Source organism: Eublepharis macularius, chromosome 7, assembly GCF_028583425.1.
Source record: "Eublepharis macularius isolate TG4126 chromosome 7, MPM_Emac_v1.0, whole genome shotgun sequence".
Lineage (NCBI taxonomy): Eukaryota > Metazoa > Chordata > Lepidosauria > Squamata > Eublepharidae > Eublepharis > Eublepharis macularius.
Window position 1 is genome coordinate 100,476,485 of NC_072796.1, and position 72,089 is coordinate 100,548,573.

At 41.2% G+C, this 72,089-nt stretch overlaps 1 long non-coding RNA gene across 1 annotated transcript; it reads left to right on the forward strand.

The window, feature by feature from the left end:
- Positions 1-13,215: 13,215 nt before the first annotated feature.
- On the forward strand, positions 13,216-46,697 carry LOC129333038 (uncharacterized). The gene is made up of 4 exons (XR_008597386.1): positions 13,216-13,314; positions 15,949-16,149; positions 19,489-19,671; positions 46,473-46,697. It is a non-coding gene; the product is annotated as an uncharacterized LOC129333038 (long non-coding RNA).
- Positions 46,698-72,089: the final 25,392 nt, after the last annotated feature.

Below are 72,089 nucleotides of genomic sequence, written 5' to 3' on the forward strand. Positions count from 1 at the left end.
TTCCACCTTGCCAAAATACAATGATGGGTGGGTTGGCAGCTCTGAATGGCAAGTACCATTACAGGGGAGGAGCAAGTTAATAAGATTTGTTTTCTTCCCTTTGATGCGTGGGAATCATGTTCAATCAAACATCGCTGATTCATATATCTTCTCATGAATAAGTAGATTTAGTATGCATTCTACATTTGTAATCATACTATTCATTTTGAGCATGGAGAGCACCGTTTCACATTACTACTAGAATCCTCGATGCTCCTGTATTTCCAGCAGAAGCTGATGCTTTCCCATAAGACATTAAACAATGATTACAGTCACCATAGCACTGGGTGGATCCAATCATCCTATAAATAGGCTTCCTCCAACTTTAGTAGCTCTTCAATGGAAGAGCCACTTAAGGGGAGGAAGATTCCTTAGGTTGGAGGAAGGTCTGCATATTGATTCAAGAGAAAAAGTGGGTATAAATATTTTATATCCACTTTTGGGAGGAGAAGGGCCCTCAAAGGCCAGGTGGGCTGCTGCCTGCCACTGCCTCATTATCCCTGCGCCTCACGCCTGCTTCGGAGCCCGCAAAGGCAGGGCAGGCAGAGTTGGGGTAGGCATGGGGCACGTGAGCCGCAGCGCGGATGAGGAAGCTTAGCTTCTGCTGCCAGCAGAGCGCTCCCTACAGTCCCGACTGCCAGTAGCTTTGCCAGCCGGTGGTGAAATGGCGTAAAGGGGCTTGGAGCAGTGGCAACTGCAAGGGGATCCCTTGAGCCAGCAGAAGGTGAGCTCCCTGTACCCCCTGCTGCCACCAGCTCATCTCTGGCAAAGATGCCCCCTGAAGACCCCCTCAATGAACTGGGAATTGATAGAGCAGTATAGGGCGCATGAATTGAGAGATTTGCTGATGGGGATGCCTACACTTCCCGTCAAACCTTTTGGGAAACTGTCATGTGTCCTCCTCATGTCAGGTTTCACTTCTAGCTTCGCTCTGTGGTTTGTAGGTATTCATAAGCACCATTACCTGCTTGTTGGGATTCCAGGGCCAGTTGGTTGGCCACAGTGTAGAATATGTTTACATGTAAGTGTAGAATATGTTTACATGTAAGTAAACTTACAATTGGTATCAGCCTTCCTCAAATAGTTTTTTCCCAACAGCTTTCCTCTGAAATCAGCCTAAAAATGGTTATGGTAGGATTAAGTATTCCCAGTTTGTGTGGTTATAGAACACTGTGATGCCCCATTGCTTTACAATAGCATCGGAAGTCTTCTTTGTATAATCTGCCTTAGCATATACTTGGAGATCCCCACCTCCCACCAGGTAATAAATTCTAAATGACTGTTGGGTGCATTTTGTATTTGATCCGTTGGAAGCAGTGGTTTCCAACTGCTTCAGAGACTGCACCTCCTCAGTAACCACAGTCAGAGCAATACATGTACAATTCAGTAACAGATGCCTCCCCTGTGCAGCTCTTGTCAGCCCCTAGATAACAATGCATATTGGATGGATTTACTGAGCTTAGCATCTCCTTGGAACATGCTCTCCCTATTGTGTTTGGCAACTTTCCATCCTCTTCACTACCATGTGTTTGGCTTCTTTGCAAAGCTTGTTATCACCTTGGAGTACTCTGCATGCAAGTAGCAACTTGTTTTCTCACACCTTGCCATTTTTTGGGGACTATAGCTTGGATATATATGTGTCAGGATATCTAATTGTTCATTTATCTTGAAAATACTGATTTCATTGTCACCTACAGATTTAGCATCCACACCGTGGATGGATTGCTCAGAGTTGTGTAGAGTACACAAAAATGATAGCTAGTCATCATGAACATGGGTTTGTGTCTGAATTTCTGTTGATGATGATCACAATTCAACATACTACTAAGCTTATGCAGCAGGGATTTCTCACTTTTTCTTTCTCCACTCCACAGTCTTAATTAGATGAAGATAATGTAGTTCTAAATTGAGATGGATCATTTGCTGGAATAGTAGTTTAAAGCCAGGATAACAATTCATAGGGCACACAGCACAAAAGATGCAAAACCAAGAGAACCACCAGCAGGGCAATAAGAATTGGTTAGGGTCGGAAAATCCTTACTGTACATTCTTGCAGGCTAGGCAAGAAATAACCTGGGAAGTACTTTCTCAAAGCTGATTTAAACATGGTGGGCTTTATGTGAGGGCTGTCCAAATATGCTTATGCACCCAACCTTATGAAATACTGAAAATGCAACCCAGGACAGCTGTTTCCTGAGCCATGCAAAGCTGCCACGCAGATGCATATGAAGCAGCACACAGTGTAAGTCCTAACCTCTCTGTGAAGCATCAAGTTGCTTTCCCATTCACAGGAGGTTGTTGTGTTTCAATCATCCCCCAAATAGGGAAGCATGGCAGGAATTGCAGCTCTATATGGACAGGAGTAATTGGGCATCACCTGCTCCATTCCTACACTCAGCTGAGCAGTACTGCCATAGCTTGGCAGAAGGGCAGCTGCATGAAAGGTGTGTTGTAATATCACCCCAGTTAATGCATGAACCGAAGGAATAACTTAGTTCCTTTTAGAGAGTCTGGATAAAGGATTGACAGAGGCAGTTTCAGTGTTTGTCCTGAGACTCTAATGATGCAGTTGGTAAGAACAACAGACAGCAGCCTCATAGTCAATGTTAGAATCCCGAAGTAGCATGCCCCTACTTTCTTCCACCACCACCATCTTATTCCCAGATCTTTGGAGATTGGTAGAAAAATTACTAATGTAGGAAGTGTTATGTACATAAATATACAAAACTGCCTTTTTCTGAGTCAAACTGTTGGCCCTTGGTCTATCAAAATCAAGATCAGTTGTGACTTCTCTGACTGGCTCACAAGTGTCTCAGGGAGAGCCAAGTCATTCACATGGCTTACTCTCTAATCCTTTCTTAAGTGGAGGGGTCAGAGACTGAACTGGGATGCTCTACATACAAAGGATATGCTATACCACTGAGCCACAGGGATCAATGTGGGCATGGAGCTAATTACCTAACCAGCATTCCAGTCCCTAAGCACCAGGAGAAATGCCCAGGTGATAGCTAGACCAAAGAAATTGTCCTCAATTTAGGATTGACCTGTTGAATACAAAATGGCAATCTCGACAAAATTATAATAGAAACAGTATAGTATAATAGACCTATAGTGTCTAGAACATTTCCATTCTAATAGGTTGAATGTCATATCTGTTTATGTGCCATCACTGTAAACTCCTTAAATATGGTTTAAAATTCCCATAGCCAATTATGTAGGTGTTTATATGATAGATTTCACCATTAGAACAGGCACCAAATGACCACTTTCCACTAAGACAATAGCAAAATTTACACAGTGGCAAATTGTTTAATTGGCATTCCCCCCCCCCCAAGCATGCTTATTATCTCCACAAGAGAGTCTCTGTGCTTAGTCTATTCTCCCTTAGTTTGCAGTTCTGCTAATTAAACTGTATTAATGTGGCTATTTTCCTGTAGATTGAACAATACAGTGAAACTGTCAGAAAGAAGAGCTAGGAAGTTGCAATTTCGAAGTATCTTTGAATCTTTGAAAAGAAGATGAAGGAAGAAGGTGGTTGAAAAATAGTTGCGGCTCCTGCGACCGGAATTTTAAAACAGAAATGTCAGGCCAGAGATTCTGTTCAGAAGACTGAGAAAAGGTGATGTATTGAAGCAGCAGCAATGCACTCTAGATTCAAGGCACAATTCTGTAAGAGTTAATTAGTTTTGAAACTACATGGATGATTCTGAACTACACAATAAAAACAGTCCTCCTTTAAAACAGGTTTATGGCTAGTAATGAGTTCTAACTACATATCCATATATTAGAAACTAAACAACTAAAAGGATGTACAACATAATCTCTCAACATTTTAGAACAGTGATATTTACGGTTAATATTTTAAAATGAATTGCTAAACGTCTTCAATAAAGTTGCATTCATGGGTGGGGTAGGGTGGAGAAAAGTATCTATTTGTGATTTGCAAACTCTCCATGGCTCAAATCATAGTTGGTTGTGAATTAAAAGTGTTCTGTAAATGCTTTAAAAAAGGAGATAGCTTTGCATTGTGAATTCTAAATTGGATTTTAAAAAATCAGCAAAACCTTGCACTGCAACATGTGAATTATAGTGCAGAGGTAGTGTGCACTATGTGCACTAAATGGTTGCTAGATAGGCTTGCCATTCTCCTTCCTGGGGCAGGGGATCCCCTGCTCCCATCTTCCCCACCCCCACTTATCAGGCCAGCAGGGGGTGCACCCCCAGGGCAGCACGGCACCCTCCCGTGCTGCACAGTGGCATGCTCCCACGCCCTGCAGCAGGCCTGTTTTGGGCTGAATCGGGCCCCGTGGGGGGCAATTCAATCCTTTGGCGGCACAGGAGCACTCCCGGGGCCACCCTTTTGACCCGTATGATGATGTCACTTCCCAGAAGTGATGTTATCACGCCAGCTAGGATTGCACACATATGAAGCAGATGAAGGGGAGGTAAAAGCCAGCATTCCAATCTCCCACTGAGGGAGTGAAGGGACCTGGCAACCATATTGCTAGAATAAAGGGCTTTTGTTTTCTGCCCCTCTTTATTTGCTTTTGCACATGACAATTTTATTTATTTATTTAAATTATATATTAGTCGCCTTTCCATTGTAGAGGAACTCAAGGCAGCTTCCAGTATAAAACAATAACGAAATCCAGGTTAAAAACTATCAATACTTTAAGAAGTGGATAAACAAAAGTCATCCTAAATAAAACAGTCTTAAGCTGCTTCATGAAGATCAAGAGTGAGGGGGCCAAGCTCATTTTCCTGGGGAGATTGTTCCATAATCATGTGGCTGCCATCAAAAGGCCCTCTCTTGTTTACCCACCAACTAAGCTTCTTTGGTTGACAGACTGACAGGAGGGCCCTTCCTGTGATCTTAACTCCCAGGCAGGAACGTATAGAAGAAGATGATCCTTCAGATACCCTGGTCCCAGCACCTTGAACTGGGCTTGGTAGCAGATCAATAGCCAGCGATATTGCTATTATATTGGGTGGGGAGATCTCATGTTCCCAGTAGCTGGCCCCAACAAGCAGTATAGTCACAGCATTCTGTACAATCTGCAACTTCCAAACACTCTTCAAGGGTATAGCACATTGAAATAGTCCAGTTGAGATGTAACTAAGGGATGGATCACAGTGGCTAAATCTAACTGACCCAGGAATGGGTGCAGAGGATGTACATCCAAAGCTGGGCAAATGCACTCCAAGCCAGCTCAGCCACCCAGCTTCCCAAGGTGACCACTGTATCAAGAAGTACTCTTCAGCTGTAAACTTTTAGGGGTAGTGTTAACCCCATCCAAGGCATGGAGATCCTACATTGCTGGCCAGTGTTTCTACTAACCTAGAGAATCTTTTTTCTCTGGTGATGATGATGATGATGATGATGATGATGACAATCCCCTGTCTCTTTCCTTGAAGCCCCACATCACTTTGTTCTGTATGATGCATTCCCTTTTTAAGAAAGCTCGTCAATTTCAGTTTTCAGAAAACTTTCATTCAGCTGCCTAGTCTGAGGAATGCCAACTGCAAAGTCACAAATATGCTTGAGAAATACATGTCTGTGTGTCAGAAACCAGCTATTCTTAAAGAGAGATTGAAAATAAGGAAGTCTGGAGAGATGGGAAACAAAGAGATAAATAGACCTGAGTTATAATATGAGTTTTTAGCAACTGAGGAGGGGGGGATTTAGGGGCATATTATTGAAAAAGATGCCACAGAGTGTGCAAGAAACTGAATATAAATGCAGAAAGAGAAGTTTAAAACATACCTCTTTTTGTATATGTTTCTGGAAAGGAAACATTTTGTCTATTATTTTTCTTGATGTCTTTATTATCTGATAAAATCTAGCCCTGTATACATGATGTACTCATCATGGACAGAGACAGCACACTGATAAGGAAGCAGAATAAGCACATTGGCCCTTTCTCTACCTACATGTATTTGCCTCATGTGGGCACTAAATGAATGTCCATGAATTCTTTCTCATTAGGAATGCTCAAAAAGCAGTTTTCTTGATCATGGGGACAGATCTGGAGAGTGTACAATTTGGGTCTTCTTTCAGGCCGATTTCCTCTTTCTGTTCAAGGCAATATGGGAAGACAGGCAAATATATAACTTGAGGAAAGATCTTCATATAACGCCAAATTCCATATGGATGGATTCTCTTATCGCTGTTCCTGGCCAGGACAATACACCAAAGCTTGACCTGGCTTGGTCAGACTAATGGTGGCTTCTTGTTGGTGCTAGAGGACAGTAAGTGGATGAGTTGCTATACATACCTATCAGCATTTGACATCTTAGTCTATGCTACAGCCTTACAAGATGTTGCTAAAAGCTGGCAGAACAAAAGGAGTAGTATTTTGGGGGACAACCTGCTAGCACTTGGAATAATTTCTGGACCTTAATCATAGCAAAAATAACACTGGAGAGCCTTGATCTTCCAAATCAGACCCAAACATTTATTTGGCTCACAAAAATTCATACACATGGCAATCACTTCCGAGATTGCATTGGATCCTGTTCTTTTAAATAAACAATGAGGATGATTTTATTTTATTGCATTTTTTTATTTTAAGTAGAATAAGTAGAAATAAGTATGAAAATGTCAGATAGCAGGTTTTATTCATTTTGTTCACTAATTTTATATATACAACTCAAGCTTCACCGGACTTTCATCTTAGTTAATTTGCATAGATTGAACCATGAAACAGAAAAGGAAATTATGTATTTTTTCCTCCCATGGTAGCTATGTACTAGCTTTATTGTTTTATTATTTTAAGGGAGATCTACATTAAATCTCAACAAACCCTTTCATATTTATATTAATTTTAATGTGAATGTCACTTAAATATGCTTTTTTGTGATTGGGAAAGCAATTTGTCTCTGTGTTGTGCACTGCGTGCATGAAAACACAGATAATGTAGGTGTTTAAGGCATTGCTCAACTGTTTATGGAACCACATGAGGTGCTATTTTTATTCCAGTTTCTTGAAATACAGCATTGCATAGTGGTTAGACTAGGATCTGGAATACTCAGGTTTTTATCTCTGTCCTGGAAGAAAGTAATGCTGAATATAATTTTTCTATAGTAATATTAAAAGCCATAAGAGATGTGATGAAGACTACAGTGAAACCCAAATGTTAAGCATGAAGGAACCTGATTTAGAATGGGGCTGATTGGAGAGAAAATCTGCAGCCTGCTTTTGGAAGCAACAAGCCGAAGTTCATCTCCCTCTGAGTAGACCTCATGGCTGAAAAGGACACTACCATCACATTTTGCATAAAATGGTGCAGTTCTTCTTTACAACTAATTTCATGGGCAACGAAAAGCAGGCTAATAGATCTGCCAGTAGATTGCAACCAGATGGGCATAAGCCTGTGAGCCAGCATGGTGTAGTGGTAAGAGTGTTGAACTAAGATCCAGGAGACCAAGGTTTGAATCCCCACTCTCCCCACTCTCACTGGGTGACCTTGGGCCAGTCACTCTCTCCAAGTGTAACTTAACCTCCTCCGGGGACTATTGTGAAGATAAAATGGAGAACAATGTTGCAAGTCACTTTGAGTATCCACTGAGGAGAGAATATGGGAACGAAAGAGGTGTTTAGCCCTGCATAACCTGCATTGTTTCACCATTTAAAAACTCTCCCCCCAATTTTGTTGTGAGCAGTTTCTAGGAGAAAAAAAATCCTTTCCTTGAAAGTGCAAATACGAGTATGGGTTGTGTAAGTGTATGTAGTTTCAGTTAGCAAAACTGTGCAGGGATTGAAAACTTAAGCCCTGTTTTCCTCTGCACAGTGCCCTGCTCCAAATTAAGGCTATGCACACTTGCAAATTTCCTTTTCAAGATGCTTGGAGATCCATAACTTTCTTTCTTGACTTGAAGGATGGGCACATTCTTGAGCAATGCCTTTGCTGATGTCACACTAGACAATATGCAAGGCCCAGTAGATGAGCAGCAACCAACTCAAAATATTTTTATGGCTTGTCCTCCTTAGTAGAAATTGTCAGGAGGAAATTACACCATCTTTAAGGGATATCATTCAAGAAATGCTAAGTATACATGACTACATTACTGCTTGTTCATTGTGACAAAAGCAAGCATCATCCTCTCTTATACTAAGTGCATTATAGAAGAAGGGGGGAAATGTAATTAAGAAACAGCCATAACAGATTTCTGGCATTAACTGTATTGGTGGCCCTTGCATAGTATCCTTAGAGAGAACTTAACATCTTTGGAAAGGGACTTGATTTCACATTGATCTTTTTATTTACAGTGTCTTGAAGTCTTCCCCATACACATGTCTTTGGCTTGTTAACAAACCTTGTCAGAGGGCAGAAAATCCATTAATCTTTGCACATGAAGTAAGAACATTTCTCCCCTTCTCTAGTCTGTTTTTTATTGCTAAAGAGCATTTTTGCATTTACTATTTTTTGTGGGTAAGGAGAAACATTAAAAATAAAGTGACACCGTACAGATACTTTGTCCCAAAGTATCTATATTCAGAGAAAGTGTACATTATTATAACTTACATCTGTACCCCATACCATCTCCAAGGAACTCAAAAGTAGTGTACCTGGGGTTGTGTTGTTTTATTCTTGGAACCATACACTGCCTAACAATACCTGCCATTTTAGACATTTAAAAAAACCCTAACATGCATGCTTGATCTAAACGTATCAGCCACTAAATTTTAAATGTGTGGGATAGTTTTTAATTTTTTTAAAAGGATTTTTGAGGGTCAGAGGCAATGATAACAATCTTATCATTTTCATTACAATAACATTACTCAAACGTCTTGGCAGGAAAGGTTACAACTGAAGATAATAATAATAATAATAATAATAATAATAATAATAATAATAATAATAATAATAATAATAATAAAACTATACCAAATTAAATCATTTGTATTTTTAAAAGGGTGTTTAAATGGTGTTTTTACTGGTAAAAGAGCAAAATTAAAGGATCTGTCATTTAGAAAAGAAATCAAAATATAAAAACAATTCTACCTTTCCTGTTCAGCCTCTATATTGATGGCAATTTTCTGAGCGGATACTTAAGACATGGAAAGTGAGGGATCCCTTTCATGCAGGCTTTTTAACCCACCTGGTTTCTGAAGGCAAATAGAATTTTTAAAGGTTTCACACACCTTAAGGGTACAGTGCTGTCTGCTTGCAGTTAGTGAACATTAATCCAGGTTTTCCATAACATGTTTTGATCCAGTTTTTGTTGTTTATCTATTATCTATTAGGTGTGCAAAACCTTAAAAATCTTTTTGTTTTCAGAAGCCAAAGAAAGTTCAAAGAGCTCGTATGAGAGCAGCCTTGGCCAATAAATACAGAACTTGATTAGAATCCTGATAGGTGATTTTCTTATTATTTATTTAAAACATTTATTAGCTGTCTTTCTACCTTGCAGGAACTGAAGGTAGCTAACAATAGAAATAACAATCATCAAATGAATAAAAACAAAGTTTAAAAACACAGTTTAGAACTGCCAATTAACACACAATTAATTAAAAGCAGTTCTGGATAAAAATGTCTTCAGCTGCCTCTTGATAATTAACAGCTCTAGGAAGATGCTGTTGCATAATTGTGGGACTGCCACCAAAAAGGCCCTCTCTTGTGTACCCACCAGTAGACATGGGCACGGATGGAAAAAAAAAACCCAAACACCCTGTTCATCGTTCGGTGCCATCCACGAACAATGAACAGCGAACATGGATGAACATGGACTGTTCCCGGACATGTTTGTTGTTCATTGTTCGTGGGGACCAGAACCCCACCCCCACCCCCCACTTAGCCCCCCTCCCCTCAAACCCACTTACCTGGACCTTTAAAGATCCCTTTAACTATCAGCTGGCAGGCGGCAGGGGGGAATCCCCTCCTGCCGCCTGCCAGCTGATAGTTTAAAGGGCCCTTTCCTGCCACGTGCAAGGAGCAGGGCCCTTTAAACATCCCACAAACTGACCTTCCCAATGTCCAATACCCACCAAATTTTCAGGGGACATAGTCCACACTGTCCCTTAAGACCCCCCAAGTTTCAGAGATTGCACCCCGGGAAAGGCATGATCCACGGGTCTCCCAGTTGGCTGTCATTTTCTCTTCACAGTGGCAAAAATGGGACTCTGCTGGAAGTACTTTGAAGGGTTAAAGCCAGCAGGAAAGCCAGAAGGAGTTCAGACAGAGTTCAGTCCCTCCCTCCCTCTGGTTGCCAAGGGGATTGATTGCAGCAGGCAGCAGACTGTCTGGCTTTCCAAATGGCTGCTGAAGGCAACGAACAAGGCTTTTAACAACCACCTGTTCATTTAGAATGGGGGCCCACAAACAGCTTGCTTGCGAACAGCAGATTGGGCTGTTCGTGGGTTTTTTCTGTTCGTAATGCTGTTTGTGCAAATGTCTACCCATGACCAGATTAGCTTCTTTAGTTGGAGATAGTCAGGAAGGCTTCTCCCTGTGATCTTGGTTCCAGTGCATGGACATATGGACGATGATGGTCCTTCAGATATCCAAGGACCAAGCCATGTAGGGCTTTATTGACCAAATCCAGCACCTTGAATTGTGATAGGGAGTGAATTGGTAGCAGGATTAATTGCTGTTATATAGGGGTCACATACTCCTGATAGCTAGCCTCAACCAGCAGTCTAGCCACAGCATTCTGCTGCGTAGCTGCAGCTTCTGATCTATCTTCAAGGGTAGCTCCAAGTAGAGAACTTGGAACAGTCTAGTCTACATGTATCTGAGGCATGGATCACTGTAGTTAGATCTGACTGAGCCAGGAACAGGCACAGCTGACACATCAGCCAAAGTTTGTCTAACACATTCCGAGCCACCACAACCACCAGGTTTTCTATCTGTCAAGCAGTACTCCTAAGCTATGAACCTATTTTTTCAAGGGAAGTATAACCTCATTCAAGAGAGGAGAGATCTCATGTTCCTGGTCTGCCTTTCTACTAGCCTAGAGAAACTCCATCTTGTCAGGATTCCGTTACTACTCCCATTTTATTGAAAATGACACATTCTGAAGCAATATTTTGCTTTGGGACTCATGGCCAATGAAGTCTGAGCTGGGAATTAGTGTCACTTTGGAAACAGCCAGTGGGAATTTGCCAGTGTTATTATGGGGCAGGATAGGAATCTGCCAAGACAAAGATGCTTCTAATAATTACTACTTAACTGGATGCATCTGTCTGTATAGTACTGTGAGTGAAGAGTAATGGGCATGAGAGAGCTCTCAGGTCATGGGTGCTGCCTGGAAGATGACACATCAGTCTGTTTTCATGGTAATCTCAGGATCAGTTTTTAATGTGTAGATAGCTGAGATCTCAAAATGTAACCAGAACAGGATTTCTTCATCACAACCCCTTGTTTCCCACCTTCAATTAAAATGAACTATGCTGCACTGCCAGCAATATAGGTGTGTGTGTGTGCACTCGTGTAATGTGCCATGAAGTCACTTCTGACTTATGATGGGCATAAATAATAAAGACAGATCTTCTGGGTGGGGTGGTTGTCTCCCATTTCGGGTATTCTCTTTGACACTGGATTTTTGCTAAAGCCTGAATGTCTTTTAGTTTAAGCTGGTTTGGTTTAAGGAAAAAGAGGACTTGTTTCCTTACTGCTTGTTGGAATTTTGATTAGGTTCCCATTTTTTATGATATATCTGCACTGAAAAGATTCCAGTTAACAAAGGCAAATTCTCTTGCTCAGCCATTTGCTGGTATTAGAATCCTATTCTTTGTGAGACTTTCATAGGAGAATTAGCATTTGCTGCTATTATTCATAATGTGTAAAGCAACTCTATTTTGTTAAGGAAAAAACATATTCCATGCTTACACTAGAAATAATGCCTTGATCTTCTGTGCATGGAGCAGGGGTCACTGGGGATGTGGGAGGGAGGGAGTTATGAATTTCCTGCACTGTGCAGGAGGTTAGACTAGATGACCCTGGAGGTTCCTTCCAACCCTATGATTCCATCTTGATTGGATTCCTGCCAGTTCAGTCCACATCCCCTTTGACACCAGGTAGGGGCAGCACTGTGGGCTAGCCAATTACTCAATGGCCAAAATAATCTGTGTGCTATAAATCAAGGTTTGGGATTCAGAAACATGATACGTGAATTCAAAACTAGAGAGTGACACAAATAGCAGTACGAACGCAAAAAAGCTCATGAACAGACTGTTTGGCTGTTCGCGAACAAGGTGTTTGGGAGGCCCCATTCTAAATGAACAGGTGGTCATTGCAAGCCCCATTCATTGATGTTCGTCAAGCCAGACAGTCTGGCACCTGCAATCAATTCCCATGGCAACTCAGGCAGGGATTGTCTGAACTCTGTCTGAACTCCTGCTGTTGCCCTGGAAATCCCAGTCTAAGCCCAATTTAGATTGATAGGCAGGTCTTCCTTCCAAGTGTGGACTGGAGCTCCAAATTTGTTACAAGAGGAAAAGACCAGCAGGGAGGAGGACTCCCAGCTCTGGCTTTCAGGGAGAGACAGCTGCTGTTAGAGAGACAGGGTGAGTGCATTGGAGCTTGAATTTTCTTTGTGTGAGGTGGGATAGGGATCTACCCCTTCAGGTTCCAGGGCTGCTGCCAGGCTCTGAGGCCAAGCTATTATTTATTATTGGTACCTTTCCTGCTGCCTGATCAGGTAGGGTTTCTGGGAGTGGTGTAGTAGGGAGCTTGATGGCTGGGGGAGAGCCTGCTGGCCACCACGAACAACAAACAACAAACATGTTTGTGACACGATCATGTTTGTCAGTGTTTGTTGTTTGTGGATGGCAACGAACAATGAACACCATGTTCATTTTTTTTCTGTTCATGCCCATGTCTATTCAAAACTGGCTTCATTTCTTTTTGCATGTGCACCCAACAGTAGGAGAGGCTGAAAATCACTTTAAGCAGCAGTTGTGAACTCAGTCTGGCATGAATGTACAGAGACTCCAGGCTCTCTTCCCATCTCCTCCTGCCTCTGGCCTCCCACCCCTCTGTGTATGTGAAGTCATGTTCCTCCTGTTAGTCATTAAGAAGCTGGGTTACTGGGCCTGCATCATCAAACTACAGCTCGAATTCAGATAGAACCACACTTAATTAAAACAATGGACATAAACATCGATAGAAGTAATGACGCTCTAGAGATCTTAAATGAAAATCTGGTCTAACAAACTTTGTTGTAAAGAAAAATTCTATCCTAGCACAAAAATAAAAATTAATCTTCCTCTGGATTAACAAGAACATCCCAAAATTAAAATGGAGGTTTGAGCAGCGCACACAGAGTGGGCAGGTAGGTGTTCCTTCTTTCTCAAAAACACAAGCCTTGGGTTTTCTGTTTCATGAGAGAGAGAGAGGTTTTCCAGTGTCTTCCCCACGCTCATGGGTAAAGCATTCCCTCTCTGAAATCAATGTTGTAGAAAGCAACTCTGAAATATTCTAAATATTACATTGCAATAGTTAATGCCAGTTTGTTCACTTTGGGAAATTTTACTGTTGTTAATTTTCTTATGTGACAGTTGATTGAATATATGATATAATGAACTGTATTTTCTTTGACTATAAAAGCAAAAATAAAAGTTCTGGAACAATAACAGCAATAAAATGTTTCTGAAGTGGAAGAGGGGAAATGGAAACTACAGGAAGAAAACCTGGAAACTGCTAATATACCTCATAACCCAAGGAAACCTGTTTTTAAGATTCAAAATCTAGGAAAAACCTTGCAGTCCTTGCATCTGAATGTAATAGGTTTCCGGGAGAAACACAAAATGGTTCTTGCTCAGCTAGAACAGCAGATAACACAGCTTGAAAGGGACCTTACAGATGCCAGGAAACTTTGTAGTCAGAAAGATCAGGTATGCTCTTGTGATGAGAAAAAAACCCGAGCAAAACAGCTATCTCTTTAAAAAAATCACATTGCAAAGGAGAGTGAGAGAAGCAGGGATGTACACCACTTCATACATATTTGTTATGAATTCCAAAGAAGGAGAGAAAAAAGCCACCCAATTTTATCACAAATTTTGTAAGTGCTTATTTCTTTGGTGTTTGTCTTGAAACTCGAGATATGTTTACATTTGTGATAACAATTCTATCCAAAAAGCATGTTGATACAAAATAAAATGAATACAGCCATATAAATGTCTGCAGAGATTTTAGAAACTGCATTTCCCATTTTAGCAGTGAATATGCTCAATATCAGAGACCAAGCTGGAGGCATTTTTCCTCTATAAAAATGTACAGAGGCCTGGAGCTTTTTATGTTATAGTCATGTGAAAGGTATCTGTATAATATACGGGGGGCGGGGGGGGGGGAGACATGTTACTTTGTAGGGATGTCTGTATTATTATTATTTTTTTTAAAAAATCATATAAATTAAGCTTCTAGTGAAATTCTTTAGGACCTACTCAACATTTTGGTTTTGTTAAACTGCTGGTTCTAAAAATAATTAAAAAGCAAAATTGAAATGGTATGATGGCCATCTCTTTTTTTTTTTTTAACTTTCTACAGAATAACAAGTACATTTTGTACTCATTTGTCAAAGGGTTATAATTTTAAGTATTTGTCATTTGTTACTGAAGATTATTTCTAAAACATTCAGAAGAGAAGAACTCAACCTCCTAAAAATAATGTTTACATATTTATATGTTACTGACAATGAAAGCAATATAAAACCATTTTTATACTGAAACCAATTTCAATATGAAACCATAATGGGGTATTATGTATGGTCTAAGTTTTTAGACACCTGAAAAAATATGTTAATATAAATAATTGTTGTCATGTTAACATCACAGCCAAACATATCTGCAGGTTTTAAGCTGTCTAAAAATATGTTACCTTCTCAATGAAGAAAGTTTAACATTTGAACCAAATACAGTACAGCACGAGTAATTAAAGGCTTAAGTTAAATACATAGACAGTCATTTAAATTTAGATCTGCAATAACATTTACTATTATTCTCCAAGGCTTTGAATGTGCTTGACAGAAACAAAGTACTCTGGGATTAATTTCAAGAAATGGTGCCAACTGTGTGCAATTTGCTGTAATTAAGACATGAAAGAGTACTAAATATTCAGATTAAAAGAAGCATGATGGAGCATGATAGAGAATCAAGGTGTGGCACCAAGCCAATGAAGCAAAGACACTTGAGTATCCACTTCTGCATGATATGAAAGTGAAACTTACTGGCTGAACTTTGCTTTTTTCACAACTGGTTATTCATTAATAACAGGATATTTATGAGGATTGGAAAACTAGAAGTCCACAAGATGCAGGATATGTTTTAAAATAGCTATCCCGATGTTTAAACCTGTAATTGCAATGAAAATTGTGCTGTCTTAAAATTACCAAAAGTCTGATACCATCTATTTTCGGTCTTGAAATAATGTTGAAGTCGGAGATTTATTTTAAGATTAAAGTTTCAGATATTAACAAAATAGGATGGTCACTTTCCTATTTCTTTCTAATTTTCACTATCTGCTTATTTGTTGTTTTCTTGCCAGTTTTAATGAGAATTGTTCATGGTTCTAAAACTATTAAATTTCTTTGTATTCAGCAAACCACATTAAAAACATCAGAAGCCTGCACATTTAGATCAAACACCTGTTTCTTTTCTTCCTTCTGCATTGTAAAATTCTATGAAATATTTCTCATGAGCCCCTAATTATTTTAATAAAGTATGTCTCATAAAGTTGTTCTAACAGAAACATCTCTTTTAATGTAAAATATGCAGAACTTTACAATATAATGTATGACTATTTTTTTTTTTACTTCTAGTAGGGATGCCAGCTCTTGATTGAGAATGAGAAACTGTATAATCTTCCATATCCTATAGCTCAAAAGATCGGAATGCAGTATTTTTAAAAATCCATTTTGGGAGACTCTGTTGGCATGTTAGGTGTGGGTTTCTTCTTCTGGTCTTCACAGGCAATATGCAAAAAAGATGACCTTCTCGAAAATCCAAAGCGCCTCTCCTGCAGGCAAGGCAAGATATCAAAGCTGAAGTGGCTGTAAGGTGGAGCACTTTGACAGGCTGGTCAAGCAGCTGAAAGCAACTACTGAGGACACACAGAGAGAAGGATTCAGAAAGCCGGAAAAGCCATCATATTTAAAACCAAGATCTGGCAGGTAAATCAGGAACTGCAAAGATGTGTGGGAGCAGTGCAGAGGGACAAGGCAATAATGTAGGCAACGAGTAATATTACTGCACTGTGGATTTGGCACAGTCTAATAGAATAGAAATATCAATCATAAGGACAAAAGATTGCAGTAATCAAATGAACACAAAAGGTTCCCTGTCCAGCGTTAAGAGGGAATTTGGAGCCGGAGAAAGCAGCTCTATCAGACAGACGGAGTTCCTTTGTTTCTGCACACTATTGGAGAGTGTGAAAAATGAAGGGGGGAAGCCTATTTCTGCCTTAGAGAGCTTTGCACACTTACCGACTGCAGAAACAGTGCATTGTATGGAATGCAGAGAAATACATGTATCAGACACATATATACCACATGCAATGTTTCTGACTGAATGAAGTCACGCAATTAATTGCCAGGAAGCAAATGTTACGGCTCAAAAAGGCATACTTGAATAGCATCAAGACAAAAGAACTGTTTTCACATGCACCATAGCCATACACTCAGAGAGAGAATTTCCCATTTCATTTTGCTAGACATTCAAAGAGGCATTCAACCACAGCCAATAATTTCCTATCTCCCCCCCCCCTTTTTGCCTAGTACCTGTAGCCTTGGTTTATGTGTTGGAAGGTGTTTTTCAGAATCTAGTCAATATCAAAAGGACACAGCCTTATTATCATCTTTTAATGTTATAGATTCACCCCTATAGTAAAGTTTTGAAAGATATGATTTTTTGTAAATAAAATATTAATGAAGTCATTTGGAACGTAATGGACAGCTTGTGTCAAACCCTTAATTTTCTCTTCCACTATTCACAACATTGCCAGACACCATGTTTCTGGATAAAACCCCCTAGAGGTTTGCTGCAAATTCTTTTTCAATACAACCAGATCATTGCAGATAATTGTATTACACAGGGTATTGATCCAAAATCGTTGTGCACCGGAAACATCTGAAAAAACATGATTATAGCTTTCTGTTTATTGTTTGTACATCATATAAGCAGGCTTTTGTGTGAATCACCTGTAAGAAAGGCAAGGTGGAAACATCAGAGAAATTACCTCTTTACAAGAATCTATTGATCACTTTAAATCAAAGAAGTATGTTTGACATAAGATTACCTGCCAGTTTGAACATTAGGTACACTATGTTATAGCCTGAGGCAGTTGTAAGTCTGACAAAGGGATTGTAAATAAAGCATGCAGCTGCTAGTGCCTCTGGCTTGGGATCAGCCAAGGCTCAAGTCCAAGGCATAGGTAAACTTAAAATAATTTAACCCTTTTCAACCAGCACCTTGTGAATGAGAGGAGATTCTTTAGAGAATTGAGGGGGGAAACATAAATGAACTTAATCAATTTGAAGAGCAGAGTCCCTTAGATTGTTTATATCCATAGGTTTGCTCTATGGGGAAAAATAAGAGAACTGGCAGTACTTTCAATAAGCTTCATTACAGGGCAACTAATGCACATATCCATCGGCAAGCTTTGAAAACTCCCCCCCCCCCCCCCCGCAAAAGTGCATTATTTACAAGTATAAAGATCAATATTGTTATACTTTTTCTAAAAGGAATAAAATGGACAGTACCTGTTGTGAATTTTATTTTTAAAAAGCATGCAAAGCGTTGTCTTTTGAAAATAAAAATATGAAAGCTAAAATCGAGGTATCCGACGTACAAGAAATAAAGTTTACCTTTATGGTCATTTCTGGCATGGAATATTTTAAACACAACAGAGGCCTGGGTTGCAGAACGTTAAAACAAATTGCTTAATATTATTGAAGGTGACAGTTCATGCTACTAGTTCTGTGCATGATGTTTCTCAGCTACTGATTTATTTGCATTGTTAGGACTTAAAAATCATCTACCCTTTTATTAAACAGTGGCAATGAAAGCATCTCTATGAGATCTCAAGAAATGTGTAAAATTTGTTAAACTGATGTACAAAATATGTTCCTTAGAATTTTTCAGACTATATGAATGTTTAGCAGTTTCTGTCACAGACATACAGGTTCAGACACTTACTGAGGCTACTCCAAAATCAAACACACACACACACATACAGATGTTGTAAAATAGTAAGAGTAACAGGTAATAACAATAGTGTCTCTTGTTGTGAGATTAGAAGATATATTGGCTGGATGTTCCAAAATGTTATTGATTGTTAATTAAATACTTTTATTTAGATTTAGCTCATCAGAGCAACAAAGATTGATTTCAAGTGCATAAGATAAATGTACGCTATTTGCAGAGACTAGTGTGCCAATTTTTTTATGACAATATTAGTTTTATAAGGCTGCAGTCCCTTTGCTTCAAATTAATTGAAGTCTAATTTATACATCATTCTTCCAACATAAACCAGGGCTATTAAAAGGAAGATGTTTGAAGAGATTTGCTCTCTATGAGAATGTGACCTTCTTGATTTTGATGCTTTCTTTGCAAGGTGCCTCAGCTTTTTTATTTTTAAAAAGGCTTGAGTTGAATATATAGAATTCAGTATTAGACCTTGGTTTTGGAAAGAAAGCAGTCGTCACTAATAGATGTTTATTCTGAAATTTAATTCTGTACCTCATTAAACTTGGTCCACATTGCTGAGTAAACATTTGTATGTCTGGGGATGTATATTTGCCAATAGCTTAAAAAAACCCAGCAAAACCCCAGATATATATCAGTGCTAAAGGACAAATATTTAAATGAACACCTATATATGTATATTTCTTAGAATATGGTCAACAAAAGAACAAAGGAAAAATGTCTTTGTCTTAAATTGCCTATTTTTCTGAGGAGGCTTGAAGCTTACTGCCCTAGATTCTTTGCTCTAATGAAAGAGTGCCATCTATTGGATGACCTTGGGAAATATTCTGCTTATACTATAGAGATAGTCTGCTTGGAACTAATATAATGAAATAGAAGTTTTTGGCTTATATGTTAATTTTATTCAAGGTGAAATATGTAGACAAGAACCTGCTGAAAAAGAGAAGTTGTTAATCACAAACAAAATTGCCATTTGAAATCTTATGACGAATATTGCACACTTTTGAGAAATCCTGCTGAATATTCTTTCATGTAGTTAAACATTAGGGATTTTTTCAATTGATAAACAATTTAGTATCTTTAAAATACATATTAAAGCATCTAAATAATCTCCTTATACATATATTAGTTTTGTTTTTGTGTTGTTTTTAAACGCCTGTAGGCAGAATTGATTTTTTAAAAAAATCTGTAATTTCATATTCAACAAGTTCATATAAAACAGGCTTACCACTTCATGAAATATAAAACAAAACAAAAAGTAAAGCATTGGGTTTGTTTGAAGCTGCAATGCTGTTATTATCTTTCAGCCTAAGAATTTGCCAGCCAGGATGAAAAACTTCTAATGGAATCCAGCTTGAAAGCCAGTCAAGAGCTGCTAAGTGAGCAAGAGACAGAAACACTTCGCCCAGACCAGTAGAAAAATCACAGGCAGAGCTGAAGCCACTGAGAGAACGCATTATAGATTCTCATGGAGAAATTAGTGATTACAAGTGAGTTACTGTTTGTTTTGATGTTACAAGAAGGTTGAAAGCTAGCCAGAATTCAACAATAATTCTTTTAGCTCTGTGCTGTAGGGTTTGTTGTGTTCAGGTGGGGTGTTTGTCTTTGATTAATTTATTGACTAAATCAAGTATCAAGTAATTGATAAATTCAGTTTACAAACATCTTTTTAGTTTTAAAAAAATCAAAATAATGTGCTAATCAGTATTATTATTTTTATCCCTCCTAGAAATATATGAAAATCTGGAGTGGAGAGTTTCCTTTATTGTCTATCTGCCAGTGGCATTCTCCTCTTCCTCTCTTTTTTTAGGGTCTGAAGGTTACATATGGCTCTTATTGTCTGTCTTTTTTGGTTCAAGAAGCCGCCTCAAAGCAAGACGCTACCAAATTAAAGCAAACTTAAGAGTTTGAGCTTCTAGTCAGAGTAACGAGTAACATATGAAGTTGCTAAAATGAAGTCAAGTACTAATCCTAATAACTATTTTTTTTTCTTTAAGGAAAAAGTTAAAACACTGAAAGAAGTTTGTTCATGTTTATGAATCATAAATTGATTCATTGTTCAGTTTTCCAGTGAATGTTATGAAAGGTATTCATCTCATCTAAATGCTTTTGTCTCTTCTGCATTATATAAACACTCTGAATGATGCATTCTTCTTGCTGAATTTGGTACATTGTGCATTCAGTTTAGACAGCCAGTTTTGCAATATCGCAAAGTAAATGTGAACTTTGTAAGTTCTAAGATACAGTTTGCTGAATGATTGCTCAATCAGGACATTTATTAATCAAAAATTGGTGGCAAGCATCTCAATATTTCTCCAAGATACCCACCTTGCTGATTACAGTGTTAGGTAAAAAACAACAACAGTTTCTTAGATGCTTAGAGGAGATGGTGGTGGTCCATTTACTTGGCACCCTGACCCCCCGCCAAGCTAAATTCCATAATAGGTAAGCAGTGACAATGTTGCCAGACATGGATTCATGCAATAGTTGTGAGTAAATAACTATGGTCCTGCTCTTATGTCCACAGAACTGTTGATTCTGTAGGACCAAGCTACAGTTTATATTGTCACTCTTGTACTTTTTACAACAGACCTTTGTATCATAGCATCTTGTGTGACAGGAGTTCAAAATAATATAGAACCCAGTTATAACATTGTAATGCAACTTTATAAGTGTAAAACAAAGTCATCTTTGAACACGACAAATAGACTAATCTAGAATGTGAGGGAGAACAGTTAATAGATAGTTCTAATATAGTTATATAGAGAAACATGTGGAAAGTACCTACCAAGTAAAGCATTTCATCTCACCTTTCTCCTTAAAATGCTTCAATTCAGTTCTGGTGTAATAAGTTATGATGTCAGTTATTTTATGAAGACCATGCTTCACTTGTGAAAAAAATGCACAAAGTAGAAAAAGACTGATATTTTGGCAGTTAGTGTTAAAAGTGTCCAGTGTTATCTGACTTTATCTAACAAAATAAACAATTGAACTGATTTTCAGTCATTTACCAAATGCAAATATTTTCCCCTTATTAAGGCAGAAAGATTTCTCACAATATTAGAATTAGAGGAAGAAAGGGGGGGGGCGGTTATTATGGAACCTTAACACTCAGATCTTCTTGAATCCAGAGGAGATGTAGAGTTGTTCACACTGTCAAATAGGGTTTGCCTGTGTGTTTCCAGTTTAGGAATGCCTTCTTTCAGATGTAGCACAAGACATGTAAACGTTCTTAGTTGCTGATGGACAACTCATATTTTTGCAAAGCACCAATGTGTGGCTGACTTATGCTAGTAATACTGCTGTGTCTGATGGGCCATCCTCACGTGCAATTCATTTCAGTGACATAGATGGAGAAGAAAATGTACTCACAGAGGGGGAAAGCAGGCAAATAAGCACTTTGTAAGCTGACTATCTGGAATGTCTTCTCAAGCTCTAAAGAGAATGTTGCCATACCACACTTCTATGGATTTCTGATGGGATGCTGATGTGTGGCAAAATTCCCTTAGTTTTGGAATATAGACATAGGCTTTCCAAAAGGTAATGCGGACATCCCAATAAGTAAACAGTTCACCTTTTCCACCCAGTAAGTGGTTATTGCACAAGAAGCACTACCAACCTGGTTTCATGTAATGCCTGATTTGAGGATTGTAGTCACCATGCGGAGGTTTCTGAATACATTTCTGCATGACATTATCTCTATGAAAAACACCATTTGAAAGCTGTTCACCAGATGGATTCCCCCAATCATGAGAGCCTCTGCACCAACCAGAGGTGTGTTGTGTTAGCATGCAGGCTCTTCTTACAACTAGGGTAATCCCTGCGATGAATGTCTTTCTGATTCTGTTACTTCTCAATGCAAATCTGGAAGCACTTTTAACAGCCTACATGCTGTGACCAGATTTGAACTGGCCCTTACACTCACTAGGCTACAACACTTTCTACATTATCATCATCATACTTAACATTTAACTAGCTAGTATCATTACCACCAGATTGCAGATGGGATATTGAGGTTTGCCTAAGACCCTCTTTCAGGGACTTTAGGGTTGAGATGAGGTTAGAATCTCAGATCCCAGTTTTCAGTGCAATCCTAAGTATTCAATGAGAAATGTGCTACTCTGCTTCTGAGTGCACTGTTAAGCCACTACGCTGCATCATGAGCAGCCATTCCTCAGTTGCAGCTAGCTTTAAAATGCAACAGAATATGCAGCTAGCATATTCTGTTGCTCAAAATTTCAGTGTAGTTACACTGGCTGGTAGGATCTGGCATGTCTAGATACTAAAGAGAATATGTACAATGTAGCAGTTGAAGTGGCCTAGGACCCAAGAGACCTGGGTTCAAATTCCTGCTGTACCTTGAAGATCACTGAGTGATCTTGGCTGCTCATTGACTTTCACCCTAACCTACCTTTCTGCATTGTTATGAAAATACGTCTGGACAGGGAGAATCATGTATGCTGGCTGGAGTTCCTTAGGAAAAGATATTGAAAGTAATCCTCATAGCAAGGAACTGAATTCTGCCCTTTCTTGCCCATCTATGGCCCTTTCTTGCCACTAAGGAGATATGCACAAACTGAAGATAGTCAGCACAGGAGAAAGAACTTCCCTGTGTCAATGTAATAAAAGGAACCCTTCATGGAAGGATATGCAATGTTATCTTAACTGTTTTATGCACCAACACATGAGTCTGCTAAGGATTTGGATCCCAGTGTGGCAACTGGCAAACATAACACAGAGATAGTTATGGGGGAGGGGGGAGAGTTTGGTCTGTAGAAAACTAGGCAAATAGGAAAGAAAGGCAGGTGACAGTTTCTTTATACTGTTATGTTTCTTAGAAAGTATACCTCTTACATGTATAAAAACAAGTGCAAAGTTATTTGTTCTGTAGGTTTCACACTACAAGTTCCTAAAGCAAGCACAAGCAGCAATTTATCTTAGCTATTGGACTAAAACTGAAGAATGCATGAAACAAGGCATAGCTGGAAATAAAATATTTAACAGTTGTACAAAATTCACGTTTTAAGATTTTATTACCACTTATTCTGGATGAGCTACATGTAAAGTCTGAAAGGGGGAAAAAAACAACTACAACAACCCCACTATGTAAGCCTGTTACACTTGAAAGATTTGTTCAGAATGTCCAGTGGGAACCTGGAAATCGTAATAATTTGTAGTATCGATTGTGTGAAGCTATGCAGCTGCGGCCCCTAGTGAATAGACAGGAATAGACATTTTATTGATTAACTTTTACAGTCATATTTTCAAGACTCTGCTGCAACATAATTTTCACTTCCCAGCTTTGTGCTGCTGCATCATGAAACTTGGATTCTTCTCTCTTAACATTTACCCACTTGAGAAAAACAGTATGGACTTGTCTGTTTCGGGGCTGGCCATGGAGCGATGCATATGCTTTGTGTAGAAAGTCTTCCGTTTTGGCTTTTCCATTCCCTGCATTTAAAGCGGGCCATCAGAAAAGGAAAGCAAGAGCTCTTAGACATAACGTTTTCGGTAACAAACTAACTTGCAATAGCTTTTAAATCTTGATCCTAGTATTGCTGTCTTCTGCTTAAATCAATGACTGCAAGCTAAACGTTTTGCATAAAAAGTGAATTGACCCACTACGGTTCAGCTTCTTCATAAACTTTTAATTTTTTAAAAAAGAATTAGATACTGAAAATCTAAAACATAGCCTCTGGAAAAAGTTGTTTCAGATATTTAGTGACTATTTTAAAAGTTATGAGCTGAATTCTTTAATCATCTACAGCACTGGTTGCTTAGTTTTCATTGAATTACATTTCTGAAAAACTCAAATATTGCTTTATTGCTTTGTGTTGTTATGTGTACTGAATTTTTATAAATGTCCTGAGATATGGCATAGAAAATTTCAGTCCCTTTTCATGACATTGCCATGTTTAACACATTTGAAAAAAATTCTTTTTATTTCTTTTGCCACACTTGCAATGATATGAAAAAGCATTGATTTCAAAGGGCTTAGGCAGGAGTAACTCTGCATAGGACAAACAGTAGGAATATGTTACAGGCTGTACTAAAGCAACAACCAAAAGCATTAGATTGTGATAATTCTGAACTCCTGCTCTTAATGGATGCTGAGACACTTCTGTCTCTGTCCACTTGCTAAATGCTTTGAGGGAGTAGACTGGGCTGGGTGCCTTGTTTGTCTTAGAGCCAAGCTACAAGTGACGCCTTACACAGGTTAGACACTTGTCAGCTTCCCTCAAGTTTTGATAGGAAATGTAGGCGTCCTGGTTTTACAGCTTGGCTTTCCATTATAGCTGCAAGACCAGGATGCCTACATTTCCCATCAAAACTTGAGGGAAGCTGACAAGTGTCCAACCTGTGTCAGGCATCACTTGTAGCTTGGCTCTTAGATGAGGGAGGGGGCAGGGAATGGTCAGCAGGTCTGTTACTACAGCAACAGTCCATATAGGCAGTGTGGAAGTAGCTGATCATCATTGGGGCCAAACAGGAATTTTTTGGGATTATTTCAAATTGGCTTGAGAAGGGAACCTATTTGGCCTGCTCCACAGTGTTTGACAGGGTTGGGATTTAGCCTGGTCCCTAGAGATTAATTAAGCACTAACTAGGAATGGCAAGAATAGTGCAGGTTGCTATGGAATAGGCAGGGATAATTGGCAAGCACCTTGAAACATCTAAAGAGAGGTTACCCAAGCCAGCCACTCAGTAGCAGTGCAGGTGGGAGAATTAAGGAGGGGACTCCCTCAACTCAGTATCTGCTGAACCTCAGTATAGCCAGGGGGTGAAGGATGAGCCTTGGTATCTTTTGGGCACATGTATGTGATCAGAACAAATAAGCAGAGCCTGGCCATGATGCTGGCTGCATTTGTAGTGGTTGTTGGATTGCCAAATACAGGCACTCCTCACAGGCTGACCATAGGAGGCAACCAGGATGATTAAGGGATTGAAGCACCCTACGCTCCAATCTCTATGAGGAAAGGCTGAATAACCTGGGACTTTTAGAAAAGAGACGACTAAGGGGTGGGAGGGTATGACAGATAATTTTTTAAAATCATGCAAGGGGTAGAGAGAGAATGTACAGAGACATTTTTTCTCCCTCTCCCCAAATGGTAGAAGTTGAGGGCATTTAAAGAAGCTGATGGGCAGCAGATTCCGGATGGATAAAAGGACATACTTCTTTACTCAACAAGTGATTAAGATGTGGAGTTCCATGACTATGCTAGAGGAGGTAGTAATGGCCACAGGCATAGACAGCTTTGAAAGGGGATTAGACAGTGTCATGGAGGATAAGTCTCTCAGTGGCTACTAGCCATGGTGACTAAAGGGAACTTCCACATTCAGAGGTAGTGAATACCAGTGCCAGGAGGGAACATTGGGGGGAAGGCCTCAGCCTTTCTATAGCAACTGGTTGGACCTCCATAGCAACTGGTTGGCCTCCATGTGATACAAGATGCTGAACTAAATGGATCACTCATGTGATCCAGCAGAACACTTCTTCTAACCCATACAGTAAGGGGGAGAAAGTTGTTAATAATGCAGACCAGTAGTTAATAAAGTTAAAGCAAATTAACTTATCTGCTGGTGTTTAATTCTTTCTTGGGGAGTATGGGGCAATATTGATAATAATAACAATCCATTTATATACTGCCCTTCAGGATGACTAAAGATAACACCCACTCAGAGCGGTTTTCAAAGTATGTCATTATTATCCCAACAACAATCACCCTGTGAGGTGGGTGGGGCTGAGAGAGCTCCTAGAAGCTGCGACTGACCCTAGGTCACCAGCTGGCTTCAAGTGGAAGAGCTGGGAATGGAACCCGGTTCTCCAGATTAGAGTCCCACACTCTTAACCACTATACCAAACTGGCTTGCATATCTGCTGTGCTGCTATCAAATCAGCCAACAAGGAAATCTTCATTGCTTTCATGTTCATAACATGTATTGTATATTCTAATAATATCTGCATATAGTAATTTTATCGTTAGATTGCTGGCAACATGTATGCACATGAAGTCTGGTTCTTGTTGTAATTTTTTTAGTTTTCCCTGCCAAACCTGTAATCTTGCCTACCCATCTGACCTTAGCCAAAATATTATAGCACCAATATCCTGTTATTTCTTTGAATTTTTACTCCAATCAATTATGCTACAACAATGCCATGGTGTAGTGAGTGACCCTGACAAATGTGTCCAAACAATAACTGGAATTCTATGCAAATATTCTGAACAAAATCTATTCTATGATTCAGCAGAACTCAGTGTGAATTTGAGGTTGCCCTAGAATGTCAGAAAGTTTCCCCCCACCCCCAATCTGGTTATGTTATGCTGACAGAGATATTTGCCATCAAACAACATAACATTCCAATCATGGAAACAACTCAATTTTCTAAAATCAAATATTATTAATTTGTAATTCTAATTTGCCGTTTAAACTTCAGTGTAGCATCAGCTCACATTATATTTTTCTTGTAAAGAGGAGCTAACTTGGAGAACTGAGCATATATACCAGTTTCATTACATCAGACACAATATATTTAGTTAAGTTTGCCTTTTGGACTTAATGTGGAGTAAATGTTTTTGCTTTAATTTTGGATAAATCCTGAATTATTAGAGAGGGGCTCGCGAACTTGCTGGTGGGAACTGTTGCAGCTGGGAGGTGAGGCTGGGAGGAAAACAAAGGGCTCTCACACACAGCAAGGAGTGCATGCTGGGAGGAGTAGGGGAGGCGTGTAGGAAGGGGCCTGGCTCCACTCTACCAGCCCCTCGTGGTCTGCATTACCATTCCTGTGGAACAGCAGAAGTGGACTGAAAGTCTTCTTCCCGACCTCCCTCCCTCAAATCCAGCTGTAGCTGTGGTTGCTTGTCACAACTTGATGGTTTTGAGACATTGGGCCAGATCTATTGGTGTGAGTTGTGCTGCTAACTGGGCAGTTCATCCCTCATTTGGGGTTCCCTTAAGGGATCTAGAGGAAGCTGAAGGGTATGCACCTGGGTAGCTGTTGCAGGCTTCATATTGGGTGTCAGGGCCACCAGAGTCACGCCTGGATGGGTATTACATCCCCTGCCATCCTGTGGAGCCCAGCAGATGTGCTGAGGAATGCATGACATCAAGCCATGCAAAGTAGGGGATCCCTTGCCCTATGTTGCTCCAATGCTCCAGCATCTGTAATCAATAAAATTGTGTCCTGTTTTCATCCAAAAAAGATGGTCATGCATTCTTTGCCTAGGCATCAGCCTCACAATTAGCCTATATAAATGCAATGGACATTATTAGAATATAGAAATGCCCGAACTGAACCAAGATTAACTTAGTACAGTGATAGAGGGCTTACTAGATGCATCTGGAGGGTGAAAACTGATATTTCTTGTTGTTCATCTGGTATTCAGAAATATATTGCATTGGAACATTGACTACACAATACTTTTGACACATGTTCTTCACATGTCAGGAGATGCAATATTAATCGGGAAATGTAGTATTGAAAGACAGAGCCAACGGAGATTGCTCCAGAGAGGACAGATTCTCTCATAGCCCTCCACTGCCTCTGGCATGCCAGACTCTCTCTCCTTCCAGAGCTTTTACCCTACCAACCTTGCTGCTTAACACTTTGAATTAACCAAGCTTCAGCAGGGCAAAGGCTCCAGAAGGGGAAACACCAGAGGCGGCAGAGGGCTGGGAGAGAATCCATCCCCTCTGCAGTGATCACCGTTAGTTCTGCCTTTCTAAACTATGCTTCCTGGCTAACATTGCATCTCCTGACACTTGATGAATATGCATCCAGGCATCTTATCTAGAATGACTCTCAGTTATAATGGGTAATAGCCATAGAGAGAGACCAATCTCTGTGAGATGCCTAATCTTTTAAAAAGTTTTAAGCTATTTTAGCTTTAAGCAAAAAAGCTTTATGATGCATTCATAATTTAACAGAGCTATGATCTAGATTGCATTGGGGAGTGGGATTGGAATATATCAGGATATGACCATAAGAAAATAGGGTCTTTTTCTAGAAGGATAAAGAGAGTGAAGTCATTAGGAGCACGTTGCACTGCCTTGAAAAAAAATCTATAATTTTGATAGATTTTTGTGTTTGATCCATTTGTTATCTCCTTTATTTTTTGCTATCTTTACACATGTCCAGATGATATCATAAGTGGTCATGACAGCTTTCTGAGTTGCATCAGATGTTGGTTGCTACAAAGTGAGGTACATTCTTTTTCACTCTTGAGCAGAACATGTACATATGTGCCATCAAGTTGTGACTGACTTACGACTACCCCACTAATGGGCTTTCAAGGCAAGTGAGAAGCAGAGTTGGTTTATCATTGCTTTCCTCTGCAGTCTTCCTTGGTGGACTTTCATTCAAGTACCAACTGTGCTTAGCCTCCAGTATCTGATCGCGCTATATGAAACTGCTTTCACCCCCTGCTTAAGTAGTACACTGTGGAAAATATTTCAGTTGATTTGAATTTTTACAACTGGTTACACTTTTGTGCAATACATTTGGTTTACTTCAAATCTTTTGATGCTTTCATGAATGAATTTTTACTGATGGGCATAATGCTTACACACTGCATCATAGGTCCTGTTGTCTTGATGGTGTATAAACATTTTGCAATTCTTATAAATTAATATTTAGGGAAGCAACATTTTGGAAAGTTGGAAGAAAAATATTCAATCTGGATTTCAGTTTTCCAAGTATCAGCAGCTGATCTACTCATTATGCTTTGAGACATGTTGAGAAAGTTTGAGGAAACTGCTGATTCAATGAGAATATCTCATTCAAAATTAGCTTTCTAAGTATATCTGATTAAAAAAAAAACTAGAGAGTTGCCTAGAAGTGCCAAGCTGCTAGGTGTACTTCTAAAATAACTATACATGGAATGAGTGTTCTAGAGTACAACTACAGCAAGCTTTTATATAGCCATAGACATGTAACTTCAAAGCAACCTTAAGTGATTTGTATAGAATAAAGTCCTGATCATTTTCACAAATAATATTCTTGAGGTAAAATTTTCACCCTGCTTCACTCACCTAAGGCACTTCACTCACCTGAGGCACTCACTCTTCCCTAATCAGCACTTCCCTCACAATACCCCGCCCCCGCCACTGTATCTTTTAGAGGACAGAGAAGGAGCCACCAAGAGCAAGAGTAGAGAAAGAATGCTACTGTGACACTGTCTTTGTACCTTTGTACCTTTCCCAGGATGTAAAGAGGAAGCAGGCCTTGTACACTGTTTTTAGATCTCTGTTTACCCATACCCCCGTCACAAAAAAACAACATCATTTTCGGCATGACATGGAAGCTATGGATCGTGCCAGTGGTCAGTCCCATAGCTTCCATGTTGTACTGGAAAATTATGTCATTTTTGGGTGCAATGAAGAAGCATGTGCACATTTCACCTGTGTGCCTCCCATCCAGGTGCCTTCCCCTTCCACTGGCCAAGGGAGTGGAGGTGAGGGGCAAGGGCTAGGGGCAGGGGATACCCCACCCTTAGTGGAGGGATGGCAACTCTATTCACAATAGAGATAAGATGTTGCTGTTTTCCTATAGAATAACTTCATTTTTAACATTCACTCAGACAGATCAAACTGTCCTGGTGAAGCATATTGGATCAATGAAAACAAAAGAGAAATTGGGCTAATTTCTGCTTTACATATGACACCCGTGGTGTTATTATCTGAGCTAAACCATCTTTTCTTGATGACATCTCAAAATATCTCTGCTGTCTCATACTAGCAATTCTTTCATGTTCTGAATGAATCCTTAGTACATCTCACTCAATATTGATCTTTAAACCATGTCTCCCAATCCTTTTCCCAGTGTGGTCACTGAACAGTATAAAAGTTCAATAGGAAGATCAGCTGCTCATCCACTTTTTGCTAAAGCAATTTGTATTATGGATTTACTTTAGCAGTCTACAGTGGCAGTTGCTGTTTTTACTATTTAAATGCTTTGATTATCTGACCTTGCTTACTTTATCTTTTTAAGCGCTGTGCATGGGCTTTAAAAGTTGATCAATAACAGGGGATTCCTCTACCACATTATGCAGAAATCAATCCTGTTTGGGACTATTTGTATTTTGCTCTTACAAGTCCATCTATCTATGTTAATTTTGTATTTTCTTTTTCTTCCTTATGTAATTTGGGCCTGACTTTGCAAATTTCCATTCCTGGGTTCCCAAGAGAATCCAGGGACTGCGACATGTATTAAACATATTAATGGAAGAAAAATTTCCTCTTAGAGGAATTTAATATGAGACAGGATGAGCATCTGGCTGGGATGGCATAAGTGTAGGCATTCCTGCTGTTGTAGCAGATTGCACTAAATGACCCAGAAGATTCCTTGCAACATTATAATTTTGTTGCATCTGGTAGTGTTTTGTAGAATAGAATTCTTTAGATTATTAAAGTTAGTAAGGTTATATTTTACTGGTTGTTCTGTAAAGGCATGCATTGTTAAATATTTTCTTTAATTAAAGTTCAGCATTTTTCCTTTTGGATTGATCTAACACAGTGATAGATACAAAGCAAGAGCCCTGCACTCATAGATTCAGGTAGTCACTTTGTACCAATGTGCTGTTGTATGTTGCACCTATGTTCACACCTCTTTGAGGTTTTTTCATTCCCACTAAGTGCACACATCCCTTCTATCATATCTTTATCTTACCCTTCCTAGTTCTTCCCTCTTCTATTTTATTCTCACATTCCTATGAGGTGAGTTAAGATGAGAGATTGTGGTAGGCCTATGTCACCAGTGAGTCTCACAACTGAGTAGGGATTTAAACATGGATCTCTCAGGTCTTAGTCTGGCACAGACACTGTTCTTGTGATCCTATACTTCTTCTTTCCTGCCTCCTAACCTGCCCAGCATTTCATGTCCCTCCTTCCATCTTCTCTGAAGCAAATGAGTCCAATCATTTTATCACACCTGAAACTGATGTTTTTCTTTCTTCCAGCAGCTATCGATTACACAGCATCCCATCTTAAGAAAAGATTTATATGAAAATCGTGGGTAGAGTAGTCAGCACATTTCTATTTCTCTCTGTGTGTTTTTTTTCTGGGAAAAGAGGTGGTGGAACTCAGTGGGTTGCCCTTGGAGAAAATGCTCACATGGCTGGTGGCCCCGCCCCCTGATCTCCAGACAGAGGGGAGTTTAGATTGCCCTCCGTGCCAGCGTGGAGGGCAATCTAAACTCCCCTCTGTCTGGAGATCAGGGGGCGGGGCCACCAGCCATGTGACCATTTTCAAGAGGTTCCGGAACTCCATTCCCCCGCGTTCCCCCTGAAAAAAAGCCCTGGTTGTCAGGACTGCACCTAACAATCCCAGGAACATTAGGAAGGAATGGAGTGTGGGACGTGAAGACCCAGAATTGATGTCACCATGTTGAGTGACACTCTTGGAATTGTGAGGTAGGTTGGGCTGAGGGAAAGTGATTGGCCCAACACCACCCAGCAAGCTTCATAGCACCACAGGGATTTAATCAGATTCTTTCAAATCCTAATCTTACATGAATGGCTGCCCAGGTCTATCCTCTAGTCCTCTGCCCAGGTCTATCCTCTAGTCCCAAAATGCATCCCTCTGAGCACATCTAGAAGTAGAAGTAGACTCATGCCAAAAGGATTAACGTATAAATCAGGATCTGTTCCTATATACACCAGGGTCCTGTGGGTAGAGCTAGCCAACACTGCAACCCAGAGGCAAGGAGAGCTGAAGAAGGGGGTGCAGGCAGCATGGATCACCTATGTTACACTATCACAATTGTGGTGGAATTACAGACTTGAAACTCAAGTACAATAATCAATAAGGGAGTGCACTGAAAAAAAATTCCATATCAGTTTTGGAACTGGGGTTTCTGAAGGAACTACGTACAGTCTCTCTCCCCCCCCCCCCCCGGATGGGGTGTTGCCTGCTAGGATCCATTTTGGTGCGGGTTTTTTTTTCCATTATCATGAGCGTCAGCCCCATTCTTTTCAATGAAGGCTTCCAGGGTCTTTGGGGCACCTGTTTTTGCACTTAAGAGCACCAAAATCACACAGAACACATTCCCCGCTCCTCCCTCTAAGCAATCAATCCACTGAATTTTTCTTCAGTTACATGACACATGTAACAACAACAATTGACCCTGAAGGAGAGTGTTGCTGGGTGCACACTATGGCAGGAAACTGGCTGGCAGGGGGGAAGCAGGGTGGTGGCAGCATTACAAACAATTCATTATTATGTTCATTTTTTTTCTTTTTCTGTAGTGCCAGTAAAATATTTCCTTTTCATCCTGCTGTTGCCTGTTGGGTCCGTGTTTCCCTGTGCTTTTCAGTTTTTGATGAGGGGTTGTTCTCACATTCATCACTGCCAGTCCCCAGGCAGGCATCATGATTGTTTGAATTTCTCTCATCCCACTTAAACCTGTGTTTTCTCCATAAGTCTTCCTTTTACTGTAGGCAGGCAGGGTTGTTTTTGAAAGGGCAAAGTAGGTAAATGTCTTGCACGATGTATGCACGGGGGGAAGGACACAAACATGCCCTAAACATGTCTCCTTGAATGTATGTACCATTTTTTACAGTAGTGATTACTCTCAGGGACGTATCTTTAGAATTGTAGCTATGACTGAAGTCTTCTTGGACTTTTATCAAGTATGATTGATTGAACAGACCACTTGCACCCCTCCCCCAAGTGGCATTTTTTCTCAGAGCAACCGACTGTCTAAGTGCCCTGATGGAGGTGGGGGAGACTGACCAGTCCTAGGTAGCACTTCAAAACAAACTAAGATGCACCCCAACAGATCTAAAAGTCATGTTATTCAATACTAGTGCTTACTGCCAAGGCAGTGACTTTAAAATTACGTCCTGTAACTGAAGCCTGCACATTTTCCCCTTCCAAACATTTCCAAAGCTGACATATGGGTGGGACTCTCCCCTTGCAAGGACTCAATTGTCAGGGAGACAATGCCATTGCCCAGGTAGTGCTGGGGGTTGGGGTGGGGTATCTGGGTGGAAGATGCACTCATGAGCATTGTGCACATTCTCTCTTCCCATCCACAGTGTTAATTAATAACATAACGGCCCTCTTCCCATGGGGACAGAATGGGGAATGCTGTTAAGGAAAATATGATACTGTTGTGCAGGCCCAGTGCCTACCTACTGCTGCCGCCGTTGTGAGGTAAGAAAGAAAATGAAAGTAAACACACAAACCTTTTGGTTGGAGGATATTATTATAATTTTGTTTCCCGAATTTGGTTCACTGTTTCGAAAGCTTCTTTAACTAAACAGCAATGTCTGGGTGTATTGCATACCCCTAATGAGGCTCTACTATTATTAAATAGTCAAGCAATGGAATTACAACAAGGGCACAAACTAGAAAGAATACAATGAAGAACACACAACAAAACAAAGGCATATTTACCTGTACTCACTCCATGTCATACAGTTATAAATTATACATGGTCATCATGACTAACAGGATGCTACATGTTTCCTGGCTGATCTGATATATCTAGGTGTTCCTAAATATGCTAGTGCATATCTAAGTGTATGTGTGATAATAAAACATGCAACCTGCCCTGAAAAGTGAAGGTTCCAAGGAGGAAAGTGTATGTGTGATAATAAAACATGCAACCTGCCCTGAAAAGTGAAGGTTCCAAGGAGGAAAACTTCCAAATGGAACTTGAAAAAGTAATTGTGACAATACTCATAAATGTCAGTCCTAGGATGTCAGTCCCTGGCAGTAAGATCCCCAAGTCCCTCACAGCAAGCAAACAGGTGCATTGGTTGAAGAAACTTTATTTAGAGATCTATTCAGTTCAGGTATTCACTCATAGGTAGAAGTTGGCAGAAGTAATTAGTCAAACAATAGGACTACTGATATAGGGGAACGTTTTCCCGCCCCCTTTGCATTTAGATGCGAAACTGAAAAAGTTACATGGGAACAAAGCAGCTTAGTCTAGACAGATTGCAGAGTGGAATCATTCCCTCCTGTGAAAAGATACATTTCAGTACACAGCTGCAACTTCAGCCCAAGGCCATTCAGAAATGAAAGCGCATATTTCTTAGAGATAAGAAAGAGGCCACTTGCTTCTCTAGAAATTAGTACTAGCAATCTAAACACCTTCAGATGAATTATGTAAAATGCATAAGAAACAGTATTGAACTTTGGCATTATAGCAATATGAGTTTAAGATGTAGTGTAAGATGTACAACACAATGATGTCATCGATGCTTACATCACTCTCAGTAGAAAATGCAGAATACAACAATGGCATGGCTGCCTGCAGAACACAATAATGGCATATGGCATATGAACACAACAATGGCATGGATGCTGGCATACATGACAATAAGCCTGAAAGGTGCCTGATGCAAGGGTATGCAAAGCACACAGGGGATGGCTGAAGTGTATTAGAAGTGCACAAAAAAGGATACATTAAAAATACATGTGGCAGTGGCATAAAGAATGAGCGTAAAGAGCCCCAAAAGCCAGCAAGACAACACCTCTTGGGGTGCTACCTTTATACTATTGGACACCTATACAAGATGTAAATGAAGCTCATTAATATGGACACTTGGTACATGTCTTCATTTAGATTGGGCAGTATGGACACTTTCAGGCTAGGATTGGAAGTTTGTGTTCTTGAGTAAGCAGCAAGAAAGCAAGGGATGGGTACTAGAATCAAGAGGAGAGAGAAGTCTGGATACCTGGAGTTACAGTTGGCAGATTTCCTTAATGCAGACCCTTGATTGCTAGTGACAGGACTCTCCTAAACATATGGTTGGCTGAGTGGGTTCTAAGGGAAGGAAGTTTATAAACTGGTAGCAACCCACTGTCCTTTTGTAGCTTTGATGTGCAATATAAATCAGAGCAATATCTGAAGAAATGAGCTGAGGCTCACAAAAGCTCATACCCTACTACAAATGTTGTTAGTCTTATAGGTGCTACAGGACTCTTGCTCTTTTCTGCTGCTCCAGATGGACTAACATGGCTACCCATCTAGAGAAATACAGTATACATTGGTATAATGTATTGTCGAAGGCTTTCACGGCCGGAGAACGATGGTTGTTGTGGGTTTTCGGGGCTGTATTGCCGTGGTCTTGGCATTGTAGATCCTGACGTTTCGCCAGCAGCTGTGGCTGGCATCTTCAGAGGTGTAGCACCAAAAGACAGAGATCTCTCAGTGTCACAGTGTGGAAAAGATGTAGGTCATTTGTATCTACTCAGGAGGGGTGGGGTTGAGCTGAGTCATCCTGTAAGAGTTTCCCAGGGTGTGGAATGCTAATGGCGGGAGGCTTCACTGTGTCTTGAGGAGGTTCTTTTGCATATGGATTGGTACTTGATGTGCTAATCTTCTCTGCAGGGCTATTGTGGGGGGGGGGAACCCACAACAACCATACATTGGTATAAGTTGCAAGGAGTTGTGATTCTTATCAGACTTGGAGACAGTGTGGCAGTCTATTTGAGAATTTTCATGGGAGCCTATCCTGTTGAAGGGATTTAAAAATCACTTGACTAGCTACACTGAACAGCGAGCATAATGGCCATGCCTGTAAAGCAGGGGTGGGGGTGAAACCATTAGAATCCATTTGTTCTCAAGACTTGGCACTTTTATCCATGCATGGGGTGGGGGTGGGGACCCCAAGCCGTGCTTTTAAATAGCTGAATCACCCTAATCTGACATATTAATCACTGCACCACACTGTCTGTCAATTATATTTTTTCTTCTGTTTCCCCATCCTCTGCTCTGTTTGTAGTTCTAACTTATCCTCCCCCTTCTCTTACAGCAGTCATAGTACTTTTCCTTTTCCTGTATTAGTAAAAAGTTTTCTGTACCCATATCTCTAGATCCTATCCCAACATCTCTCTATATTCCTGCCACTCCCCACTTTTGCCTCCTCTCACCCTTTCATTCTTCCAACAATTCACACACAAAACCATGTCGCTGGCTAACTGTAACAGACTAGAAGTGATGTCAATTCTACTATATTCCCCTGAATCCAAGCAGAGGAGCAGAAATATAAATATAATAATGTAAGCATTCTTGCACACTATCCGTGCTTTTGATGCATTGTACTGCCTTCAGTGTTCCTCTATAGAGGTGAGAAAAAGAAAACAGTAAGGATTTGGAATTTCCACAGGGCACTGTAAACAGGAGACGGAAACAGCAGCGGATGGTTTGCTTGCCTCTTATGAAAGGTATCCTTATTCACAGGGTATTTTACTGGTTTTATCCAAAGACATGTGAGGAGCTTCTTGTGTTGATGGTACAGTTGTTGGGTATAATGCAATATACTTCATTATCAAATATATATTTCAACTTCAAGGCAGATGCTTCAATTTGTATATGTTTTTACATCTTGACAAAAAATGCAGCTATAATTTCTTGTTCTTGAGGGTGAATCATGAAAAGCTAAGCAGGGTGAAATATGGCATTGTCCATAGTTTTAAAGAATTTTTTCCCTGATGAGAATTAGTGCTGTGTTGGACTCAAATGTGGAAAAATAATAACTGAAATTTTTGGTCAGTCCATCGGCAAGTCACCATTTCTCAGCCTACTGTACTATTACTATTACTATTACTATTACTATTACTATTACTATTACTATTACTATTACTATTACTATTACTATTACTATTACTATTACTATTACTATTACTATTACTATTACTATTACTTACATTTCTAACTCGCCCTTCCCACAAGTGGGCTCAGGGTGAGGTACAACAGATTATAAAAATATAATACAAATATTTCATAGGGTTGATGTGAGACCACAATGAGCTGCTAAGAGCATGTATGTGATTGACAGTGAAATCCTATGCAGGTCTCTTCAGAATTCTTCTCACGCAAATGTTCCTTACCCACAAAAATGTTCTTAGGATTGCATTGTGTTTTGCCACTGATTCAGTACAACTGTATTGCATTGTAATTGTCCTATATTTTAATAAGCAACATTAAATAAACAGCATGCTACTTAAAATGGTTCTATATCTACTTAGCAGGCAATTTTCTGCAGACATTAAGCCTTGGAGCAATTTGGAATGATGTAACAGAGTTTTGATTCAATAAAACAGGTATTACTTAATATTCCATGAAAAGCTATCCCTATCTACTGTAATACATAAAGAATGTTGGGGGGAAATAAATGTCACTCATAAGGTATATATGAAAAATATTTTATGAAGGATCCACCTCTGATTTAAAATAAAATGAGAGAATGAGCATAGCTCCTCAAGATTCTTGTAAAGGTTGTTAATTAAATTTATTAGATTGAACTCCCACATATATGAATCAAGAAACACACAATTAAAGATAGACATTATGGAGTGATCCAGACAAACATAAGCACTTTTTTGAGTCCAGTTGATAAACAGGGAAAGAGAGAACTCTGTATGCCACTGTGAACTTCTTGGAAGAAAGGCAGGATTACAAAAAAAATACTACTATAATATTAGACCTGAGAAGGGGATGCAGACCTGTGACAACACAAAATGAAACTATCAAAAGCAGAACAGAATAGCAAAAATGATGAGGGGTTAACGGGAAGAAGGGCCCAGTAGGATCTGTGTTGTCCAGAGACAGAAATGAAAATGGGTTATAGGGAAGAGGAAAATTAGGATCTTTTTTTTCAAGGAACCAAAATGCTTTTCTTCGATTAATGTACTAATGTGGCCCTCTTGGGTTGATAAAAGCATACAAGTAGTTGAGAGTGATTTTGGTGGACCACTCTGGTTCTATAAAGTTTGCAATAGTTTAGGGAAATTTGCATTCTGCTTTGCAATAATGAATACTTATTTTAAACTGTTATTGGCTCCATATTTGCCATATGAATTGCTGATTACAGCAATTTTAATAGTAAAATTGTGAAACAATATTCAGAGTTGTCAGGAAAAGGTCAGCTTATTTGCATTCATTAGGAACCTAGAGGACCACATCACATACATTTTCCTTTGGGATGCTTACAGTTATTGATTTGTATACAGCCGTAGGAAAAATTAATTAGAATTATATTTCACTTACTTCCAGGGGCTGTATAATATAAAAGTCATGCATTAAAAAAATTAGTCAGAAGTTGAACCAGGAAATGAAAATACTGGAGCTTTTCCCCCCCTTAAGAGTGTAAGTTTTCCATTACAGCAGTCTCTTTTGTGTGTTGGAGCACCACATATTTATATTAGAACTTCCATTTACTTTTGCATTGGGAGGGGACACAAAATTCATACTAAGACCAGGGATGTGCAAAAACCAAAATACGAGCCAAAGTTCACCATGAACCGGGCCAGTTCGTGGTTCTTGAACCAGAGGTTCGTTAGTGCGCATTTCTGAGGAACTACAATGAGCCATGATGATTTTTAGGGCAGTTTGTTTGGTTCGTTTTTTGGTTCCTCACCGCACACAGCCTGGCACTGATCAATCTATTCCCTATGCAACGGTGGAGGGGAGGGGAGATGGATTTCTGCAGACCATCTGCAGACCAGGGAACACCAACATCAGCCCTCCAAAGCTTGATAGGCAGCTCTGGCTGCCAACAAGATAGCTCCCATTCTGCTCTATGAGAGTGGAAAGAGTGTATAACCCACAGCATTCAGGCTAGTGCTTGCAGTTTCCAGCAGGCAATTAGACAGGGAGGAACTGATGTTGGATTTTCAGTCACAGAGGGAGGTATTTGAAGCTTGTGCTTGAGATTCTGGGGCTTCAGGGCTCTGAAGCACCTGTTTCTGTTCCACAGCCAGGCTCTGGGGCTAAACCTAGTGGGTTACTCATCTGAGGAGTCTTTTATTATTATTTTGAGCTCCTCTCCCGGTGTTAGCCGTAGGGGCCAAGTCTGGTGGGTTCCTGTGAGGACTCACAGAATACTGTTATATATTTGTTAACAGTATCATTATTATTTACAGCAACTTTCCCAGCTGGGAAGGTGCCTTAGTGATGGGTCAGGGCTCTGACCCTACCCCAATCTCTGTGCCACTTCCAACCTCAGGGGCCAAGCCTAGTGGGTTCCACACTGGAGGGCCAACACAACGCTGCCTTACCAGCTACAACACCCATTAGCACCATGAAGTTTAGAGAGGTGGGGGACAAGGGTGGTTGTGGGGGAAGAAGTCCCAAGCCCATCCTACTGGCCCACTGGTGTCCAGCACTAGTGGGGAGGTCTCAGAGGCAGAGCCTTTTTTCCAGATCTGCTTGTGGGGATCAAGGAGGAGGCAGAAGAGTTCTTAGCACTGACAGAGGAAGAGCAGCTACTAAAACTTTTTGAGGAGAGAGATCTCAGGGTCCTGATGATTGGGAGGTTGTGGAGAAACATCCAGCTCCTCCACATCCCAACCACTTGGGGCTGCCCTTGCCTGAAGTCCACTCCTCACTCAGTCCTTTTGACCCTGCCACACACAATGGTGTTTAAGCCTCCATACTGACCCACCAACTCCCGGTACCCATTTCAGGCCCACACTTTGGCAGCACTTCCTAACCCTCCCCAATGAAGCCTGTGTGGCATGATGCTGGGTCTGCGATGACCTGGTGCGTAGGGGCTCCACAGGTATCTGTAGAGGCACCACTCAAGTATGTTGCCTTTGGAGCAATAAGATCCATTCAGCAGGGGAACCAAGAGGGCTTCTGAGCAGGGAGAAGGGGGTGGGGAACGGGAATCTATCCCAAGGAAGAAGATTTGCACCAAAGGTGCTGTGGGTGTGAGTGGAACTTCCAGACAGGCTACCCTTCAGGAAGTTGTTCCCTTGGGGGAGGTGGCATTGTGAAACGAAAGGAATAGGGGACGGCTGAGGGAGGGTGTACCAGCTGAGATGAATGTCCTGGATGGACTATCTTTGTCCATTGTGGAGGGTGTGGGCTTTCATTGGCTGCTGCATCATTTTGCCCCCAGTATACCATCCCCTTGCATTGGACTGTTGGCTGACGAGTCTTGCCTTCCATCTACCACTCTGTGGCAGAGCTGGTCAGGAACCAGTTGTCCAGAGCACAAGGGTGGACCATGGAACAGCCATCAGCACAGATATCTTGGGCTGGGTAGCACCATCAAGCCCACCTAGGACCAGGGAATGGTGGACACATGTGCCTTGTTGGACAGCTGCTGTCATCTGGCTGCTCACTTTCCCCACAGCATTAAGTCTGCCTGCCAGCTGTACAAGAGGCAGAAGGAGGGGGGATCCTGAGCGCCAGCTCCTCCAGGACCTACCCACTTTTTGGAACTCCATCTATGTGATGATAGCTCATCTGGTGGAGCAAAACAAAATGTGGTGCAGGATATCATATCCTCTGTGTCCAGTTTGCAGGAGGCAAAGGAGCTCAGCATTAGATCTATGGACTTTCCCAAATGGTCCATGTCCTGAAGCCTTCATCGCACCACTGACCTCCTCTGCTCTTAAACAGCCAGGACCAGGCAGTGGCCAAAGAACTGGAGCAGGGGGACGCTTTTCTCCCCATAGTCAGGGATTTGTTGAGAAGGTTGCAAGCAGGTGTGGCCACCCACTTGCATCCTGTCTGCCAAGAGGGGGTGTACAGACTGGCCTGTATCTGGCCTGTAAAGGGCAGCGTCATGATGTGCAACACTGAGCTCCAGCAATGGAAGCAGGACCTCCACAGAGAGGTCCGGAGGTTGCAGGTGAACAAATGTGGCCAAAGGGAAGATGGCATGGAACAGATGTTGTTGACAGAGGAGGAGGCAGAGAAGAAGGGGGATAAGCCCAGCACCCCAGGCTGTGAGAGCCCGCTCAACAAGGACCCCCCCACTACTGGTCCTCAGTGGTGAGTTTGGAGATTAGCAGCATCAGGGAGGCCAGGCATGCCCTTGCGGAGGACTTGGCAGACGTGATGGTGCAAGAGAATTTTGTCGAGCCCCTCAAGCCACCTGACTCCAATTGCTTGGACTACTGGGCACACAAAGCTGCCATCTGGCCAGACTTGTCATCTGTGGCAATGAACCTCCTGTCCAACCCCCCCCCCCCCCGCCGCCAGTGTCCAGAGTGAGTGAGTATTCTCCCGCCTGGGAGACCTCCTCCATGCTCACTGCTCATGCCTGGACCTGAACCTGGTGGATCAATTGGCCTTCATAAATGTCAACCCCCCCCTTCTGTTGGAGACCTGTCAGCCCTTGGCTGCATACCCCAGGTTGAGTGTGCATGAAAACATCCCCTTACACCCTTCAACCCTCTCTCCTAACCCCCCCCCAAAGACTCTCCCCTGAACCTCCTCCCACTCACCATGTTGTGGAAATGGATTCTGGTGGTTGCCGCTCTCATTCAGGGTGGGCTTCCTCTTTGTCCCTTTCCACCTCCTCTCCCAGCAGAGAGACTCAGTAGTCCCGAGCTGAGCTCTGACCTGCACCCCAGTTTCTGTGCCATTGCCGTCCTCAGAGGCCAAGGCTAGTGGGTTTCTGTGAGGAGTCACAGAATACTTTTATATGTTATATTTATTATCAATATCAGTATTATGTAGAGCACCTGTCCTGGATGGGAAGGTGTCTGGGTGGGTCAGGGCTCTGGACCACCCCTGTACTTGCCAAGTGTGAATGCATGCCCCAAGGGGAATTTTAACCTTCTTCCCCATGGGTCCTCCCATCCACCAATCCATCAGTGCCTGCCATCCCCTGGCTGCATCCCAGCAGAGGGACTCAGTTGTCCATAGCGAGGTTCGTTCCAGGAGGATCTGAACCCCCCTTTGGGAATTCTTTGCCACTAGACTATCCAGGGCCTCAACATCCTAGCCGCTTGCTGATGCTGATGCTCACATTACCACCCCATCTCTTCCCCTATTTAACCCCCTCCTCATGAGTCCCCTCAAGAATTGCCCACCCTGTTGCGGAGATAGAGTCTGCTGGTGGAAGGCTTCCCTCTTGGCCACCCCATTGGGGAGATGGACTCTGGTCACTGTAGGTCTCACCCAGAACTATATTTCCGTCTCCCACAATAACTTTCTTTTCTCTCAAAGATTTTTGCCTTTTCTTTCCATCCTTTCAAAGAACATATCTTCTCAAAGACTATGTCTTTTCCCACAATAAGATTTCTGTCCCCCCCAAGGTCTCCTTCCCCCCAGGATTGACCTTCCCTCATGGATCGCCTCTGTCCTTTCCTGTACAAGAATAATCCTGACTCCCCAAAGAACATCTACTCTTTCCCCCCAAAATTAACCTCCTGTCATAGAACGTCTCTGTCCTTTCCTTTAAAAGAATGTTCCTGTCTCCCCAAGAACATCTCCTTGACTGTCCCCTAAAAGAGTACTTCTGTCCCCCTAAGACTACCTTTGTCTCCCCAAGACCCCCCTGCTCCCAGAAATATTCCCTATGCTGGTTGTTGTGGATTTTCCGGGCTGTATAGCCGTGGTCTTGGCTATATATACAATGCCAAGACCACGGCTATACAGCCCGGAAAATCCACAACAACCATCGTTCTCCGGCCGTGAAAGCCTTCGACAATATATTCCCTATACTGTTTCCCGGCATAAGTGCTTCCATACACCACTTACCATATCCATTCCCCCATGACTCACCCCCCGTAGCATTGACACCCAGAAATCCACTCTCTCCCAGGGATAGTGGGATTTTGGCTATGGCTGCTTCTTTCCCACATACGCATACCTCCCGCCCATGCCTTTGTGTCGTCCCCAGGAATAGTCATTTCCACCCTTCCCTACCCACTTCTGTCTCCTCATGAGTTGTGTCCCTGAGCAGCCCAAGATCCACCTCATAGCACAAAATTGACCTCATAGTGCAACAGCAGCACCCACTTCATGAAACAACATCTACTTCATGGCAAAGCTAATCTACCTCATAGCCAAAGATCTACTTCTTAGCACAACACCTACCTTGTGGACAGGCATCCACCTATGCAACTTCCACATCAAAAATCTACCCATACAAGCAAGCTCATCTGACTGCTGCACCCATAGTTTCCCTAACTACAGTAACAATGTCCCGAATGAGAAGGCAGGTAGGTGACCGCCTCCCAGGCTCGTGAGGAAAGGATGGCCACCCCCAGAATCCATGTCCCCAATGTGAAGGTGTGCAGGTTACCTCCTCCCAGGCACCAAGGGTAGTGTGGTGGGCCACCCCTCACCCCAGGAGCTCATTTCCAGGGGAAGGGAGGTGGGCAGATGACCGCCTCCTGAGCCTGGAAGGAAGGAATGGTCACCCCCAGAATCCATGTCCCGAATGTGTGTGGGTGACCGCCTCCCCGGCACCAGAGGGAGTGTGGCGGGCCACCCCATCCCAGGAGCCCATCACCCCCATGCAGCCAACCTCTCAGTTCACGACCGAGGACCAGTAGGCTTTCTGCAGGGTTGGACTCTTGGGGCTGAGGTGCTGGAAGCTGCCGCTCCCCATCCCCTCCCTCCTCTTCCACCCCCTATCCCCTCCATCCATTGCGCTCGGTCTGCAACCTCCAAACCTCCTTGCAGAGGTCCTGCCTCCATTGGTGGAGCTCCTCATTATGGAATGCAATGAAATGGAGAACTCATTATGGAATGCAATAAAATGGAGACCTGCCGATGCTTGGCTGTCCACATCTGCCTCCTCCAAATTTTTGTTTCCCACAAAATCTTCATTTCCAGCCTCCTTTCCCCATCTATCCCCTCAAGAAATCTGTCTCCCCAAGAATCCTGTCTTTTATTCTCCCCATGGCCATGTCTGCCTCCTCATAATGATTTCTCTCTCACCAAGAACCGGTGCTTCCAGCCTCCCCTCACCCACTCCATTGGGGAGATAGAGTCTGGCTGTGACAACTCCCACCCAGGGTCTGTTTCACATTAGAAGGCTTTTCCTTTCTGGCTTCCAGGCACCCTGTCCCTCGCCCACCCCGTTGGGAAGATTTCTGTTCTCCCATGGTCTCTTTCCCCCCAGGATTAACCTCCCCTCATGGATTGCCTCTGTCCTTTCCTGTACAAGAATATTCCTGACTCCCCAAAGAACATCTACTCCTTCCCTCCAAGGTCAACCTCCTGTCATAGATTATAGATCTAGAGGAATTAGCCATGTTAGTCTGTAGTAGCAAAATAGTAAAGAGTCCAGTAGCACCTTTAAGACTAACCAACTTCCCTGTAGCATACGCTTTGAAGAACCATAGTTCTCTTTGTCAGATGCCCCTCTCATAGATTGTCTCTGTACTCCTGTCCTTTAAAAGAGTATTCCTTTCTCCCCAAGAACATCTCCTTGACTGTTTTCACAAAGAGTTCTTCTGTCCCCATTCCAGCCTCAGAGCAGTTTTTCTGCTCCCAGGAACAATCATTCCACTCTGGGGGCCATCATTCCATTCTCAGAGGAAGCTTCTCTAACTCTATCCCACATTTTCATTGCAGCTTTTTGGAGCTGCAATGTATTTTAATGGAGCCAATGCAAGTCAATTGGCATTCATGGCTCCGATTATATCTAATGGGCCTTCAAACCTCTCTCATTGTTTTCAATGGGCATTCTTGTCATTCATTTTAGTATGTCCCCCCCAGGGGCTCTCATTCCATTCTGGCAACAGTTATTCCAGTCTCAGAATGTTTCTGCTCTCTTTCCACTCTGGGAGCTATCATTCTAATCCCAGAACACTTCTGCTACTCCCACGGGCTGTCATTCTACTCTGCAACCTGTCATTCCAGTATCATAGCACAGATTCTGTTCTGAGGGGCTGTCATTGCACTCAGGGGCTTTCAATCCAGTCCTAGAGTCCTCCTGCTACTCCCAGGGGCTGTCATTCCATTCTGGGGCTTGTCATTCCAGCCTCAGAACACTTCTGCTATGGCCAGCAGCTCTAATTCACTCTGGTGGCTGTTTTTCCAATCACAGAATGCTTCTATTATGGCCAGGGGCAGTCATTCCACTCTAGGGGCTGTCATTCTAGTCACAGAATACTTCTGCTTCTTCCAGAGGCTGTTGTTGCACTTGGGAGATGGTCAGTCCAAGAACAAATCTGCTAATCCAAGAGGCTGTCATTCCACTCTGGAGGCTGTCATTCCATTCCCAAAACACTTCTGCTACTCCCAGAGGCTCTCATTCTACTCTGCAACCTGTCATTCCATTCCCAGAGCACAGATTCTGTTCTGAGGGGCTGTCATTGCACTTGGGGGGCTGTCATTCCAGTCACAGAACAGTTTAGCTGGCTCCAGGGATCATCATTCTACTCTGGGGGCCATCATTCAATCCCCAGAGCATTTTATCTGTTCCCAGGGGCAGTCATTCCACTCTGGGGACTGTCATTCCAGGTCCAGAACAATTTGGCTGGTCACAAGGACCATCATTCCACTATGGGGGCAGTCAGTCCAGCCCCAGAGCACTATAGGGATTGGCATACCCATGGAGAAGTTTTCCTCCCTCTCTCCCACAATATTGCCAAGTGAATTGGGACAATCCTATTTTTAATTTTCCCAATAGGGATGCCATTTGGCCAGCAGGCAGAACCCACCAAATTACTCCTGCTGAGCAGTGCTCAAATGAATGGCAGAAGAAAATGGGGGCAGGGGAGAACTTTGTTGCAGCGAAAACCTGAACGTAACATCACCACTGGTCTATGGTAAAAATGCAGAGATTGGCAAAAACCTAGAGCATCTGTCATTTCACTTCCAGGTTTTAGCCAGAAGTGGCATCAACATGTCAATGACAACCTTTTCCCATGCCACACCCTGCTGCATCTAACAACCGTATATATCAGCAATTAAAGGCAATTTATGTGGCTTGTGGTAGAAAAACATGACCTTATACTATAAATTCTAATTGACAATATGACCAGGACTATAATTGTGGTGGAAAACTTTCTATGGGTGGGACAGAGAAGTGAACAACTTGAACACATGGAGCTGCCTTATACTGAGTCAGATGATTGATCCATCAAGGTCAGCATTGGCTACTCTGACTGGCAACAACCCTCCAGGGTTCTACATTGTCTTTCACATCAGCAACTACCTGATCCTTTTAACTAAAAATGCAAGGAATTGAACCTGGGAACTTGGTGTGCAAAGCAGATGCTCTACTATTGTGCTGTGGTCTCTCCCTGAAGGACTATGTGGTGGTGGTGGAGAGTGCCCTCAAATCATAGCTGACTTATGGCTACCCCTGGCCAGGTTTTCATGGCAAGTTACTAAAGGAAGTGGTTTGTCATTGCCTGCCTCTGCAACCCTGGTCTTTGTTGGAGGTCTCCCATCCAATTACTTATCAAGGCCTACCCTGCTTAGCTGCTGAAATCTGATGGGATCAGGCTCACCGTGACAATCCAGGTCAGGGTCCTAAAGGAGTATAAAAGAATTAAAACCCCCAGTGCATCTGTCCTGAAAGAAATCTATGGAACAGCGCAAATTCTCAATGTATGTATTCTTCTAATTCCACAGGTTTGAAGCTGAGCCTCCCAAGGGAAACAGAACATAGAACAGAACTTATAACAGGCAAGTTCTTGGGCTTCAGAAGCTTATCACAAACCTGGAAGCAAATACAGTGAATCACAGATGGCGGAAGAACACTTTCATGGCCTCTATTCCTTTGCTTGTGATCCAGCTTGCATAACATTGTAAAATGTGGCCTAAAATCACTGCATACTTCTGTGAACTTTTAACACTTCAAATGGATTAAAGTGTCTTATTTTGATTACATCCATATTGTTCACTGTGATAAGATTAGGTTCTTAGTCATTAAAAAGAAATGTTTGGCTTCTTGCCATTGAATTCAGGCATGCACTAAGTGGAAAAAATTTAGACAAGCAGCTCTTCATATTGTGCATATGTGACACATGTTAGCAATTAATCAAACCATAGTCACCTCTAATTAACAGCAATACTAAGGCCAAAATATGGCAGAAACACATGACAAAAGAACTGAGTATGTAGTCTGCAGAGAGGGAAAAACTATTGAGTTAAAACTGAAAGGATTGAACTGTGCTGTTGTTCTCTTTAGAGCTGTCAATAAGTAAGCATGGATGAGCTTGTTTAGCATTTTGCAACTTCTGAAAACTTTGCTGATGTTATCAAACTGCAGTGATGATAGCATGTTTGTAGTTATGTAATTACAAGATGGAGTATAGTTATCTTCCCTCACATCTGTTTAATTCTTCTTGTTGTTTATTTATAGCCTGCCTTTTTCACAGAGATCCAAAGCGGATTACATACTGCAAGTAAATACAATATAATCAATACCTAGGTCATTCACTGCAAAAATACAATATGATCAACAGTTGGGGCATTCAATGAAAACATATACAATAGGGTATGGTAGCCACAAATCTGAAAACTCACATAAAGCCAACCACAAAGATGAAACCTTTCTGAATTAAAGTGTAAGTAATTAAAATGACATCTTTAGTAATGTTAAACTAACCTAGGAGGAGCATATCTACATCAGTTGACAGTACCCAATGAGCTATTTCTTATGACACAGCCCTAAAATCTGAGTAGAAAGCCCTCTTGAATAATTCAGTCTTGCATAGTTTGAGGAAAGCCAGGAGAGTGAGTACTTTCCTGATCACCTTAGGTAGGTCATTTCATAAATTGGGGGCTAACTCAGATAAACCATGTGTACAGGTAGTTGTTGATTTAGCTCAACTGCAGGGTGGTATCTGCAGAAGGCTCTGTTCGGATGATCAAAGCCATCATAGCAGAACATAGGAATAGAGGTGGTTTCACAGATATTAGGGGCTTAAGCTACGAAGGGCTTTCAGTGTAATAGCTATGACTTTGAATCCCGTAACTGATAGGTAGCCAACAGAGTAACCACAGAATGCATGCTCCATCCAACTCCTGAAAGTAAATAAGCTGCAGTTTTGCACCAGTTGGAATCTTTGACTTGACTTTGAGGGGAGACCTATGTAGAGTGAATTACAGTAGTCTAGTCTCAATGTTACCATGGCATGAATTCAGGTAGCCAGATTGGCCACATCAAGGTAGGAGGCCATCTTTCAGGGTAGTCTATGTCAGGAGAAGGCTTTTTTTGTTGCTGCATTTACTTGTTTCTCTAGCAGCAATCTTAGATCCAATATAACCCCTAGACTTTTCACTAAGTCAGCCAGAGTCAATTGGACCCCATCAAATGGGAAGCACAATGTCCTTCAAGATCTCTTCCAATTAGTATCACTTTTGTCTTGTCTGGATTCAGTTTCAATTTGTTTGTTTTCAGCCATTTGACAACAGCTGTCAAGCAGCAACTCAGTATCTATAGCATAACCAAATTTGGATAGCAAGATATAGGGCTGAGCATTATCTGCAAACAAGGGTGTACAATTTTGACTTGAGTATTTTGGACCCTTTTTATGTATTCAGCACAAGTCTCCTTTTTCATGTTGAATATCATTAGCTTGCAATGTACTCAAATATTTATAGTTTTCTTCACAGTCTAGTCTTTCAGTTTGGTTTCCATCCACAAGTTGTATTCCATCTTATTTGGTAACTTACTTCATTTTACTGATAACTCTGAACATTTTTCAATTCCAAAGTCCATACCTATACCTTGGCTAAATATTTGCACTGTATGCACCAAAGACTTGATTCCCTTTTCAGATTTTCTGTATAATTTAAGGTTGTCTCTATATATAGCAAATTAGATATTTTCCATGCTCTCTTCAAAATCTCATAACCGCAGCGTGTTTTATACAGTATCATCATCAGTGGTGTCATGGCAAAGACAATCAAAAAAGGTGAAAGGGAATCACCTTGAAATATTCAGTGTCTGATACTGACACAGCCTAGTTCCACTCCATTCACTCTCAATGTTGTGCACCATTTTCTCATTGTCATTGACAAAAACTTTCTAATACTGCTGCTACTTCTGAACGTTTCTAGCATGTTTTCAATCCATGAATGTGGCAAGGAGTCAAATACCTAGGTAATTGAGCCAGGCTGTGTGCAAATTTGTTTCCCACCTTTAGCAATTTTAAATACCATTTTACTGATCAATAATTGATCTATTGTTCCCCGAGACTTTGGGCAATTTCCTTTCTGATCCTTTGGTAAAAGGTCTTTATCAATTAGATACTGTTGAACTGCAATAGCAGTTATTCCTGTCAACAGTTTAAACATTATTAGCAGGCAATAACAACAACAACAGCATTCAATATATAATAATAATAATAACATTCAATTTATATACCGCCCTTCAGGATGACTTACCACCCACTCAGAGCAGTTTACAAAGTATGTTATTATTATCTCCACAACAAAACACCCTGTGAGGTGGGTGGGGCTAAGAGAGCTCCAGAGAACTGTGACTAGCCCAAGGTCACCCAGCTGGCTTCAAGTGGAGGAGTGGGGAATCAAACCCAGTTCTCCAGATTAAAGTCCTGCTGCTTTTAACCACTACACCAAACTTGCTCTCGCCAGTAAGGCAAGTAATTGGTTGTTAATTATTAGGGGTTGCCTTTGGCTTTATCCTTCAAAAGTAACACTGGTCTGCCAGTTGTCATCCAGTCATCCTTCATAGCTAATTATAGCATGATGTTAAACTGCTGTGCTAAATTTGGGTATAAGTTGGCTAATTTTTTTAGCCCAAACCCATGAGATTCATCTTTTCCTAGGGTTCTCCAGTCTTTAAATCTCTTTTCTTGTTTTGCCACAGTTTTTGTGACAATTATCAGATCCTGTATATTCCTAGTCCTTAAGTCTTTCTGAACTTGATCAATCCATGCTGCTTTTGCATAATGCTTCTTTGAGTTGTCCTTTATGCCTCACTAAAATGCAATGGTTTCTTCTTTATGAGGAAGAATATTGTTGCTACTAGTACATTTATCAGTCAGAGTTTTGTAGAATTGTCTTTGATTATAACTAAACTGAGTGTTCTGCCTGTACTGGCTTATATGTGCCTCATATCTGGAAATCTTTTTTGCAACAGCAGTTATTACTACTTCAGTATCTCCAGAGGTCCCAAAATTGTCCTTGACTTCAGCAGGTATTTTTCTTCTAACATCTTCTCGATTTTTTTTTATTCTTTAATTCTCTGTGTTTCAGACTTTTCCAGAAACTTACGTCCTTCTGAATTTTGTTGAACTTTAGATCAAAGCAAAACTTCAGTCTTGGTGTTTTCTTTTTCAATATGCTTATTGATTTGTCAATGTCATACCCAAGCTCTTATGACCACCTGAACAGGTTTGTTTGCTGTGTGGTGGTTGTTGGTATTGCAGCAACAGTGGAATTGACATCATTGATTTCCTTCAATTTATTTTTCGGGACAAGCCTCAAGCTTATCAAATGCCTTCAGTCCCCCTTGCTAGCCAGTGGTTCAAGAATTTTCCTTAAATCTTCTTGCTTCTATGTTAAAACTAGATAATCTTCCACTATATTGTGAATATTGGCTTGATGTTTCAGTTCCCACTGTTCCCACTATTTAACTTCCCACTGTTTCACCTTCAACTTCTACTATTTCTTCATTTCATTTATGTTTTGGTCTTCTAGCTCAGTTGTTTTACTTTGTATTTCTTCAAGTTCGATATCGGAGAAAGTTTTGTTCCTCATTATGTTGCATCCTTAGTCACACAATTGCTGCTCCATTAAATCAAAGTCAGGAAACCTTTCTTTCCAGATGGCAAATATTTGTTTTTGGCACCCTCAAGATACTTGATTTTCTGGTAATTCATTATTGCTTTTTTCCCCAATGTCCATTTCTTCCTCTGTGGCCATCCTTCCAGTACCCTTCCAGTGCCCTGCACTGCTTGCCTAGTTGAAATTGTTATTATTAATAACAAAATTTATTAGTTGTTGTTAATAACAACAGCATTTATTAGTTGCCTTTTACCTTGCAGAACTCAAGGCAGCTTACTGTATAAACAGAACAAACAAACATAATTTAAAACTACCAATACATTTAAAAAACTGGCTAAACAAAGGCCATCCTGAATAAAACAGTCTTCAGTTGCCTTCTGAAGATTGAGAGTTAAGGGGCCAGGTCCACTTCTCTGGGGAGATTGTTCTATGATCATGGGGCCGCCACCAAAAAAGCCCTCTCTTGTTTACCCATGAACCAATCTTATTTAGTTGATTGGACAGTCAAGATTGCATCTCTCTCTGGTCTTAACACCCAGAGAAGAATATATTGGAGAAGACAGTCTGTCAGATACCCTGGTTCAAAGCCATGTAGGGCTTTAAATGATAGAACAAAACCTTGAACTGAGCTGTTGTCATCACACAGAGGGCCAAGCTACAAGTGCCGAATGACACTTGAACGGCAAGTGGATTGGGTGGAGGGCAAGTGAACAGGGAGAAATACACTTGCCATTCAAGTGTCATTTGTCACTTGTAGCTTGGCCCGAAGACACTTGGCTTGGAACCTTGGAATTGGGTGGCATTAGATGTTGGCTGTGCCCACCATGGCTGCCATTTGGTTGTGGAACCCACTCAACATTCTCAAAATTCCAAAAGTGCCTATAGGCTCAACATGTTTGGAGCCACCTGGTTTAGTGTGACTGGCAGCTGCTTTCCAGGATCTTTCACAATAATCTGGAATCTTCTGCATGCAAAACAGATGCTCTGCCATTGAACCATATCCCTTCAACAGGATTTTTGCTCCATTGTGGCTCAAAAACAAAAGGAAAACCCTCCATGGGCCATGTAGTTCCTTAGGAGGAGGTGCCAGTGTCCACGCCTTCTGAGTTGGCTATTGATGAAAGAAAGCTCTGATGTTTGGTACAGGAACTGAATGCAGCTTGTAGAAATGAGCAGAGGGATATACATACTAGAATAACATGCAGTCCTTGATTTTGGAAATCATAGCAGTAAAAAACAGAAGAAGAAGAAGAAGGAGAAGAAGGTGGCACAATAAGGTAGGTGGAGCTAGTCCATACTGTAGGCTTGGTACTGACATGTTCTATTTTTGCTACACCTATGAAGCCAACATTTACTTGCCCATGGTTACTGAGAGTATAAGTCTGTGCATAGTTACTGCTGTTTAAATCCACTGATATTAGTTCTGCACAGGATTGCACTGCCAATGAACTTTATGTGAGGATTACACTTCTGGATTCCTCCATTTCTAATCTGATATTCCAAATCATTGTTCCACTCCCTACCACAAAGGAATGAATTTGATTGTTTTACCTTTTCCTTTCATATCCTTTCATTGATCTCAGGTGAAGAAAGACATTCCCTTTTCTTGGGAGCTTTTTTTTAACCCTTTTGGTTAAGAACTACAATGCCTGAATCAGATCACTGGAAATGGCCTCCTGGTCAAGCCAAGAGAGAGACAGGATATGATACGGAACATTTCTTCTCAAAAAGAGTCTCATTCCTTCCACAAATTTAAATCAGCAGTAGAAGAATGAAATGGTTCAGAGAAGATCAGTGTAAGTGGTGGAGCATGGGACCCATCCTTTTTTGAAAGTAAGTATTCTACCCTTGAACAGGAAAAATATTTCCTTCTAATCCAGTCAAATAAATCAATAAAGACTGCTTCCTTCTCACCTTCTTCATTTGTCTTGGTTTGGTTACTTTCTCCAAGAAAACATGTAAAAGCAATTTAAAGATGTTTAAAATGTCATCAGCTGAAACAGGTTTAAATGATTTCAGTTTCCTTGTCCTTTATCAAGTTTATTAATAACATCAGAACATTTGTACTGCAAATGTCCATATCCAGCTGGTTATTCTTCTGATTACATGAATTCCACATCATAAGGTCACTTCATACTATCAGCCTCATATTCTGTATTTGCTGAAGCAGTGCTATCATATAGCATTCCTTATGGGGCCTGGTGTGTGAACCTAACTTCTCCATCTGTTTGCATATTCAGTCTTTCATCTGTAACTTCTGACAATTAGGATGTGGGCCAGTCCACTTCTTTCTCATGTGATAAATTTTGTAATGTCCTGATAGCAGATAATGCATCTGCAAAACACTATGGCAGCCAAGAGTTGAAAGTGGTTGACCTTTAATTTCTCTTTTCAACCAGTCAAATTCAAATACATGGTATTACTTGGTGATTAATGTTTTGCTCCCTTAGAACAGCATCCCAGTAGTTGGGCTGAAATTTGCCTCAACCAGCCCTGTAATATCTAGTGCCCCCTCTCTGAATTTCCGTATTTGATTTTTTAAAAAGGTAAGTCTCTAGCCCTTTTCATTGCAGAAACATAAGGGGAAATATGCATTTCCCCACTCAGTTTATTTTAAAGTAATAGGTAAAGGGTTGCTACAAGATGGCTCTTGTAAGAATCTGTTAGCTCCCTTCCGATTGAGTTCACTGAAATCTAACGTTGCATTACCTTCCCCCCTTGCCCCTTTCCTTTCTTCTTGTTTTCTCTCCTCTTTAATTTCACCTGTGACAAGTGAGAGCTGACTATAACATTATTGCTGCCCCTAATGGGGTTGTGGTTTTTTGTTTGCAAAGTACAAAAATTACTTAATCAGATAATGCTAGGTTGAATGGATGCAGTCTCTTTGTTTCAATTAGTGTATTAGTCAATATTCACCCTACAGTACCCAGCTTATCTGGGAATCTGGGCACCTCAGACAACCAAAAGATTGCCTGCACTCTACACTTAAGGCTGGTTCTCCCATAGGTAATGAAACACAGTTGACCTTTAAAAATATAAATGGCTAGATTTTCCTTAACATGTTTATTAATTAAAATAATTATATCCTACCTTTACTTTATCAATGGGGTATCAAAATGGCTACTTTCATCATATACTGGATCACCTGCAGTCTTCTACAAGTACATCAACATTGATGGTTTGCTCCTAACCAATCACATTGCACCATTTTTAATTCAAGTTTTCCAAAAATTTACCCATCCAAGGAAAAGATTTCTTAGGAAGACTCTCATTCTAAGAAACATTGAGACATTTCTCTCATAGATGTACTGTTAGACATTTCTCATAGCAAACTGCACTGGAAATAATGAAATTATCCAGATTCCATTTGTTCCCCCTTGTTAATTTATTGCTGGGTAAACAATTGTCATATTTATATAAACATTAATTTGTAGAGTGACCTTCAGTCTCTGGATGCAAACGTATTTGTATCCTTACCATGAGCATATGTGTACCTTTGCCTCTTTTAGAAGACATAACATTTTCTCTTGTAAGCTTTCCTACCACTTTGTTTCCGTCTCCAACATTCATGTGAATTAATCCTACTACAAACTAGAAAAATGGCCATTGATGGCTAGAGTCGTTGAGGAGAAGACTTGTACACTCTAGGGACATCTTGTAAACTGCAGTAAATGTCTATGTGTGTCACACACATTACATAACTTCTGTGTTTTGAGTTAACACGAACACTAATACTTTCCCTCCACGTGAATAAACAGCAACCTTTTATGAGTATTAGATTTAAAATGGTACTTTTTGAAACATTGCTTGAATGGGCTTGATCCATATTGGGGGATGCTTCTTCCCCAGCTTCCTTTGTTTACCTTGTGTTAAAGACACAACTCTTTGGAAGGTTCCTTTGTATTCCTATAAGAAGTCATCTTTCGTCCATATCGAGGACAATGAGAGAATAGATTCTTCCTTACTGCAAGAACTGATGACTTCTGCATTTAGCTGCAAATAATGATTTGATTGTTCTGCAAAAGGTTGAACTTTATGAGGAAACACGAGAAACACTCCAAACAACAACAACAACAACAACAACAACAACAACAACAACAACAACAACAACAACAACAACAACAACAACAACAACAACAACAACAACAAAGGCCTAGAACAATCAAATGAAAAGTTCAAACAAAAAGCTCTTATTCAGCCTTTAGATAAAAAAATAACTCCTGTTATTTGAAAGGAACTTGATTGTTATTTTTGAAGGGGGGAGGATAATAATAGTCATCATGACTGGCTCCAACATGTATAGAGGTTTGCTTTGGTGAAAGTCCCTTTGTTATACTATTATAACCCTTGAAAAACACAAGGAAAGGTGATATTAGCTGAGCAGAGAGAACCACCGGGAAGCAGTCTTGACTAAGGACAGAAACTAATATAAGGAAGATCTCCATCAATTTGTAAAATGTAAAGTACACACAGAGCTGCAATTCAGATCAGGGCTCTACAGAAAGGGCAGAAAAGATTTCTTTTAATATTAGAGAAGGATTAGTGTAGATTCGATGTGGCCAGGTGTATTCCATCCTGAAATTAAGGTCTGGATGGAAATCATCAATTTTTTTCCCATATACTTTGGGAAAACAATGAAATGTTCCTGTCAGACTGCAGACTGATAGATGTCCAAGTAGATCATCTTTATGTGATCTGCCTCTTTAGTATAAATATTTGCCTGTAATCTCAACTCTCTGAAAATGCAGGATGATATTGTTCAGTGTAAAGATGGCTGTTTGGTAAACATGAAATAAAGTCATTTTGTTTTCCAAATTTTGATTTAATATTAGGTCATATTTTTGCATATTACTGGGGCATGGTCTTCATTGACTTCCGTATGCCCTTCTGATGCATGATGAAGGGTCTCTGCAAGAAGACGAAATTTATTTGCGTGGTAAAATTATTCAGAAATGTGAATACTACACTATTCAAAACAGTCCTAGCCAGTAGAAGATAGGAAACAAGAAGCTGTCTAAGGCAGTTGTGGTTTCAACGACAGAGGTCATCATGAGAAGTAGGGATGTGCATATGGAAGTTTATTAGTCCAGATCCAATCTGAACCATACACAGTATCTAAATATAGTAAAACCCTGAATCGAAATAGAATTATCTCTGACATTTGGGAGCTTTCGGAGACCTGACTATTATTCTGGTGGTCCACTGTCTAGTTTCATTTTTGAGAGGAGAGAGTGGAAGAGATGTCATCCAACTACAGCAGTTACTTCATGTCCCTGCCAAACAAGCAGAGTCTTCATACTTTCTCCAACGACTGCAGTATTCATGGGTTTTGCAAATGTTCTCATCGTATTTATCCACGAGTCTTGTTTCCATGAGCCATTTCTTCCCTGGGGCTGTACTTACTGCCACTTAAATTGAAACAGGGCTTTGGCTGCATGGAGAGCAAGAGGAAAAGAGAAGCAGAAGCTCAGCCTTAGGGTATATTATCTCTCCTCCCCTTATAAGAATCCTGCTTGCAGTAGGTTACAGAAGCCACAGCTTTGTTTGCACATGCTTGCAGGTAGGTAGGAATGAAGAGTTTGGAGCAGGGGAGAGGAGATCAAGGTATAAGGACAGGATGAGAGATATCTTACACATTTATTGTATTTTAAAGAACTATAGTGATATACATGAGTCTGACCTCTCACATAAAGCAAGCAGGTTTTTTAAAACTGCAGCATGAGAATGAAAAGAACTAACCATGCTAACCCAGTGCTTGAAGCATCTTTCTCCCCATCAAGCCCTGGTATGGGAAGTCAGCCAGGTTGGGAGAAAAATGCCTAGCTCTATGAAATAGGAAGCCATCCTCCAGGCTGAGTAAAGATGGAAGAAAATATTTTTTGCAGTTGAATTAACTTCTCCAGTATGATCCCTGAACTCTTACCTGGCTCAATAAGGGTCAGATGAATTCTGTAAAACATGGGAAACACAATGCCCTCTGAGACTGTATCCTTTCCAAACAGCATTACTTCTGTCTTGCGAGGATTCAGTTTCAACTTATTCACTCATAGCCATTTAAGTAAAACAGTCAGGCACTTGTTCAGGACAGTCACAGCAGCAGCAGTCCCTCTAGACTAGACATGGGCATGAACAGAAAAAAAAACCCAACATGGTGTTCGTTATTCATTGCCATCCACAAACAACAAACACTGACGAACATGATCATGTCACAAACATGTTTGTTATTCATTGTTTGTGAGGGCCAGCAGGCTCTCCTCCAGCCATCAAGATCCCTACTGTACCACTCCCGGAAACCCTACCTGAGCAGGCAGCAGGAAAGGTACCAGTGATAAATAATAGCTTGGCCCAGAGTCTGGCAGCAACTTGAAGAGGTAGATCCCTATCCCACCACACACAAAGAAAATCCAAGCTCCAATGCACTCTCCTTGTCTCTCAAAATGCCAACAGCAACTGTCTCTCCCTCACTGTCTGCAAAACCAGAGCTGGGAGCCCCCCTCCCCCCTGCTCTTTGCTTCCTTGTAACAAATTTGGAGCTCCACACTTGAAAGGAAGACCTGCCTATCAAGCTAAATTGGGCTTAGATTGGGGTTTCCAGGGCAACATCAGGAGTTCAGACAGAGTTCAGGCAGTCCCTGCCTCCGGTTGCCAAGGGAATTGATTACAGGTGCCAGATTGTCTGCCTTGACGAACAGCAATGAACAGCAACGAAAGAGACTTGCAACGACCACCTGTTCGTTTAGAATGGGGCCTAACAAACAGCTTGTTCGTGAACAGCTGATGGAGCTGTTCATGGCTTTTTTACATTCGTATCACTGTCCGTGCCCATCTTTACTCTAGACAGTATACTCAGTATATTTACTCTAGACAGTATACTCAGTATATTGATGGCATCCAATTCCTAACTCCTTAGAGACTGAACCAACAAGGAAGATAAACTGGAGCCTTGTGCAATCCCATAGGGTAAACCCCTCACTGCTGGCAACTGGTCTCTGAAAACAACTCTATGTATACAATTTGTAAGGAATGATTTAAACCATTCCAAAGCACATCCCTTGATACCTACTACTATCTCCAGATGTCTCATAGGACAGCATGGTCTACTGTTATCAAAGGCTGCAGACAAATCCAATAACTTTAAAGAAGCCTATCCCTTGTCTACAGTCAGATGGAGATCATAAAGTTAAGATACCAACAACATAGATAGAAGAAATGTTTAATACACCATCTGGCCTATGTTTGGATTGCTTTGAACCAATTACAATGACATACCTTAACAGGATCCTAGCATCTATGAAAGCCACTATGTATGTGCTTGATCCTTGCCCATCTTGACTGTTAAAATCAAGTAAAGATCACATGAGATCTATTGTAAATCAATCTCTAACTCAGAGCACCTTCCCTGGCTGCTCAAACAGGCAGTTATCTGTCTGCTAATTAAAAAACCATCTCTAGACAAAAATGATGTGGTCAATTATTGTCCAGTCTCTAATCTGCTCTTTCTGTGCAAAGTGATTGAGAGAGCAGTAGCTGACCATCTCCAGATCTTGGAGAACTCTAGCACTCTAGACCCTTTCCAGTCTGGATTCAGACCAGGGCATGGGACAGAGACAGCACTAGCAGCATTAGTGGATGATCTCCGTCTGAATATAAACAAAGGCCATGTTTCCTTATTGCTCCTCCTAGATCTGTCTGCAGCCTTTGACATAGTAGACCATGCCATCCGGTTGAGGCAATTAGAAACAGAAGTGGGCATCAAAGGATGTGCTGTGGACTGGTTTAAATCGTTTCTCATGGAACAGATTCAAAGGGTTGCCGTTGGAGATCAGCTATCTCCAGAATGGGAACTATCTTGTGGGGTTCTGCAGGGCACAATCTTATCTCCCATGTTATTCAACCTCTACTTAAAACCTTTAGGAGAACTCATTTGCAGCTCTGGATGTCATCAATATGCAGATTATACCCAATTCTATATCTCACTATCCAGGTCCCCACAGGATGCAGTAGAAATCTTAGATCACTGCCTGACAGCCATAGTGAAATGGCTGAAAAATAACAAATTAAAATTGAATGCTTGTTGGGAAATCAGAGATCTTGAAAAACATTGTACTCCCCACTTTCGATGGAGTTAGTTTGACCCTTTTAGACTCAGTTGAGCCTAGGGGTTATACTGGATCCAGTGCTACTATTAGAAAAACAAGTTAAGGCAGCTGCAAAAAATGCCTACTACAATCTCACTCTAGCCAGGAAAATGGCTTCTTATTTTGACATGGCCAACCTGGCCACCTAGATCCATGCTATGGTAACATCAAAACTTGACTATTTTAATGCATTATACATTGGTCTCCCATCTAAGTTAACTAGGAGGCTCCAATTGGTGCAAAATGCTGTGGCTCGACTATTATCAGAAGCGAGCAGGAGCTTGAACATTATTCCCATTCTACAGTCACTCCATTGGCTACCTATCAGTTACCGTGCTTTTATTTATTATTTTATTTTATTTTATCGTATTTATATTCTGCCTTCCCCGCAAGCAGGCTCAGGGCAGATATCAACATTAAAATATTTAAAACATTTCATTAAACATTAATCATAAAACATTAAAAATATTGTATAAAGATATTAAAAATAGCAGCACTCTTTTCTTGGTGGCGGCAATATCGTTGATTACAGAAAGTGAAACAGTGCAATTGAACATGGCAGGAGCCATGTTAGTTCAAGGTATTGGTTATGATATACAAAGTTCTTCACAGCCTTGGTCCAGAATACCTACAGGACCACCTCTCCTTAGGTCCCTCCACAGCAGCTTCGCTCATCTGAACAGGCTCTCTTGTAGGTGCTGGCCTGCACATGGGTGAAATCAACAGCAGCCCATACATGGGCTTTCTCTGTGGTGGCCCCTACCCTATGGAATGGCCTTCCTGAGGATGTCAGGAGAGCCCCTACCCTCCTGGCTTTCCTCAAACAATGCAAAACTTAATTATTCAGAAAGGCCTTTTTCTCAGCTAAGAGGGTGGTATAGTAGGAAAGGGGTCCCAGATGTTTTGCAAATGAGTTAGGAACCATAGGCTTCACCATTATGTTGCCTTACATATTATCTGTTGCTTTAAATATGCACTCCTATATACTACCTGTGGTTTATGTTGTTTAATGTAAGTCCTAGAATTGATTATGTTCTGTTTCAGCAATTTCTCAACCCCATACTGGATCCTTGCTAATACTATGTCTTTGTAAACTTATATTCATTTACCTCATGACATTCTTTATGGAAATGTTCTTGACACTGTATGGAAATGCCTGCCCTAGTCCTTGTTACTGATTGTACTAATCCCATGCTATGTAATATGCCGACTCTCAATGAGAAAGGTGGAATATAAATGACATAATCAATCAATCAATCAATCAATCAATCAATCAATCAATCAATCAATCAATCAATTAAACAAACAAGCATCTCTGTCCTGTGACCAAGTCTGAAACCCTAGTAAAAGGCATCTAGAGCACATGTGTCATCTAAACCTGAATTACCATTCTCAATAATCTTGCCCAGGAAGCACAGATTAGAGCTGTTTGTGATAATTGGCCATAACATTCTCATCCATTTTTTTTTCAAAGTAATGAATGAACAATTGCCTCCTTTAGCAGCTGAGGAAAAATGCCTTAAGTAAAATCAAAAAGAGTCCAGTAGCACCTTTAAGACTAACCAATTTTATTTTAGCATAAGCTTTCGAGAATCAAGTTCTCTTCGTCAGATGCCTGATACAGAGACTGTATCAGGCATCTGACGAAGAGAACTTGATTCTCGAAAGCTTATGCTAAAATAAAATTGGTTAGTCTTAAAGGTGCTACTGGACTCTTTTTGATTTTGCTACCACAGACTAACACGGCTAACTTCTCTGCCTTAAGTAAGTGATTGATTTATAAAGGAAAGCAAGGGCTCACTAATCTGATCCTTGATTTCAGTAACTAGGATGGACAGGAATAGAGTACAAATGGCTACTTTCACAGTGCTCAAGATCCTGTTGATATCTCTCATGCTGAACATGATGTGCCAGACAGTGCCTTAAATGTACCAGACAATGCATTAGACACTGTCTCCTATGAAGATTATGAAATGGGTGCTCTCCTTGCCCTTCTGCGAGAATCTGATTCATGAGGCTATACCAGGGTCTGCTGCAGAATGGAGGAGCTAAACAAATCCCAACCTTGTGCTTGTGGCTTATAGGATCCCACCCATTGAACACACATGAATTTTCCATCAGCAGAACAGAACTTTCCTGACTCCAACTCTCACTGCAACCCTCTGATATACACAAAATGTTGCTCCTAGGGGGAGAAGGAACCCTAAGGAATGTCATGAAGGGGATCTACAGCAAGAAGGAGCAATCAGTGAAACTTGTCAGTTTAGTTAGATTCAAGCCAGAATTCCTGAACGAGGCTACTATGACCTTAAATTACACAAAACAAAGGGGTAGATAACTTCAGACTGCAGGTTACATTGAACTTTCTGTTACTCAAATTACTCTACACACAAGTAACAAGTAAAGACACCCCCTCACTGGCACAGGACAAATGTGTGTTGTGGGGTATTGAAGAAAATATTTTGGGATCCTTAATCTGTGTATATTAAGGTTCAGGTTCAGCACATCACCAGAAGAATGAAGGAAAATAAGCATTCTTAAAAAGAAAGGGTTTGTATTGAATTAACACAAGTCAAATTAAACAACTGTTGTGAAAATAAGGAGAGGGGGGGAGAGAGAGATTTTTTAAACAACAAACAAAATAACTTTCCCTAGCAGCTACCTGTTTATAAGGGAAAATGGCGGCGGGGGGGGGGGGGGGTTGAGCATAGAACCTGCCCTGTAGAATGTGGAAATACTGTAGAGTCCAGATATGGTGAGCAGAAGAGTGGAGTGTAGAGACCAGTTTATGTCTCCAAGGAGCCTGTGCCAAGTTACACAAGGGCAGTTAGGAAAAACTGCTGTAAAGTACATGGGATTTGGGGGTTATACTTATACTGTAAAAAAAGTCAAAAAGTTTGAATTCTACTGAGTGATTTTAAGTTAACTGTCAGGCGGGAGAATGTTTGGGATGGGACTGTCAGCTAGTCCAGATGTTCATGATCTGGAATGTGCTGGTCATAAGGTGAGGGAGTGATAAGTGAACAAAAGGCTGGGAGTGACAGATGGCTGTCTCCATGGGGTTATGATAATGCTGTTGCCAATACTGTTGCCAATTCTGAGGAAAGGAAGAAACACTGGAATTTGAATGTGTGAGTAATGAAGATTCAGAAGGATGGTCAAGTGATGAAACTGTGTTTATAGTGTGAAGGGGAGTTTTTCTTGGTTTACATAGAGCAGAATGAGCAAAATGAGCAATAAGCAGAAGGAAGAAAGACTAATAATAAAAGTACGCTCCCATGAGGAGGCTAGGGAAGATAGACTCATGGCTGAGAGATCGATGGGATTAGGGAAGGGCAAGAATGAGCTGGCTGGAATCTTTCTGTTGATGGTTATTTGGCGATTTGGGTCAAATTATTTAGGGGCCAAATTATTCAGGGAGGAGGCTCTGAAGTGCTAGAGGAGATCACCCTCTGGCTTACTCTCTCTTAGTGTGGGCTTTTGCATGATTGTTGGACAAGCTGCTCGGCATTCCATTATGCCCTTGGCCTAACTAACTGCCCATTGCTGCCTATTGTGGCTTATTGCCACTTGGTATCAGTTTGATGCAGACTCCATCTTTTATTCCTAGGCTCATACTGAGAGAAAATTGGGAATCAAAATAGGGGTCCCCATAAACTGAGGGTTCTGGAGGCTATACTTTTTCACATGTAAAAAACTTCCAGTTCGTTCTAACTTGCCTGACCAAGATAGCCCAGGCAAGTCCAATCTCATCAGGTCTGGGAAGCTAAGCAGGGTCAGTCTTGAATAGTAATTGGACAGGAGATCTCCAAAGAAGACTGAGGCCTCTACAAATAGGCAGACAATAACAAACCACCTCAGATAATTTCTTCCATTGAAAACCCCAGCAGGGGTCACCATAAGTCAACTACGACTTGACTGAACTTTTCTCCTTGGTATGCTAACTTGCTATATGTGATATGTTTTTATGTGATATTCAAGAACATATACTCCCCTCACAGACTGAAGTAGCATGACTAAGATTTTTATGCCCCCCTTCCCTCCTCCCCGCATGTAATATGTCAAATTGCTTTGGGATCTGGGGGATCTGAACTATGAGTTACCCCTTATTCTAACTACACTGTATGTATCCCATGGTAAAAAGTAACAATTCCATTAACCAAAACTATGCACTAAGATAGACTGAATCCAATATTTAATATACTAAATATTAATATGTTGTAATATTTAAAATATTTTCTGCTTTGCAATATTTAATATATTTGCTTATTCTATGTAATTTATTTTGCACTTGAAACTTATGACAAAGGCTAAGGAATAGTGCAGGAACGTCTTACTGACAATCATTCAAATATATCTTCACAAGTATAAGGAGAACTAGAAACTTGCATTTAAAATGAATGATGAAATTCTCAGAATGCTGATTTTTCTGCCCACAGCTGAACAGAAGGTATGTGCTTATCTTCTGAACATTTCAGCCCACTCTTCTTCTGTTATCCTAGTAGATGCATGAGAGAATTGAGACCACCACTCATTCCCAAATGCAAGTGGAAAACAGGGCCCCTGTGCTATATGACTGGAAGGAGTTACCTAACTTCCTCAAGCACTAGATCACATCTTTGATATTCCCTACTGTAAGATCTAAAATGTGGGTGCAAAAAATGGTTTCACTTTCAAAATGATTATGTAGTTAGAAGATGAGCCATAGGCTGAATCCACACACCCTCGGAGCGTCCCGGCGTTGCGCTAAATGTTTGCTAAACACCTGGAAGTATAGCGTCTTTCTAGTGCAATTTCTGAATTGCACTAGAAAGACGCTACACTTCTGGGTGTTTAGCGAACATTTAGTGCAACGCCAGGACACTCTACGAGTGTGTGGATTCAGCCATAGTCTTAACTTTCCCTCCTTTAAAAATCTAGAGGCCACCCAATTAAAGAATCAAACTAGATCATAGCAAAGGTGTAGAGATGCTTCAATTCTCCCAAGATCTTGCAGTCTAAATGATTACAAGGGGGAAACAACATACATTTTGAAATTAAAGCACAATGTAATCATCCATAATGATGAACTGTACCTTCAATACAAAACACTCAGCATTTTAACTGCATAGATCTGTCTTTTCAGTGGCACATTGCTGGAAGTGTGTTATCATTACAGATGCAATTGGAAATACATATCACTTGTGAGAGTGGGCTGGGTCCCCTCCCAAGGAAACAACTGGAAATATATCAACATGAAAAGAAGAATCAGTTTGGAAGGACACCTTTCAGACTGAGAAAATTCATTATGGGTAGTACTATGTGAATGCATAAGAGCAGAAGACACACAGAATGGAAGTCACAAGCAATTTTCAAACAGTGAATTAAGACAGCCCATCAATTGAAGCCCGCAGCTATAGAAATGATTTTGATGCAGCTTTCATTGTAAGGGAAATGTATTTATTAGTGGTTTCTCTTGTGACTGCTTTCTTCATCGTGCAAAGCGTGGAGACTGCATTTTCAATAACACTCTTCGACTCCTTCCACATCTCTTATCACAAATTATTGTAATGTCAGTTCAGCTCCCCTTACATAGAGATTCTCTTAATATAGGGTGAAGCATTATAGGGTTCATGCTGAGACATGTTTATTTTCTTACTAATACTAAAAATTGTGCAGTGGATATGTTACAGAGGCAGGGTCAGTTCAAGTTATTGCGCTGCCCCAAGTAAGGTACCTGCATCTCCTTCTGCGCCTGTAATGCCTTTGGCTTGAGAACAGAGGTGTGGGACTAGGGGGGAACCTCAGTCATCTCCTAAGCTACTGACAGACAAACATGAAGCTCCCTTAATATTGAATCAGGCCATCGGTCCATCAAGGTTGGTATTGTCTACTGAGACTGGTAGCAGAAATCCTGGGTCTCAGGTAGAGGTCTTTCACATTATCTACTGCCTGGTCCTTTTAACTGGAGATGCTGGGGTTAAATCTGGGACCTTCTACATGCAAAGCAGAGGCTGTTCCACTGAGCTACAGTCCCTCCCTTAGATTGAGGTTAGCCACTGTGATAGTGCTTTGACACTCTCTTCTTTGTGCCACATAGGTGGCTTGGCCAGACAAGCAATCCTGCAAAGAGATCCTGTATGTAGAACTCTATGAAAACATGGTGTGTCAGACAGGACAAATTCCAACTCCACCTCTCCTGGGAAACAGCTAATGGAAGCTGGTGGAATGCTGGGACTAGGGACAGTTGAAATCTACTGAATCAGTCAGTGAGAGAGGGAAGATGGTTTTGGAGCAGCTGAGGAGTAACCGCAGACAGTAGCTGGTTGTTGACACCTGTTAATTTATAATTGGCATATCCACTGTTATAAGAGTTGGATTATATGTGCACTTTCTAACACCAATATTTCTATTTGATTAAATAATTCACAAGAAGTGTTAAACTTCTTGTAAATAAAAGTTATTCTTGTTTCTGTTTTAACCTTGGCTGGCTTGATGTTGGTGGTTGAGGGGAAATAAAATATATACATGAACATCAAGCATTCTGGTCACAACCAATAGGCCTGCTTTAACTAAATGATGGCAGCGTATAGTGGGAGTAAATACTGAGCTCCTTTTCCCCAATACCCCTGGGCAGTAGATGGAGATGGATATTGAATATAGACATCTGGCTCCCTATCTGGTGGAAATTCTGAGAAGAGGAGAGAGAGGACCTTGTGTGAATTTAGGTCAGGGCTCTCTATCTGATAAATAGAGGTTAGGCAGGTTGCGTGTTGTGACTGTCTTTAACTCCCTGTGAAGCTCCAAACATGTATAGGGAGGTTTATGTTGAATAGCAATGTGTAAGGGCGGGGGGGTCACATGTAGAAAATCCAAGTCAAGCTGTAGGAATAACCTGATGCATGAATGTGACTTTCGTTGGTTTTAAATGTTAAAAAACTTACTGGATGATGGTCTTAAGAGGCTGAGACTGACTTTTTCTTCTTTAGCACATTTTTAGTTGTTGTCTTTTTCTTTTGTGTCTGAACCTTGCCACTGTTATCTACTTCTCCTATGATTAAACAACTGCAATGCAACTTGGCATAAGGCTAAATTCTGAATTCTGGCACTGTTGTAACATAGAGCAATCCCCTCATTAAGCATATATATTGCTGGAATCTTATTATACAAATGCTTGCTGTTTGGTCTCAGAGTGGAACTGAAGATGTTGGTTTTTCACTTATAAATACCCAAATGGTCTGCAACCCACCATGCTTGTGCATTTGATTCATTTTTTTCTCACCTCCAAAATGGGCATAATTATATACACCCAAGGATTCAAGATCTTGAGATAGCTGTACTTTGCTGATTGCAAAGAAGAATTATCTGACATTCTAAACTGAACTATAGTACTCCTAAGAAAAGGCTTGCTTGGGCATGCAGTTATTTCTAAATCACATAACTACATCAAATTTTGAGTACCCCTTTTCCCTATTAGTGGTCTTTGAATATTGCTGTCTCCTAGGTTTTTCTCTCCCACTGAATATTGGTACTCTTGATTATAATCCTTAGATAAGATTACAGGGAGATTTAAAGCAGAGAGGAGATGGTTTGTCTGAGGCTAGTAAATTCATGACAGAGGTGAAATTTTTGATCCAGGATCTTCCCAGTGACAATTCAATCTTTGATTTACTATACTAAAAGAAAGTCAAATTTTAGATGTAAAAAATGCCAAGAGTGATACTATCTGTACTGTAAACTTCCCGGTGACAAAACTTTGTTTCTGACCCTATGTAGCATCAATTTGCTGGGAGAAGGCAGGCAAGAAGAGGGACTGCCGTGGCTGGGAACACGGGTGGCCTCCTGCTTCTGGAGAGTTTTGTGTTGGCAGCTCCTGGCCCAGTGGGCTAATCAGGATGTGGTTTGGTTGCTCTGCTTGCCTGGGATTTAAGGAGGGCCTGCCAAGCTGCCTCTTTCCCCACCACTTCCTGCATTCCTCACCCAGCCCTACCATTCTTGCAGGTTCTTGGTATTGTTGTTCTTGGTTGTTGCTGTTGGGAAAGGTGTTTTGTTATCTTGAATCTCTTTTGTCACAACTAGGAGAGGTGGTTGTATTGACCTTGGGATAGATTCGTTTTGGGGGAAACAGAGCCCGAGTTACTGTTTCTCCCATCTTTGGGAGATCTCCTTAAGAGATCCTGGAGTGAAAGCTGGTGGTGACTAGACATGGGCACGAACTGCAAAAAACCTGAACCATGCAGTTCGTGGTTTGTGGCATTTTCACAAACCAGGAACCACAAACTCCCATGAACTAGGGCAAGTTCATGAACCAGCTCATGATTCGTGGTTTGTTGGGTTTAAATGCTCCTTTCCAGACACTTAGCAGTGGCAGGGAAAGGGGCATTTAAACCCACAGATCAGCTGCTTGTCAGGGAGATCCTCAACAAGCCGCTGATCATTTAAACAGGGGCTTTTTAAACAACTGCTCCCAGCAGCGGGGGAATGGCCATTTAAACTGTGGGTGTGGCTTGGCTGGCTGGGAGTTCCTGGCCAGCTAGCCAAGCCCCACAGTTTAAATGGCCATTTCCCCACCACTTTGAGCGGTGGGGAAATGGCCATTTAAATTGTGGGAATTGGCTGGCTGGCTGGGAAGTCCCAGCCGGCCAGCCAAGCCCCACCATTTAAATGGCCATTTCCCCACTGCTCGGAGCAGCAGGGAAATGACCATTTAAACAGCGGGGCTTGGCTGGCCAGCCGGGAACTCCTGGCTGGCCAGCCAAGCCTCACCTGCTGTTTAAATGGGCCCCATTTAAAGAGTGGTTGAGGCTTCGCTGGCCAGCCAGGAGTTCCTGGACACCCAGCCAACCCCCACCCGCAGTTTAAATGGCCATTTCCCTGCCACTCGGAGTGGCGGGAAAATAGCCATTTAAACAGCGAGTAGGACTTGGCTAGCTGGCAGGGAACTCCTGGCCGGGCAGCCAAGCCCCTGGTGTTTAAATGATCAGCTGCTTGGTGAGGATCTCCCTGACAAGCAGCTGATCCGCAGGTTTAAATGCCTTTGTCCCTGCCGCCTTGCAGCAGCACAGAAAGGGGCATTGCTGTTTTAAAACAAACAAAACAAACCAGTAGACCAGTTCATGGAAGTTCGTGAAAATGAGATTCCACAAACCACTGGTTCACGAACCATGAACCAGGCTGGTTCGTGGGTTTTTTTCATCCATGTTCAGGTTCGTGCCCATCTCTAGTGGTGACATGGTCAGCTTGGGGTGCTGCCAGGATGCCCTCATTCCTAGGTGGTAGAGGGAACCACACAGTGGCATGTACCTACTTGAGATCGCATGTCTTACCATCTCGTGGTACCCCCTCCCCCCTGCAAGCAAGTGTGTTGAAATTTTCATTGGCTGGCAGCCAGGCTGGTTGATGCCTGGATCTTTTGTCCTTGCTGCACCAAGTTTCTGACAGCTGTATCTAATAAAGCTGTAGCCATTTCACCTCCAACTATGTGTTTGCTTTGTTCTTTCTCACCCTCTCTTCTCCTCTAGATGCTAAACTGGCAAAGAATTACACTGAATTTTGAACTCAAGAGATAGGCTAGTATTATTTATTTATTTTTGAAATATTCTGCCTCCCCAGACAACTTGTGTGAGATAGCTTAATAAAATAAGTATTATAAAAATGAGAAACTCTTACAGAAAATCTTAATGGTCTTCCCTTCTAACAGTTATGTTATACCTGTTCTTTGCCATTCCAGTATCTGTAACCAATGTATGTTTGCCTTGTATTCTTTGTCTGTCTCTTTGAAGCATCAGGTATGGATATAGCAGCTTAGAGATCTGTTCCAGCATAGCATTTCTATGGTGTGATAAATTCTGCAGAGCTGAGGAATCTCCCACATATCTTTTTATATGCAGTTTCTGTTAATCAATCAGAGACTTGAACGGGGGCACAGAAAATCAGTAATGGGATTTGATTAGATTGCTCCCAGATAGTTAGCTTGTCAGCTACACTATTGACTTATTTTCACCATCATTTATTATGGGATAACAACTTAGCTCACTTCAAGCCATGAGTTTGTTTACATACCCAAGGATTTAAGATGAGAAAACAAGCTTAAAGAGAGGGAATGGGCCCCAAGATGATCAGTGCCTCTAGTGCCACTTCTATTTATATAGAAATAGGTGACTACCACAAAAATATCAAGGTAATAAACATTTGACCATAATTCATTACTGGAGGGAAATTGATTTAGAGGGATCCAGTGTGGCAAATATGGATAAAAAGCGTTTAGAGTTAATTTATTCAATAGTCTTTCTCAGCATCAAGGATTCTCAGAGTAGTCATCTTCACAAAACTGGTTCAGCCAAACAAGTTTTTAGAGCCATATTATGTACCTGAAAAATTAATTCTTTGCTCCTGAGAAAAGGGTATTGATTTGAGATGACATTCCAAAATAATTGTATTTAAAAACACGCTTGTTTTTATGAACAAGCTCTTTCTCTTTACCTGCTATGAACAGGTGGCTGTGTAGTAGAAGAACTAATTTGCCATCAATTAGTCAGACAAACATAACAGTCTCTGTACAAAAGAATAAACGAACACAAATCTGTCATTAAACACCACAGTGTTCAGAAACAAATAGGAAAACCTCCCAATACATAATGTAGCTGATTTAAAGGTTATTGTTCTCTTTCCAAATAACTTCACAAATAAAATCCAACATGAGATTACTGGATTAGAATTCATTCACAAATTCAAGAAAATGTAATAAAGATAATGAATTTACAGGGTCCCAGGATTCTTAACATGGTATAAATGCTAATGGTATGCATAGTCCACCCATTATTGTTGCGTTTTCCATATCTAATTTCATCTTGTGTTATATTTGATGTATATTCTACTCTGCTGTTGTTGGTTAGAAAGATCTCCCACCTACTCTAGAAGAACTGTTTTCTTTTTTGATTAGATCTTGTTTCATACCAGCCATTTTTTGTACACCATCCACTACCAGATATTTAAGCATGTATATACATTTCAGCACTGACTCTCAAAATAGACATGGGCACAAACCGCATTACGAACCAAAAAAACCCACGAACCGCCTGATCGTCTGTTCATGATCCAGCGGTTCGTGAGGGTCCATGGCCAATGAACCAGCATTCGTTTGAAGCCCAGTTCCTTGCGTTCGCCCGTGGTTCGTGAAGCCAGACAGTTTGCTGCTCTTTTAAGGTGCTACCAAACACCTGTGTAATTTTACTACAACAGACTAAAACAGCAGCCCATCTAAAATTATGGCTATAAGAAAGGGTTTTGTGGCAGTTATCGATCTCACCACAGATAGACTGTACTAACATCAAACAGAACCAGCAGGGACTTACGAGTTGAATTTTCTAATGATGGCCGCAACTTGCTGTGCCTTTTATTTCACTTTAAAAATACAGTCCACACTATAGAGTGTAGATTCTAGGAATGTGCCTAATGAAACAACAGAGCTGAAAATACACACACAAATCACTGGTTTTGTTTGTTAAAGCATGAAATTAACAAACCCTCTGAGGAGTGATCTCTGACGGTTCTGTCTTTTAAAACTATGCTTCCCAGCTAACATTGTGTCTCCATACACTTGAGTGTCCCCATGTAAGATGTCTCATGTACAGAGACTGTGAGTCACCCTTAGAGTTAACCCTGTTGGTGGAAAGGGGAATGTGTGTAGTTCTCATGAATGCATTTTTCACAGTCTGATTCCTTGCCAATTGGGTCATCAAAAGGGAAGGACCACTGACCCCTATCTCCATACATCAGCTCCAGAAACATCCACTCCATTGCTCCATTAGCTCCATTGCTGGGGAGGAGGGAAGTTGTATCTCTTTTTTTGGATGCAATCTGAGCAATGGCATTCTCTCCCTGCCAGTTGGAACTCATGGCACTACCAGTCACTCCTTCCTGCCCATCGACTTTGAAAATGTTTGTTCAATGTAACTCCATTGTAGTAGAGTGGGAGGAATTGCTGTGCCTCTTCGGGGGTGGGGGGTACCCCTCATTGTGGGAATGCAATTACAAAGAGCATCAACGAGGGACAGTAAGATGCAAAGGTAATTTATTGCCAATGTTATAAAGCAGCATTTTTTAAAAAAAAATGCAGTGCTGGTTGGCAATGGAGAGCTCTCCTACTTGGGGACCGGGCCGCCAAGTTTGGAATATGTGGTTGAAAATTACAAGTTCTTTAAAAGTTTAATTCCTAGTTGTTCCATAAGACTGTATTTTTTAAAAGGCTGCGAATAGAGGCCAGCTATACTGTGTACATGCACCTGTTTCCCCCCGCCTCTTGCCTGTAGTTTTTAAAAAATATGCTTCACTAATCAGGTTCTGTTGGAGTTCATGATTCCACTTACGTGGAATCTACAGCACTCTTCTATATAATTGCTGTCAAATTCCCAGTTCTGAGGATTTTTTCCCATTTTATGTAGGCCTCTAAATGTCATGGAAAATGACAAAGCATGTATGCAAATGCAAGGAATATGCATAAGTGTGTTGTAATGCCGTGTGCTGGAGGTGTTAATTACAATCACACACTACTGTGCAGTTCCAAAATTTCCTTTTAAAAAAGAGTGGTTGTGATTAGGCTTCCCATCCCCCTGTTGAGGCCTGGGAGTTCAGAGTCCTCCACCTCAGACAGGTTTTCTCTCTCCTATTCAGATGGTCTTTGGGGTGGAGGATGGGGTGAATGAAGGGGATGTAGTCAGCATCCCAATGCACAGAAATCACTCCCTGTGTATCCAGAAGCTATGTCAGCGCATTGCCAGGGGACACCAGGGATGCATTAACATTTGAGGAAAACTCTAAAATTCTTGAAAAAAGATATACAAGAGATCAATTAAATAAGAATGAGTGAGGCAAAAGACATCTTTCGCTTTGTATGCTTCAAAACCAGTTCCTTCTCTAATCACAGAAGCAGCTTTAAAGGTATTTTCATTGAGGGAGGGTGCCATAAACCAAACCAACTCTTAAAAAAAAATAATACTTTTTATTTTATTAATAAGATTAAAAGCCCATTAAAAGGGCAGAGAAAATAAAAATTAAAGAAAAAAGAATAGAAAAAGAAATCGGCACCCCCGGGGCGCGTCTGCGTGCGCACCCGGGTGCTGCGCTTTGCACTCTCGCCCGGTGAAGGAGCGGACTTTTCCCAGGCATCCAGGTGCTTGGGGAGGTGTGGCCCGGCCATTTCTAGGCCAGCCCTGCCCTCCCCTGTGGTGCAGTTGCTCTCGCAAGCTCGTGGGAGCAGGTGCTCTTTTGCTCTGTCCCGGCTTGCGAGGGCGGTGGTTTGCGCGGAGGCTCGGGTGTTCGGCAGGCCTTCCCCCGGTGCCGTGCCTGCCCGTGGGTCCGTGCAGGTGGCTGG